Source organism: Homarus americanus, unplaced genomic scaffold (assembly GCF_018991925.1).
Source record: "Homarus americanus isolate GMGI-L3 unplaced genomic scaffold, GMGI_Hamer_2.0 scaffold48406, whole genome shotgun sequence".
In the NCBI taxonomy this organism is placed as follows: domain Eukaryota; kingdom Metazoa; phylum Arthropoda; class Malacostraca; order Decapoda; family Nephropidae; genus Homarus; species Homarus americanus.
In genome coordinates this window covers 2,515,645-2,587,733 of record NW_024753828.1, presented here as the reverse complement: position 1 = coordinate 2,587,733, position 72,089 = coordinate 2,515,645, and the positions used below count along the sequence as shown (strand labels likewise).

Sequence of the window (72,089 nt, the reverse complement as noted above, 5' to 3'; positions counted from 1 at the left end):
CTCCACACCCTATACCTCCCCTTCCCATCCTCCACACCCTATACCTCCCCCTATCCTCCACACCCTATACCTCCCTCCCCCTTTATCCTCCACACTCTATACCTCCCTCCCCTATCCTCCACCCTATACCTCTCCCCTATCTCCACACCTATACCTCCCTCCCCTTATCCTCCACACCCTTATACCTCCCTCCCCTTTATCCTCCACACCCTATACCTCCCTCCCTTATCCTCCACACCCTATACCTCCTCCCCTTATCCTCCACACCCTATACCCTCCCCTCCCTCCCTATCCCTCCACACCCTATACCTCCCTCCCTATCCTCCTCCACACCCTATACCTCCCCTACTTATCCCTCCACACCCTATACCTTCCCTCCTCATCCTCCACACCTATACCTCCTTAATTCCTCCACACCCTATACCCTTCCTATCCCACACCCTATACCTCCCTCCTTATCCTCCACACCCTATACCTCCCCTATCCTCCACACCTATACCTCCCCTCTCCTATCCTCCACACCCTTATACCTCCCCTATTATCCTCCACACCCCATACCTCCCTCCCTATCCTCCACACCCTATACCTCCCCCTACTTCTATCCTCCACACCCTATATACCTTCCCTCCCTATCCCTCCACACCCTATACCTCCCTTATCCTCCACACCCTATACCTCCCTCCCTATCCTCCACACCCTATACTCCCTCCCTATCCTCCACACCCTATACCTCCCTCCTTATCCTCCACACCCTATACCTCCCTCCCTATCCTCCACACCCTATACCTCCCTCCCTATCCTCCACACCCTATACCCCTCCTATCCTCCACACCCTATACCCTCCTTATCCTCCACACCCTATACCTCCCCTACTTATCCTCCACACCCTATACCTCCCCCTCTATCCTCCACACCCCTACCTTCCCTCCTTATCCTCCACCACCCTATACCTCCCTCCTTATCCTCCACACCCTATACCTCCCTCCCTATCCTCCACACCCTATACCTCCCATCCTCCACACCCTATCCTCCCTCCCTATCCTCCACACCTATACCTCCCCTCCCTATCCTCCACACCCTATACCTCCCCCTACTTACCACACCCTATACCTCCCCCTCCCCTATCCTCCACACCCTATACCTCCCTCCCCTATCCTCCACACTCCCTATACCTCCCCTCCTTACCTCCACACCCTATACCTCCTCCTATCCTCCACACCCTATACCTCCCCCTTCTATCCTCCACACCCTATACCTCCCTCCCTATCCTCCACACCCCCTATACCTCCCTCCTACATCCTCCACACCCTACTGGCCCTCCACACCCTATACTCCCTCCTTATCCTCCACACCCTATACCTCCCTCCCTTATCCTCCACACCCTATACCTTCCCTCCCTATCCTCCACACCCCTATACCTCCCTACTACCCTCCCACACCCTATATGCCCTCCCTCCCTTATCCTCCACACCATGGCTCCCTTTACTTATCCTCCACCCCTATACCTCCCTCCTTATCCTCCACCCCTATACCTCACCTCCCTATCCTCCACACCCTATACCTTCCCTATCCTCCACACCCTATACCTCCCCTACTATCCTCCACACCCTATACCTCCCTCCCCTATCCTCCACACCCTATACCTCCCTCCTTATCCTCCACACCCTATACCTCCCCTCCCTATCCTCCACACCCTATACCTTCCTCCCTATCCTCCACACCCTATACCTCCCTACTTCTCCTCCTCCACACCCTATACTCCCCTCCCTATCCTCCACACCCTATACCTCCCTATCCTCCACACCTATACCTCCCCTCCCTATCCTCCACACCCTATACCTCCCTCTTCTACCTCCACCTATACCTCCCCTACTTATTCTACACCCTATACCTCCCTCCTTATCCTCCACACCCTATACCTCCCTACTTATCCTCCACACCCTATACCTCCCTCCTATCCTCCACACCCTATACCTCCCTCCCTATCCTCCACACCCTATATCCCTCCTTATCCTCCACACCCTATCCTTCCCTCCCGTCCTCCCACCCTATACCTCCCTCCCTTATCCTCCACAATCTCTATACCTCCCTCCCTATCCTCCACACCCTATACCTCCCCTCCTTCTATCCTCCACACCCTATATCCTCTTATCCTCCACTCTTCATAGCTCCCTCTTATCCTCCACACCCTATACCTCCTCCTCCTTATCCTCCACACCCTATTACCTCCCCCTCCCTTATCCTCCGCACCCTATGCCTCCCTCCTTATCCTCCCAGCACCCAATCCCTCCCCCACATCCTCCACACCCTATACCTTCCCTCCCCATCCTCCACACCCTGTACCTCCCCCTTATCCTCCCCCTATACCTCCCTCCCTATCCTCCACCCTATACCTCCCTCCCTTTCCTCCTCCTCACCTTATACCTCCCTATCCTCCACACCCTATACCTTCCTCCCTATCCTCCACACCCTATACCTTCCTCCTTATCCTCCACACCCTATACCTCCCCTCCCTATCCTCCACACCTTATACCTCCCCCTCCCTATCCTCCACCCTATACCTTCCCTCCTATCCTCCACACCCTATGCCTCCCTCCCATCCTCCACACCCTATACCTCCCCCCCTATCCTCCACACCTATACCTTCCCCTCCCTATCCTTTATCCTCCACACCCTATACCTTCCCTCCCCTATCCTCCACACCCTATACCTTCCCTCCTTATCCTCCACACCCTATACCTCCCTCCCTATCCTCCACACCCCTATACCTTCCTCCCTCCCTATCCTCCACACCCTGTCCTCCCTCCCTATCCTCCACACCCTATACCTTCCCCTCCCTATCCCTCCACAAATCTATGCCTTCCCTCCCTATCCTCCACACACCCTATGCCTCCTCCCTATCCTCCACACCCTATACCTCCCCACTTCTACCCTCCACACCTATACCTCCCCTTCTTATCCTCCACACCCTATACCTCCCTCCTATCCTCCACACCCTATACCTCCCCTCTTATCCTCCACACCTATACCCTCCCCTATCCTCCACCCCTATACCTCCCTCCCTATCCTCCACACCCATACCTCCCTCCCTATCCTCCACACCCTATACCTTCCCTCCCCTATCCTCCACACACCCTATACCTCCCCTTGTCACCCTCCACACCCTATTCTCCCTCCTTATCCTCCACACCCTATAGCTCCCCCCCTGTCCTCCACACCCTCATACCCTCCTTATCCTCCACACCCTATACCTCCCCTCCCTATCCTCCACACCCTATACCTTCCCTCCCTATCCTCCACAATCTATACCTCCCTCCCTATCCTCCACACCCCTATACCTCCCTCCCTATCCTCCACACCCTATGCCTCCCTCCCTATCCTCCACACCCTATACCTTCCCTCCCTATCCTCCACACCCCATACCTTCCCTCCCTATCCTCCACACCCTATACCTTCCCTTATCCTCTCCACACCCTACACCTCCCTCCCTATCCACACCCCTATACCTCCCTCCCTATCCTCCACACCCTATACCTCCCTCCCCATTCCTCCTTCCACACCCTATACCTCCCTCCCTATCCCTCCACACCCTATACCTCCCTCCCTATCCTCCCATGCACACCCTATACCTCCCTCCCCTCCCTATCCCTCCACACCCTGTACCCTCCCTATCCTCCACACCCTATACCTCCTCCCTATCCTCCACACTCTATACCTTCCCCTATCCCCACACCCTATACCTCCCTATCCTCCACACCCTACCTCCCCCCTATCCTCCACACCCTATACCTCCCTCCCTATCCTCCACACCCTATACCTCCCCTATCCTCCACACCCTATACCTTCCCTCTAATCTCCACACCCTATACCTTCCCTCCCTATCCTCCTACACCCTATACCTCCCTCCCTATCCTCCACCCTATACCTCCCTCCCCATCCTCCACACCCTATACCTCCCTCCCTATCCTCCACACCCTACACCTCTTCCCTCCCCATCCTCCACACCCTATACCTTCCCTCCCTATCCTCCACACCTATACCTCCCTCCTTTCCACAATCTATACCTCCTCCCTATCCTCCACACACCATACCTCCTCCCTATCCTCCACACCCTTATCCTTCCCCTTATCCTCCACACCCTATACCTTCCCTCCCTATCCTCCACACCCTATACCTCCCTCCCTATCCTCCACACCCCTATACCTCCCTCCTATCCCCTACACCCCTATACCTTCCCTCCCTATCCTCCACACCCCATACCTCCTCCTATCCTCCACACCTTACCTTCCCTCCCCATCCTCCACACCCTATACCTCCCTCCCTATCCTCCACACCCTATACCTCCTCCCTCCCTATCCTCCACACCCTATACCTTCCCTCCCTATCCTCCACACCCTATACCTTCCCTCCCTATCCTCCACACCTATACCCTCCCTATCCTCCACACCCTATACCTTCCCATCCTCCACACCCCTATACCTTCCCCCCTCCCTATCCTCCACACCCTATTCTCCCTCCCTATCCTCCACACCCTATACCTTCCTCCCTATCCTCCACACCTCACCTTCCCTCCCTATCCTCCACACACCCTATACCTCCTCCCTATCCTCCACACCCTATACCTTCCCTATCCTCCACACTCATACCTCCCTATCCTCCACACCCTATACCTCCCTATCCTCCACACCCTATACCTCCCTCCCTATCCTCCACACCCTATACCTTCCCCACCCTATACCTTCCCTCCTATCCTCCACACCCTATACCTCGTCCATGTCTTCCTCTCAGATTCCATTCCTCCCATTTCCCTCTCTTACCCACCTTCTCTCCCTGGCCGTTCCCTCACTGCTACCTTAGCACGAGCTCAGCCAGGTATTATTGTCAGGGTGTCATAGGGGCGGGGCAACTTGATCCAGGGATAAAATAAGGCGCTGGCTTTAATAGGACGCTCCATCATGAGAGGCCATCACAGGCATTTGGGGGGTGGACGTAAGGAGTGGACTCTAGAGCACATGGGGGTGGGTGAACGCAAGAGTGGACCTACATATTGGGGGGTGAACGGGCGAGGGCCTAGAGTACTTGGGGGGAGGGGTAATGAGTGGGCAGGCGGGTGGACCTCCAGTGATGGCCGGGAAGGGGGCACACCAGCGGGTAATGGGTGGGCGGGCGGGTGGACCTAGAGTACTAGCCGGGTAAGAGAACGTGTTAAAGCAGAGTGGTCACTACTGAACCTCTCCGAAGTATTTGGGCCCACGCGACAATGTCAATGGAGTTTGGTGAGGCATAACATGAAAGTTAATGATACCTGTTCTGCCTGAACGTAAGCCTGTAAACACATACTGTACAGCTGAACAAAATGCAAAGTATCTTTTTAAACTCGAACATACAGTAAAGAGCATTATCATTTTCTGACACAAACGTACAGTACACATGTGTGGTGCAATGTCTCACTAGTGGCCCACTTGACACTGTCTACCTGTTAGAAAAACAACTCCGAGGACAATAGTGCAAAAGGAAGCAAATTAACATCCATTATTATATAACACAATATAAATAATGTACACCATGATAAACTGTAGACAATCTTAACTATGATAATTTTGACGCAGTCCAAATGGCTAAAAATCCGTCAGACAGCCAATAAATAGAAGCAAAAATACCGCCAGCCATTAGACGGAAAGTTTACTCCCCGGACAGCTAGATTTAGCGGGAAAACAGCTCAAGTGGTAACACTGCATTTCCTGAAAGCGACAAAAGACCCGGGACCTCTCGGTGTACAGTAATTTATTTTTTCTTTGTTAGGTTAAGGTGGGGAAAGGATGGAAGGCATGCTGGGGTACAAGGCACAGCCAGACATGAAGGATAGAGAAGTCAAGGCAGATATTAGTTGGGAAGTGGAGCTAAACAGAAGGGGACGACACCCCTTGTTTTACATATTACAGAGTTTGCTGGCTAACTAAGCTAAACTAGGATTTAGAATGAAGTTACACAATGGTTACTGGGGCTGGGGTAATGAAAATAATTATTCATAGTAGTATAATTTTACAATACAAGGTGAAAATAAAATAAATATAATAATAACCACAATAATGATGATGATGATGATGATGATGATGATGATGATGATGATGATGATGATGATGATGATGATGATGGTGAGTGATGATGATGATGATGATGATGATGATGATGATGATGATGATGATGATGATGATGATGATGATGATGATGATGATGATGATGATGATGATGATGATGATGATGATGATGATGATGATGATGATGATGATGATGATGATGATGATGATGATGATGATGATGATGATGATGATGATGATGATGATGATGATGATGATGATGTGATGATGATGATGATGATGATGATGATGATGATGATGATGATGATGATGATGATGTGATGATGATGATGATGATGATGATGATGATGATGATGATGATGATGATGATGATGATGATGATGATGATGATGATGATGATGATGATGATGATGATGATGATGATGATGATGATGATGATGATGATGATGATGATGATGATGATGATGGTGATGATGATGATGATAATAATAATAATAATAATAATAATAATAATAATAATAATAATAATAATAATAATAATAATAATAATAATAATAATAATAATAATAAAGAACCATAAAAATACAAAAATTAAAAAAAAGATGTAGTGAGAAACAAATATGTATGTTGTGTTGTCAATAGTAAGAGAAACAATTGAGACCCTGCAATTGTGTGTAAATGAGGCAGAAAGTCAGATCAGCAACCTGGGACTTGGTCACATATGGCAGCAGGGTCCACCATTAGACAACACATTATGCTTCCAATATCTTCCCAGGCGGTAGTACCTCCCTGTTTGGTAGCTGCCTACTACCTACTGTCTGATTTTACAATTACATGTTTACTCGGGGGCCCCATTATACCACTGGCCCGTCCATTCGCGGTTATTAAATCCAGGTTAATTTGAACATTAACACACATTGACCTTAAAAATAATAATGAGTGTAAGTCATTACATATTACAAACTAAACTTTGCATACCAGAGTCTGAAAAACAAATAAATCATAATTTATACAGTATTCACTTTTTGCAGTCCGCCGCACTATGCCCAAATTGCCCATGTGTTAATTGTAAACTAATTTCATATTGATAAATTATATTGACAATATATTTGTATATTTTAAAGAGGGAAATGTTTAATTGATTACGTTAGATTAAAACCAGAGCAACTGTCATTAATATCGTGTGTTAGCAGGAGTAGCTGAGGCCGTCTACCTTCTTTATACTAAACCCCAACAAAAACAGCGGTGTGTTGTCGAGTATAAAAGGCGCCACAGTCAGGCTAAATAACTCAACCAACAAGGCTCTATAGTGAAACCTACACAAAGTATCCAGGCTCACTACACTCCACGGGCTCTCACACCACCAGACGCTCGGTAAACATCAACCCACCTACACAGCCCCACCACATGGTCCATCTCCTACCTTACCTCTTATAGAATACAGTCCTTATCATCACCAACGAGTCGAGATTCAGCCTTACGGTCGAGTTTCTGGCAGACTCAGCCGGACTATAGCCCTATTCGTCAAGCATATAGAAAGAGGAGTTGACGGGGGAAGAAAAGTGCAAGATCCACCCTCTAAGGAAAATCAATTAGGGGAACTCGACACCTCCAATTCAACATTACTCGGTGATACTTATTCACCCATTAAAGTAACAGACATACTCCTCAACCTAAACACGGATTATTCTCTTATTTTACAGCCAAGACCAGGATGAGGGAGCTGAGAGGGTGACGCCATTTTGACAATGGGTACTGACTGTATGTTCACGTTAAAGATGGGGGTGGATGGTGAGGCTTCCGGGGGTGGTGAAACACGGTTATATTCAAGCAAAGCAGAGTCGAGGTCTTAACTCGGGAGGAGAGAGAAGATGAAGGGATGGTTGAAGGAGCTCAAGGAGGCAACGAAGAAGAGATAAAGACACATAAAAATAACAAGAGTATCGACCTTCGTTGATTTGAAATAGTAAACATGTCGAATGAATGTTATACCACCCCTCTACATCTACCTGCAGGACACTACACCCACGGCTAACAGGTCATTTGCTATACGTACTTCCTCCTCCTCATCTATATTTCTCATACCTCGCAATATTGACACTTTCTACTTACGCCTTTTTAATATACTTCTTTCGTGTAAGACATATGATTACATTCCAATATTAAAGCGAAAGGCAACTTAGCTAGAGTATAAGCCTGGCTGCGTCACTTCGAGTGCTTTGTTGCTGTCACGTGCTGGTATAAGTCCCCTTAACACTTTCTCCCAAAATTCCATTCCAGCTGATGAGGTTTGAGAGCTCTGAAAGGTTGATGACAATACCTAGAGCTTCAAGTCTCAAGTGCCCATGCTCTTACGTCTCAAGTGAAAGGTGACAAATTTCCAACGTCTTAACATTACGAGGCGAGGGACTCCTTCAGCGGCCTGGCCACAATGTAATCACCCACAACGTCATGGTAAAACACTGTAAAAACTGGGTACTGCACTCACCTGTTTGTCGCCATCGTAGTAAATAAGATTTTCCGGAGACAAGACGAACCACCGATCCTTCCAGTTGGTTGGAGTGAAGGACCTCTTGTTCTGTGACCTCTTCGTCATGAACGCTTCTTTCAGCACCTCCTCATTTTTACCTGCCATAGTCTTTGGTCTCGGCGACTTATAAAGCCTCCTAAACTTGGAGCCTAGTGTCTTGTTAGTACGGGTCGATCTAGCTGCCGAGGTAAGAGAGGAAGCGTGGTCGAGTGGGACGAGGGTGGAAGAAGCTGTAGTTGAGGGCGTGCGGTTGAGGAACTTGGTGTTAGAGCCGCGGTGAGAGGTAGAGGTGGTAGTGGCAGTGATGGAGTAGGCGGCGAGAGTGGGGGTGCTGGCACAAGGGGGACCACCCGCTCCCTTCCGCGCCCTGCAACAACCCCCAAAACAAATAGATTAGACACAGAACATTCTAGTCATGCTGTACTGGTACACTTGGGAAGTAACTTATGCAATCTATATTATAAATATATAAGGAATAAAAAAATATAGCAAGAAAATTACACTTATAAGAAAATCGTCACAGCCGGCACAAGAGATAACCGCAGTATCAGGGGGAAGACTGTGATGTGTGGTACAGCCACACTGGATAACACCCTCCTGAAGCGTGTCCAGACCAAACACAACTTGAACCCATGACCGTTGTACCATCACACAACGAGGCCGCCCACACTACTGAACTCAACAATATGATGCAATAAAGCTTACAACTCAGCCACAGCGATAAGTGATGTGCTGCTGGAGTGAATATACACCATTGCCGAATATCTGATTTTAGCAGGAGAACCACTGACCAAGGGCGGATCCAGGGGTAGTCCTGAGGGTACGGACCCTCCCTTTTCACCAGAACATTCCAAAACTTTTCCTTTAATGCAGTATTGTACTCCAACATTTTTGAATAGTAAAAAGTATTTACTATTAACTTCAGAAAATCTCCTATCAAGTGCGCATGGCTTCAAAATGGCCTCAAAGTGCCCAAGCTATTGGTCAGATTTAAACAAAAAATAAAAAGGGGGCACAGCACAAAAAAACACCTCCAGCTGAGGCTCACTGCGCTCATATGTTCCCCCACCCACAACTTCGTGGTCCTCCCCCCCCTTTGATATTTCTGGATTCGCCCCTGCTGACCTTCAATAAATACCCTGTGTTTGTTAATATGGCAGCAAAGAAAGCGGGGTCTACACTCATAACATTTCGTCACCAAAGGTTTTATCAAGGAATCCCTTTGATAAGAAACCTTGGGGAGTAAACGTCAGGAGTTGAGTGCAGTTCTATCTCCAACCGTGTTTCCTTTGCTGCCATGTTACCATTTGTCGAAAAGTATCTCATTTACCTTGTTTTTGCTATTGGTGTATAATTCCTTCCTGCTAAATTAAGCCTCAGTTCTGAGATGAGTTTTTCTTTTATGGTTCCATCGCAACATGGCGCCACTTACGGTTGTGGACGAGACACAACAGTTGGCAAGTTTTCGTTGTAACTATTTACGTCTAGATTTGTCGCCGAAAACATACACCGTGTTGACTCCTAAAACAATTCTGAACAACTGATAATGTGAAGTTTATTTTTAATTTAGTAATTAGTCTGGAATCACATTACTTCTCGACGAAATAGAAAATGGTAAGATGGGAACTCGGCAAGACACAGATACGCAGCGGAAAACTGCCCCACTTATTAAACCGTGTGTACAAACGATAGAGATTACTACACTATTATTTAGCCTACAACGTTAGAGCAAACGAAGCGCCACCGACCTTTAAAGGTGGGAAAAAAGGTTGGGTCCCACAGGCATGACTGCCCGTTCGGGGCAGCATGGCCGGTACTGCTCTCGGCAGCCTTCACTTCCCCAAGTTGTAAACTTAGGTACCCATTTACAACTGGGAGCCTTGGGAGCGCCTGGGAATCGAACCACCGACCCTGAAACAGGAGGCGAGCGCTGTATTTACTCACAGCCTGGCTCCTATTCAAGGTGCACAAACTAATTATTTATGACCAACTTTTCAGCTTCCTTACATAGAGTAACAGTACTTAGGTTAGATTGTAGACAAAACTATCAATTGAATTCGTAAGAATGTGTGTAGCGCCATCCTTGCTCCCACACCTCCCGAGCTGGTGGAGTTGAGGCGCTCACACCCAGCGGAGTTGACCCAAGCTACCTAGTTTCACACTTTACCGATAAAAGTAAACTGCTGCCTTAAGTTCTGGAACAAAATTGGTTGGAGTTGATAATCCGGATTTACCTGAAGCAGTCTAAGAGAGGATTCTGGTGTTAAAGTTACGTGGAGGACAACGGTAGTTTGAGTATGATGCTCATTAAAACTACCCAAAATACTATACTATATACAGTACCGATTTTTAAAAGTAATCAAATTTTAACAACTCAAAGATCATCATACCACAGATACACCTGAGAACAGTGTGTCTCACATGGGGGATTCCGAGATGTAAGAAGAGTAGTTAAAATTAGTATCAGTTAAGTACAATTAAGAGACTTCACAAAAAACAAGTACTATCAACATAGAGCAAGTCTTATGATAAAATTAGTATTGAGGTTTGCCTTTACAATTATGCGTAACCGAAGTAACAAAGAAAAAAGGATTAGTAATTTCAAGTCGAGTAACACAAACTAAACATACATCTACTATACTGTACTGTACTAGTTACCCGTAAAACAGAATAAGTTAGTGGAGGTAGTCTTTACCAACCGCCTTGTGTATACGGGGATCTCTCTCTGTTGAATAAAATCGTCAAGCATTTGCCAAATAATATGCTAAATGTGGTGTAGGTAGTGAAGGGGTTAAGAAGTATCCACGTGCTTTAGCCATACATATTGTGCAGTAAAAGAAATGGACGTGTATGTTTAGTGTAAGATAAAGAAAACAAAAACCACCAAGACAAAACCTGTCGCACTTGGCAAGACATCTTCAGAGGTTCTCATCAACTGAGTTTCACCTCCTGCCGTTTGATTCCCCATATGGATGACCGACACCTGATTCTCATATATCCCTATGCTGAATTTTACCTTCATTGGCAATGTTAGATATCAATTACCTAATTCTCTTAAACGACATAAACATTGTAGTCAAACTGGTCACCAAACTGCACGGAGAGACTACCGTAAACCCAGTCATTTTCTCACCCACGTTTAGGAAGACATTATCGTTAGGATATTTTTTAAGATTAGAGCCTCGATTCCAAATTCATACCTAAACACATGTTAATATAACCCCTAACTGAGGCTGAGCAGTGACAGTGTAAATTCCTGCTCGAGTGAAAAAGCCGAACGATTATATGCAGCCTAGCCTCTCTAGTGATGGGAAAATACAGAATCTAGTAAGACACTGGTGTTACCTCCACACACACACAACAACGCTCTCTCCACCCTGGAAATACCATCCCTCAGTGACCACCACCAAGCACTAGCAAGGTTTGCCAGTGGACTACTGCACCATCCTCGTCATCGCCGCCACCTGCCAACGGCAGTCCCCCGCCCACCTCGTGCAGTATGCCACTGCAACAAAATTCAGCCCATAAGGGCCCGCACTGATAGATATAAGAATAGCACCATCCCATCTATTGTTAAAATAATAAACAACTCCTGAATTATGTACTGTACAGCCCTGTAAATGTATTGAACACATATCATTATGTCTAAATCACATGTAAGTTTGTATATTTTCAGCCACCGGCTGCAACTCTATTAATAAACCGTTTATTATTATTATTATTTTACTACTACTACTACTACTACTTTGCGGTCACTCGGAATCGAGTATGACGATCATCCAGCTATGAAACAACGCTATGAGTTATTAAGGATGCCATCTAGGTTGGTGAGTTTAAAGGTTACTAATGAGGCAGATATGGGACCGACAGAGTCGTTCATAGATGTTGCACATGTGGATAGCTCCATCTAGTGCAAAAGGGGCGACGGCAGCGTCTTTCCGGTACTGGCGCTTCTCTGCCTTGGTTTGCAGTCGGGCTAATTCGAAAATAGTGACACCTCATGTGGAGATCCTCCAAGCGTTACGGTGTGGAGTGATTGTCTCCCAGGAGGTGAGGGGGTCGATTTAGCACTTTTTCAGGTTTGTCTTAAGACTATCCTTATACCTTTTCAGTTGCCCGCCGGCATTACGTTTACTATTCGTTAGTTGACTGTAAAGTAGCTGCTTTGGCAGTCTACTGTCGTCCATGTGGGTAACATGGCCAGTCCAACATAGTTGTTCATGGATAATGGTAGCTTCGATGCTCCTACAGTTGGTGTCAGCAAAAATACTGGCATTTGTTCTCTTGTCTTCCCAGAGAACTCGGAGTATGGAACGTAGACTACGTTGGTGAAAGTTTTCAAGTGCCTTGATGTGTCTCCTGTATGTAACTGATGTCTCACTGCCATATAGCAGGGTAGGGAGGACCACTGCTCGATAAACGTGCAACTTTGTAGATAATTTCACTTCCCTACAGCTGAAGACACTTACAGAGTCTGACAAAGGCTTGAGATGCACATCTGATCCAATGTTGAATCTCTTCATTGTTGTCTGCGGTGGTGGACAGGTGGGAGCAGAGATACTGAAAGTGGGTAACATTAGAGAGGGTAGTACCTTTAAGCTAGATGGATGGTGGAGGTGTGTCTGAACCAGGGGCAGGTTGAAAGAATCTGAGTCTTACACACATTCACCCCAAGGCCGAAGTGTGCATACGCATCTGCATAGGTGTTTAGGATCTCCTGTAGGTCGTATTCAGTTTGAGCGACAAGGGTGAGGTCGTCTGCATACTGAAGTTCAGTAATGGAAGCTGCCGACACCTTTGTTCCTGCCTGGAGTTGTCTTATTTTGAAAAGACCCTTCATTAGGTACTCTATATCCACCCCACCGGCTAAATTGGCACTAGAACGAGTAAGGAAGGCAGCCAAGAAACTGGAATAGTTGGTGCCAGTACACACCCTTGTTTTACCCCGTTTGGAAGGGGAACTCACACTGGGTGTCATTGTGCAGGACACTGCCGTTCATGCCGTCGTGGAATTGCCTCACAATGGCAATGAATTTTGGTGGGCGGCCAAACCGGCTTCCCTGTTGACCGAGTCAAAAGCCTTGGTTAAGTCGATAAAAGCCATGTACAGGTCAGGGCGCTGTTCTCTGCACTTTTCCTGTATCTGGTGGGCAGCAAAGATTATGTCAGTGGTCCCACGTGATGGTCTAAATCCACATTGAGATTCTGGGAAGAAGTTTTCCGCCTTAGTTAATAGTCTGTTTAGGACTCGGCCGATAATCTTGCCAGCTATGGATAGCAGCGAGATCCCGTGGTAGTTGCCACAATCTGACCGGTCTCCCTTGTTCTTATAAATATTGACAATGGAGGCGTCTTTAAGAGCTTGGGGGAATTTCCTCCTTTTCCCATATATTCTCCAGGAGAGTGTACAGACGGCTAGTAAGCAGTGGTTCTCCTGCTTTATACACTTCGGCTGGGATTCCATCTGTTTGACGGCAGTAGCTATCTCATTCAGGGATGGAGGATAGCTGAGAAGGGTCAGCTTTGGATACTGAGGGACCTGTTGGGTAGTCAAGACATCCACATCAGTGTTTTGGTTGAGCAGTGAATGGTAGTGCTCTTTCCAGTGCTGACTGATGCCTTCTTCGTCTTTAATTAGGGAGTTACAGTCGGATGAGCGGAGGCGGGCTGTGCCCTAAGTGATTGGCCCATAAAATGTTTTAGCGGAAATTAAAAATTTGTGCATCTTGTGTTGATATGCAAGTTTTTGCGTTTCACATGCTTTATTTTTAAACCAGTCATTCTTTAGTTTGCGAAGTTCACGCTGGGCCGCCGCTTTCTTCTTGCGGAAGGTATCAGCTTTGGTCCTAGACTGAAGGTTGTTCTGCCAGTCAGTTAAAAGCAGCACGTTTATCATCCACGAGTACATTGATTTTTGGGTCATTTTCATCAAACCAGTCCTGGAATATTCTTTTTACCTGGCCGAGGGTCTCTGCAGGTTTTTGTCATGACAGTGTCGAGAATACTCCATTCGGCACTGGGATTTGGGTTGTTTGTTGTTGGGTTGTTTATCAGCCCATGTTCGAGCTGCTCTGAAATCATGTGCTACTGCTGGATCTTCCAGACACGTAGTGTTAAAACCTCTTCTGGGGGCTTGTTGCCTTCGCTGTTCTGGGACGACGTGAAGTGAGAGCTTGGCTCTGATGAGCTGATGATTAGTGTTGCAGTGGTCTGAGCCACACATTGCTCGGGTGATGAGGACATCAAAGCAATCTCTTTCTCTGACAATGATGTAGTCAATGAGATGCCAGTGTTTGGATCGTGGGTGTTGCCACCTACCATTGAACTTGTCGGCCTGTGTGCATCACACTTGCTGAGGAGGAGTAGGCCATTGGGATTACACTTGCCAAGTCCATTTCTCCCTAGGATTCCCTGCCAAATGTCAGCATCTCTACCAACTCTGGCATTGAAGTCACCAAGGAGCACCTTATCTTCTCTGGGGATGTAGGTTAGCACTCTGTCAAGGTCGGCGTAAGACGCCTCCTTTATATCATCCTCTGCATTCAGTGTTGGGGCGTATGCACTGATGAAAAAGGCATGACGTGAGTGATTCAGTAGGACTCTGAGCGTGATGAGGCGCTTGTTGATCCCAACAGGCATTTGTTAGCCCGTGTAGGATGCGTTGGCGGAGGGCAAAGCCAATTCTATAAGTGCGGTTTCTCTCCGCTGCAGGCTTACTCTTCCAGAAGGTATAGCCAGACCCCCGTTCTGTGAGTCGACCCTCGTTCGAAGCCGGGACTTACTAATGGCTGCTATGTCGATATACCTAGCCAGCTCTTTTGCCACAAGGGCAGTTCTTCTTTCAGGATGTGCATTTGTGCCAGTATTCAGAAGGGTCCTGACATTCCATCCAGTGACCATCAGAGGTTGTATAGTTTGTTTTTGTTTTGATCTGTGAATATAATTGTGTTTTCGACCGCATAAGGATGACCTTACTGGTGCGGTTGCCCAGTCAGGGTGGTTCTTTAGGTAGGCTATGTTTAGGGCACCTTTTCTAGCCCCCTCCCCAGATGGGGTGAGCAGAGTGGTTCCTCGAAAGGGCTGCTCAGTCGCACAGACAGGACCGGATTGCACTGCTGCCTAGATCCCAGTGCATAAACGACCATCTTATCTGTGCCGCCCATGTGCAGAATTGTGACTAGAGACTCCAGGGGCACTCGCTGTCGGGAAGAACTACGTGAAGGACCCTTGGAGGGCTCGCCAATACATGTCAACTGACAAGGGAGAATATAGCCCGTCGACGCTGGACCGACATCTGCAACACATTCTGTCCAAAGGAAGTCAATGCGTATTTATTCCAACTTTATATGTTTGTTGTTACGTCTTAGGACGTCACAATACATAGAGTTTAGTTTAACAGTGTCCGGTACCTGTCTATAATCTGGTAACCGTCTGGATTACTGTGTTCTACTAAGTCACCGATCAATATTTAAAAATAGATTTATTAGAAAATTTAAATTAGGGCGAGATTGTTAAACTGACAGTCTCTTGAGGAAATCAATACAGAGGGTCTACACAATGTCCGATCTGGACCGTGCATCAAGTGAACCACTAGAGCACACACACCCACGCCTCCCAGCCTTACGTAGACGCCTTACTAAAACCGTCCGAACGTTCACAGGAGTCTTCAAAGCTTGCATCTGGAAAACAAGTAATTAAACATCAAGCTTTATCACGAATGTACAACATAGCAGCTCTCGGTACATCAGCTGGCTAGGCATCGGGATCACCTGGATATTAGACAACCCAGCATACTGTATTTCACCTGATGATTATACACCCCTAACGCTACCTGGGGGGGGGGGTCCCGCTAACATTAGGTTTAGTTTTTAATCGTGTCCAATCTTGGTAATCCCTATTTCCTCTACCACAACCCGGTCAGTTAGAACAGTTTGCCGGGGCTAAACCAGAGAGCAGACAACGGTGATGTACTATACCGCAGTTAAATGTTTTAAGGATCATGTTAAGAGAGAAAACTTGGTTACAAACGTCAAAATCGTTTATTAGATATTAGATTCTATACAGTAGCTGTACTCTAAGTGACCATACAAGACATGTAAATGAATGTCAACGATTAAACTGAGCCTCGCATCGTAAGTTGGACCTGTATAAATTTATTTCTATTACCTTAACTTTCTGCCGCAGAGAGGCTGAATAAAACCGCACAAGAGACGTAGTCACAACTAGAGTCTTCAGCGAAATCTTTGGAATCCTGACTGATTTTGTCGGTAACTAGTTTAATCTTATGGATCTAACCTTCTTAATAACAATCCCAGGAGCGTTTAAGTTCATAAACTTTATTTTGTTGCGTAAAAGACAAACAGTTGATTGCGACCTGTCTGGAAGGTTCCCTGTACTGTATATCAAAGAGGGACGCTCTCTTAATTGAATCTCTCAACTATAAAATTTCAGAGCGATACATAGTAACTGGTTATTACTGCACAATCTAGTCATCTACTGTACCGTCATGCTAATAATAGTAAGGCCGGTGAGTCGCACATAACCTGGTGTTATTACGTCACGTCACAATATACACCACTATTATACACACTGTGTCTATCACCTGCCCCCAGTACTGTACAGTGAATAATGATTTCTCATTGATATTGAATGGTGTAACAGAGAGAGAGAGAGATCGGCGATGCTCTGAAGTTTCCAGGGTTAGAAAAATTCACATTGTTCTTAAAAATCAGATCCATTTAATAAACATTATGTTTTTAAACGTATAAATAATTAAGAAAATATTCTACTACATTTCAACATATAGCCTACTTAAAAAAAACATTACACATAACCGGTACACATCCATCACATTTTTCCATTTAATTTATACATCGATTTACAGTAGATGAGACTTAACAGCTTAAACCCTAAATTGGTATATAAGACGTCTGTACTATTCAATTATTGAGTGTACTACAACATATAAATCTTCCCAGACGACACTGGCAACATGGAAACAAGCTTGATCTATACCAGTACAGTACAGGAAGTGTTGCCGTACTGGTGCTGCAAGGCTTCATACTTTCATTACCCTGTTATTAAGTGAAGAATGAAGACTGAATCGTGTGGAATACTAATGGAAGACGGGGAAGGGAAACACTGAATGATGGACTGTAGGCTGATACTGAATGATGGGCTGTAGGCTGATACTGAATGATGGGCTGTAGGCTGATACTGAATGATGGGCTGTAGGCTGATACTGAATGATGGGCTGTAGGCTGATACTGAATGATGGGCTGTAGGCTGATGAATGATGGACTGTAGGCTGATACTGAATGATGGATTGAAGGCTGATACTGAATGATGGACTGTAGGCTGATACAGAATGATGGGCTGTAGGCTGATACTGAACTGAAGGCTGATACCGAATGATGGCTGTAGGCTGATACTGAATGATGGGCTGTAGGCTGATACTGAATGATGGGCTGTAGGCTGATACTGAATGATGGGCTGTAGGCTGATACTCGAATGATGGGCTGTAGGCTGATACTGAATGATGGGCTGTAGGCTGATACTGAATGATACGTAGGCTGATACTGAATGATGGGCTGTAGGCTGATACTGAATGATGGCTGTAGGCTGATACTGAATGATGGGCTGTAGGCTGATACTGAATGATGGACTGTAGGCTGATACTGAATGATGGACTGTAGGCTGATACTGAATGATGGGCTGTAGGCTGATACTGAATGTTGGGCTGTAGGCTGATACTGAATGATGGGTTGTAGGCTGATACTGAATGATGGGCTGTAGGCTGATACTGAATGATGGACTGAAGGCTGATAACGGGGAAGTAGAAGTAACGTTGATGGTCTACACTAGAGATTCTATTGGAAAATCTTAACTTCAAAATATCAATATAAATTAATATGGGATATAAATTTATTTTGCCAACCCTGGAATAATCCTAACTAAATTGTCAAAAGACGAAAGTTAACTACCACCTTAACATTAGGTAGCAATTGTGATCATGTTAGTTGTATTACCTCTGATATTATGACCCTACAAGACCTTTCTTGACATTTGGGAAGCCAATCAGTGCTTTATATTATGTATATAACTTTACAGTGTTTCATAATTGTCGACTATTATCCAGCTGGTTATACAGGACACTGGAACAACAACTTACACTTTACAGGATATATAAAGCACTGTATACAGTACTTTTCACCACAACACAAACACAACAAACCGTTAATGCCAGCCACAACATCAGGATAGATCAGAAACACTAATAATAATAGTGGACATGATGTTACAGTACCACAACATAGGGTGTCATTTTTTCGTTATGTTTAAACTGTATTCTGTACTCATTGTGGCATTTTGGGAGCCTCTGTGACTATGGCCAACACCATCAGATGAGGTTACAGATTAAATAGTCTTCCCAACAATGTACCGGTACCTATTTTCCAAGACGTTACCAATTCTGCCCAACTCCCGCCAAAACTGTGCACGGACACCAGGAGTTGGAAAGTCACGAAATACAATATCAACTAGCGGATGTTTGTATCAGTAATGCTGGAGGGGGGGGAGGAAGAGAGGAGGAAGTTCTGAATACTAAAAAACTGCAGTAGCGAAACAAATTATAAAATGAAAAGATGGAAAAAATATATTCGTAGAAGAAAAAATTTCGTTGTTCCGAATGAAACATAAACAATACTAATCTACAAGTCACCAATGGTAATTCACTAATAAAAACAGGTACAGTATGTAGTAACACTAGGTCACGTAAATGTTTCCAACAAAAAGCGACATGATAAAGGTATACTGTAAGGTTACACAACATGGTCACAGGAAAAGAAGTTTTAAATGTGGCCTCGATAGCAATAGAGGAAAGACACTCCCAGACTGAGTTCCATTTCGACCTGAAGTTTGATGGAGTTGAGAGTAATGGAAGAAGTCTTAAAAAAAGTAAAAAAAGAAAAAGTCAGAGGTAACACGGAAGATGTGGTCCAACGTGCCCAGGCTAGAGGGAAGACCGGCCACTCTCAACATCAAATGTCATCACCCTTTTCTCAGTCACCATGAATATATAAATATAAATATATATATATATATATATATATATATATATATATATATATATATATATATATATATATATATATATATATATATATATATATATATATATATATAAAACGAATTTCCAATGTTTTCACGAAATTCGGAGAAATTTCTATATACTATATTTTAGAAAAACTCACAATTTATCACACACTGAGATGACTGTTTATGCTAAACATATGATTGAGTTCAGAATTTATCACCTCCGTAGGTGTATTTTCATGATTTGATTCTTCTAATTCATCATGAATTATATGTTAAACTTTCCCCATAATAAACAATGTATGACAGCACGAGGAGAGCTGTACATCTTCTTCCATTCACACTGACACCCATAAGTATCACTCAGGATAATCAACACCTCTAAAACTAGTTCCCCTTGTCTTACATAGCTATGACAAACTTTATGACAGTTGATAAAGTTCACAAATTGAGAGAATGGACAAGAAATAGATGGAGAGGGGGAGAGTAAACAGAAGATGAAGGGGAGTGTGGTAACAATTAAATTCGCTACCAAAATACACCATAGAATACTTTTGCACTTACCACCATGAAGTCACGACCTTAAAGTTCGGTAGATTTGGCATCCTGTGTACCGCCGGCAAGGCCGTGGGCTTGTAACACACGTCTTGCCAGGTGTGCCCACCGTTTCTCTGTAGATGTCGGTCACACTAGAATAACCCGTTATAGTACCTAAGTACATCCTTCTTTCCTCACACAGCCAAACTGTGGAATGCTCTGCCTTCTTCTGTGTTTCCATACTTATACAATCTGCCTCACTTTAAAAAGATGGTTTTCCGGCATCTTCGTGGTGTAGATTAACCTTCTTCTCTATTTTTAATTTCTGTTCTTATTTTTTCGCCCACTAGGCCCCGTTGTGGGTCGTTCTACCTGTGCCCGGGTGGGCTAATTCCCATAAAAAAAAAATTATATTTTTTTACTTAACCTTGACAACGTAAAATGAGAAACTCCTTCACTTTATCTTATATAAAAATGCGAGTACATTATCTCCTGGATATATACAGTGGCTAACCTCCAATTACTTTTCACCTGTATAAATTAACATAGAGGCCTCTTACATAATAAAACAATGTATCATATCTCAGAATTTGAGCCACTAAGTAACAATGGTTAATTACACGGAATAAACAACGGGGAAAAACGTGCACAAAGAATTCCTGCAAGTCTAACACTACAGTGAGTGACCTTAAAGAGATCTGCATAGATTTGCAAGTCAAAGTAATTTTCTAAATTTAAAGCTACACTTCTACACGCCACTCTGAAGACCTTCATCTGCGGGTACAAGGGTAAGCTCGGATTTAACCACGAACAATTTACTTCCTCACAAATTCGGCATTACTCGAGTTTACTGTAGACCTTACTCTGTACTGTATGTTCCTCACGCTGCTGGTTATGTCCACACGGCAACATGCAGTGACGACGACAGATTCCCTTCCCAGAGGACAGGAAGCACTGCACATCACCCCCCCCCCCGCCCCACCATCTATCTTTCTAGTGATAAGACTAAAAAATATTTTGTGTATATTGACTGCGAAAATGTCAGTCTCGATAAAAGACTATTAATGGCAATACTCACACACACCCTTTGGCTGCCTGTTCTTTCATTAATGTTAATTATTGCGCGCGCACACACACACACACTCAGGAAGACCAAATTCAAGTGGAAATACAGACTCCATCATCTGTCTTTCACGCTACCAGCTGTTTCCTGGATGACTACCCCCTCAGTTGTACCTGTAGTTCATGGAGTACTTTCCTCACCCCATCTACTGTACAGTATACTGTACAGTCCTCGGTCTTCCCCTTCCTTCTGGCATCTACCTTTACATTATACTGTTTTTAATACGAATCATTGTTCGCCTTCTCTCAATATGTCCGTAACTTCGGAGCAAATAGGATTACGCTACTTTACAAAAAAAAAAAAAAGCTTTTGCGAAAAGTGAGATAGTTTGTTAACATACTACGAAGAGACTCGCCCACTTCCTGACTTAAACCGCTTCCACCAATTTCCTCCTCCGCACTTCCCATTAAAAAAACTTTATCGACCCATTTTCTGACACGGCAGTTTCCAACTTCCTGAAGCCCCCAGGGCCTTTATGATGCGGAAACTGGTGGTGCTGGCCAAGTTATGGGCAACTCCTCAGCGGCGACATCGCTGTTGCACAACAGGGACCATGATGGTGGACTCTTCCAGCAAAAATCAACTGTCATAACAGATACATACAGCAGTTCTTCTGAAACTGTTTGATGAGTTTAGGGCCAGCAAGGGCTGGTTCGATAAGTTTAAGAAAAGAACTGCCATTTATAGTGTTATTAGGTATGGTGAAGCTGCCAGTGCGGATAAAGGAGCTGAAAATTTGTGGTAGAGTTCAAGAAACTGATGGATGAAGAGGATTATCTTCCACAGCAAGTTTTTAATTTGGATGAAACTGGGCTGTTCTGGAAGAAAATGCCCAATAGGACATTCATCACAAGAGAAGAAGTTACTTTATTGGGGCATAAACCCATGAAGGACCGTCTCACCCTATTGCTTGGTGCCAATGTTTCAGGGGATTTCAGACTGAAGCCAATGCTCGTATACCACTTTGAGAATCCCAGGGTGTTCAAGCAACAAAAGGTGGTAAGAGGACAACTTGGGGTTTATTGTAAGTCAAACCGTAAGGCATGGGTAACAAGACAGCTCTTTAATGAATGGGCAGTTGAGGTGTTTTTCCCTTCTGTGAAGTTACCTCACCACCAATAAACTACCTCTAAAGGCTCTTCTCCTTCTGGATAATGCCCCTGGTCATGACCCCGAACTTGCCAGCACTTTGGAGGCTCGATTTGACTTTGTCAAAGTTTTGTTTTTGCCTCTAAACACTACATCAATTATGCAGCCAATGGACCAAAAAGTAATCAGCAACTTCAAGAAGCTGTACATGAAGATGATGTTCAGAAGGTGTCATCAGGCAACTACCACTGATCCTGATCTATCACTGGCACAGTTCTGGAAGACGCAATACAACATCCTGGAGGATGTAAAATTGATCGTGTTAGCATGGCAAGAAGTTTCTATTCGATGCCTGAATTCTGCATGAAAAGCACTGTGGGCATCAGCAGTCCATGATTTTGAGGGATTTGAGGAAGAAAGTGAGTTGGACAAGGAGATTGTGTCCATTGGTCATTCAATGGGATTCGAAGTGGAGGAGGATGATGTGGAAGAGCTTGTGATGTCTCATGAGCAGGAACTTTCTCCTTATGATTTGAAACAACTGGATGAGATGTTAGAAACAGACAGTGATGAGGAGGAAAAGGAAGTGATGACCATATGTCTTCTTCAGAAGACTTAAAAAATGTTGTTCACTACTGGGAGATGTTTAGGAAACTGGCTTCAAGGCACCCTGATGTGGAAACAACAGAACCGATATTGTGTGTCGTGGAGGACAAAGTGGTCTCCTTCAAGAACCAGCTAATGATCAGGAGAAATGCCACACAACCAACACTTGACAGCTTCTTCTCTAAAAGGCAGCGTGAGAAAGATGCTTCCCCTCAGTGTTCCTCTTCAAAAAGGAGAGAGGATTTTCATGTTAGAGAATCTGTCAGCCCAGAGGTTCCTCACATTATTATGGAAGGTTACTCACCTTCCAAGAAGCATTAAAATGCTTCTCTTCTCGCTTCTCTTCTCCCTTCTCCTCCACCCCCACTTCTATTCCCATCATCATCATCAACCAGCAACATTCTACATACACACCTCAAAGTAAGTGTATTGTACTGCATTTTGTTTATACTTTGTATGTACTTTTCTGTGAGCTGGAACCAATTACCCAATATCCCATTGAAATAATAGATTCGGTTAACGAAATTTTTGGTTAACGAACAACTTTGTGGAACAAATTGTCTTCGTTAACCGAGGGACCGTCCCTCGGTTAACGAACACAATTCGCTCCAGAAGGTCGTTCGTTTATGGCAAATTTTGTTAACCGAATCCATTGTTTCAATGGAATATTGGGTAATTGGTTCCAGCTCACCGAAAAATACATACATTGTAAAAAAAAAAAATATGCAGTAAAGTACACTTACTTTGAGGTGTGTATGTAGAAGGTTCCTGGTTGATGATGATGATGGGAATAGAAGTGGGGGTGGAGGAGAAGGGAGAAGAGAAGGAAGTGGGGATGGAGGAGAAATCACCTTTCAGTGGACTCATGCTTGATGCCGTCATTTCACCAACAAAATTTTAAGTTCACTAGGTGTAATTCATGATTATTTTATTTAAATCAACACTGCAGTGTGCTATATATTATCAATATGCTAACTAAATTTCAGAATGACCAATAATTTCAATGTAAAAATGAAAAAATATTTAAGACACAAACAAAATAGATGTTCACTCCACTGTCAACAAAGCCAGATTGACGCCTGGTGGCTGAGTCAAGCTGATGATAGGCACATAAAAATATATTAAATAAATGTTAAAATTACTAATAATTTTAATATAAAAAATGCAAAAATATTAGAGCACAAATTTATTGATATTTACTCCACTGGAAACGAATGTAAACACAGACCAGATTACTGAATTGGCAGACTAGCCCATCAGCTAATCAGATGATGCTCACAACAAAACGAGATGTTCGTAAGGAATTTGTTAATCAAAGTTTTGTTCGTTAACCGAATTGAAGATTCGTATGGAAGGTAATTTGTTAACCGAAATTTAGTTAACCGAGGGACCACTGTCGAATTGGTCGTAAGTCGAAAATGCGAAGATAATACATAGAAAATCTAAAATGGATGTCTTTTTCTTCTCAGCACCACAAAACTCCCACTTTTAAGCTTGCCAGCCATTTTAAAGGGAATTACAAGCAAAAATTTTGTCAGTACACAGCACAATCACTAACGTAATGACTTGAAAATACGTAATTTGAAAAAAATTTGGGTAGAACTGGGGCGGTTGTATGTCCGGGTGGTCGTAAGTCGAGTAGGCCGTACATACCCTGTATATACACAGTATATATATGAGGTCCCCGGGATACGTACAGTACGTCCGACTTGGGAAAATCTGCTGACACGTTAATGCTTAATTAAACTTTAAATTCCAGTATTTTATTTGCCTGATGACATTTTTCTTTTCATTTACTGTATTGTCATTCTATTTCTTCCTTTCCCTTAAATTAAGTGATTTTAGATGTACATAAGGACTTACTGTAGGCTATGATATAATGGGATTTTAAACATTGTGCTATAAGTACAGTGTGCACATAGGATATGTGGTCTGACAAGTGCATTTGACTTAAAAAGTCTTGCATATATATAATAATTCCTTTTTACTGCAATATAGTCAATGTGTTGCTTTGAGAAATTATCTCTATATATATATCTAAATTTGGATGCCAATAACCTACTTACTACCTGTATATATATACAGTATTGTTTTTATTTAATAATCTGGTGTCATCGCACAATGGGCTTAATGTGTATTTTACACCCCAACCGCTTGGCGATGCCACAGTCATAGAGGATAAAAAATTTAACATCGAGTGGACTATTTATTCTTCTATACTCTCAGAACCTTTGGCTTAGAAGATGCATTCTCACCTATCCCATTACAGGAAAGCAATACACACAAACTTTTGAGAACCCGGAACCAGGTTTTGCAGCTCAGTAACACTTCCCTCCCTCCACCAGTTTTCACATATCTCTACTCAACCCAAATTGTTGCTTAAAAATGTAAATAAATACTGTAAATGGTAAACAATCGTCCGGGATATGAGTATTTTGTCTGTGTAGAAGGAGTTTTAGGAATCCCACTTAGTGGCATTATTTTATTTAAAAGCTCTAAAAGTATGTATTCAAAACTTAATTTACTCTCTCTCACCCAGTAAACTACAGTACAGACATTCACTGGGTTATGGTAGGGTACCCCTTCCTGAAAATCTTTCCATATCACGAAACCATTTTCCCACTGATTCCCATTATATAAGTTGAGATGCATTCTTTTGGAAATTTTTTGTGACCCAAAAACGTAACACAAGCACATATATGAATGATAATAGACACATAAAATGATTCAATCATGATGTAACATAACAATAAACGCACACACTTGAATCTAACTCGCCAGAAAGGATGTCGAGTGCTGCAGGAGGTGGTGAGGTGAGGTTGTGCGATTGGAATCACTGGGAGTTACCTCCTTAAAACGTCATGTTTATAGTCCAACATAATTCCTTTATGGAATCTTTTATCACAACTGCTTTCACTTGAACTTGTTGGTCTTTTTCCTCTCATCTTCAATAGGGGTACACAGTAACACAGATGCATAATTGAACACAAGCTGGGGAAAGAATTCAAACTGAGCAACGCCATAGTTGTGGTGGCTGCTATCAGCTGAAGAGGTGAGCCGCCCACCGGCCATCATGTAACTACCATCAGACTCCACAAGAAATAAATTGTTTAATTTCGGTGGAATTTTTTGTTCTATATCAAGATTTTTCTCTTGAAAATCTTAATAAATTAACCATAATTCCATAAGGGCTAACACAGTCCTGAACACAGATGCATAACTGAACACAAGCTGGGGAAAAATTTAAACTGAGCAGAGCCATTGTTGTGGTGGCTGCTGGGAAGGAGAGCGGCCCTCCAACTGACTTGTAGCTACCACCAAGAATCCACACAAAATAAATTTTATAATTTCAGTGAACATCTTTGTTATATATCGCGATTTTTGTTTGAAAATGTTATAAATTTACCCAAATTCCACAAGGGCGAGTTTTTTGTTCGTATCGTGAATTTTTTGGTCATAATTTCAAAATTTCGTAAAGGCGAATTTCCCTAACCTGGGATTCCATATCGCGGGGGTTGCCTGTACTTGTCTCTATAAATGTTTAATCCTGCACCATAAAAAATAACTTACCGTACATGCAATCAGACATGAGGTAAAATATGAATTCAATTGGAATTGATTGATAAAATGTATGAATCGGAATTTATTTTTTTTTCAGACTAGGACTGGAAGTGATAAAACAAATTTGACCCCATGATGCATGCAATAGCTGACCATTATGATGACTGCAATACAGAAAACAGTGATACCACAAGTCTAGTGGTGTAGCTAAACAAACCACTTTTGATGAGAATGGGACTCAAATCCACAACAGGTAGCAAGACAGTTAACCACTGGACAGGATGGGCAGTGTCAGCTATAATGCAGGGGTAGAAATTCATATACACCCGATCGTCCGAGGCGACCAAAATATCATAAGGGCGACAAGATTTTACTATTTTGCTGGTCTGGGATCGCCCGATGGGCGAGTGGGCCGATGACAATGGTAAGACACACTCAATGTGTATAAGAGCTTCACATAGAGAATACCATACACTATTAATGTTAATTATCTTAATTGTATCACCGGTATTGCAAGCGAAAGGGATACCCATTTTCTGTATACAGTGGTCCCTCGGTTAACGAGCACAATTCGTTCCAGAAGGTTGCTCGTTAACCAAAAAATTCGTTAACCGAAACCATTGTTTCAATGGGTTTTTGGGTAATTGGTTCCAGCTCACCGAAAATTACATACAAACTAAAAATAAATGCAGTAAAGTACACTTACTTTGAGGTGTGCATGTAGAAGGCTCCTGGTTGATGATGATGATGATGGAAATTAGAATGGGGGTGGAGGAGAAGAGAAGGCATTGGGGTGGAAGAGAAGTCTCCCCATGCCGCCATTTCACCCATAAAATTTTAGTTCACGGTGTAATTCAACATTATTTTCTTTAAATCAACACTGCACTATATACTATCAATATGGAAAATATATTTCAAAATGACCAATAATTTGACTGGAAGCACAGAAAAAAAGCATTTATGTTGAAGAGTCTCAAACAAGATGTTCCTTCCTCTGAACCGATAAACAAACTGACGCCAAGCTTGGTGTGTTGAATGGCTGTTTGGCACGCAAAATACTAGTTTCCTGTACAGGTAGTTCTGCTATAATGCGATAGTTGTGTTCTTGTAAAACATTGTGTTATAGAAATTCGCGTAATAGAAATAACAGGGCTTATGGAGAAAATAGGGTTAGATGCAGATTACTACTCGAAATCGAAAAAAAATTAGTAGTTAGCCTAACACAAAGGATAGCACAGTCTAAATAAATGTTACAGTCATATCTAATAATTAAATCATACAGTAAATGTAACACTTTACCTTGAAAAAATATGAATATAACTTGATGGGGGAGAAGGGTGATTTTGAGGTAGATAACATTGAGCATCTCTTCAAGGGTTATAGCCTTTCTTTTACAATCATCACTGGGAATGCGATCACCAGAATGCTTCTTGGAGATATTCTTCTTTACCATATTCACAGTTAATACCACAAAATTGGAGAAATAGTAAGCATAAATCGCGTTACAGCAAACAAGCGTTCGCGTTATACAAATATCGTTCCTCCATTCATAAATCGCGTTAGAGCCAATTCGCATTGTCAAAACACGCGTTATAGCAGAACTCACTGTACTTCAATTATGTTCAATAATTGTTAAAATGACTAAAAAATTTTAATATAAAACTTTTAAAATTATTGAATAGTACAACCTTCTTGATATTTACTAAAATGGTAAGGAATTTAAGCCCTAAAACCGATTACTGTATTGGCATACTCATACTACAGCTGGTGAGCAGCCACATGCAGGCGAAAACATGTTGGGAAAAATTCGTAAGGAATTCGTTAACCGAAATTTTTCCTTAACCGAAGTGAAGAATCTTATGGAAGGTAATTCGTTAACCGAAATTTCGTTAACCGAGGCGCTCGTTAACCGAGGGATCACTGTAAGGCGTAACACTTTATATGAAAATGAAAATAAAATACATACACTCAATGATATAATGTAGTGTGATAAAACTGGACAAATGAGTTAGTGCAACGCCACCTAGAACACCAGTTCGGGTCAGGGATTGTATGATGTCACACACAGATACCACCGCTATTCATGTCGGTAATGAATAAACGCAGTCTAATTATGTAGATATACAATCATTATTTACTTTTACTTTTATCCTCTTCATCACTGGTCGGCTCGTTAGCCGCTTGGGCGATCGGTCACGTCTCTGATTACTTTTCCTTTTCTTTTATCCTCTTCACCAAAAGATCGGCTCACAATACATAAAAGCAATGGCAGTGAAATTTAATACCTGAATGTATAATAGGCAAGAATAAAAACAATTGACAAGTAATGAAAACTGCCTTTCCATCAACAATCACACCATTCATTATCAAAAAACAATTTCAAGTACATATTCAGATTATCACCGATACAAACAAGATATCGAAAAATTATAACACGTACGAAATTTGACAACCAATTCACACATACATTCAAAATCAAATAGTAATTGACTATTGTATTATAGAACAAAGTGAATTATAAAGATATAGTGTAGTATTAGAATTTGGTCATGGTTAAAAGCTTACGCACATTCTTATTTTTTACTCTAACGTTATCTCTGTAATTCTTTTGCATAAATTATATACAGTGGTCCCTCGGTTAAAGAAATTTCAGTTAACGAATTACCTTCCATAAGAATCTTCATTTCGGTCAACGAACAAAAATTTGGTTAACGAAATTCTTACGAAAATGTTTCAACATGCTTTGGCGTGCTCACCCGCTGGAAGATTAGTCCGCCAATACAGAAATCTGTTCTAGGGCTTACATTCGTTAAAATTGGAGTAAATATCAAGAAGGTTGTACTATTCAATAATTTTCCAAGTTTTATATTAAAATTTTTAGTCATGCTATAACGAATCTAATTGGTTCTAGAACCTCGTTAGTTATAGCATTCATTCGTTATAGAATTCATCCGTTCCAGGCCCCCAAATACAACCACTTAACACTGAAAAATTTCCGTGGAAATTGTAAAAAATACGGTACTTTATCTTACGTTAGTGTTGTTCAGCATGCAGGACAGGAGGCAGAGGAGGAGGGGGGAGGAGAGAATTATGGAGAAGAGGTGGAGGGAGAGGAGTCATCCTTCCTAGCCCTCTTTGGTGACTGTCTTACAGGCACTTTGTCTGTTTATTTATAATTTCTTTCTTAGTTTCAAGGGTTATTAGCTTTCTCACTCGCTTTTGACGATTCATTGTTACAATTGTACACTTGTATAACAAAATAGTTAAAAAAATAACACAAATTTCCACATCAAAAGACAAAATTTCAACAAGTTCAGTGGTGCACTGACTACACAATGAACCAATATGACGTCTGATGCTCTTGCTGTAAGCCGCGGTACAACAATATTCATGCGCAGGATGAAATAGTCCCGGATTCATCAGCGTTCGTTGTAGGAGTTTCGTTCGTTATAGCATTCTCAATTTTATAGGTAAAACCGTTCCTTATAGGAATATTCGTAGTAGAATCCGTTCGTTATAGCATACCCTACTGTAATTGCACGACTGTACAGGGAACTAGTTTTTGGTGCACCCATCAGCCACTTCACTCACCCACCAAGGCCTCAGTTTGTACAGGGGTATCTCTGTTCAGTGGAGGAAACATCTTGCTTGTGGGTCTCTTGAACAAAGAGTATTTTTACGTTTTTACAGTACAATTATTGGTCATTCTGAAATTTATTTAACATATTGACAATATATACTGCAGTGCAGTGTTGATTTAAAGAAAATAATCTTGAATTACACCTAGTGAACTTAAAATTTTATGGGTGAAATGACGGCATCAAGCATGAGGTGATTTCTCTTCCATCCCCACTTCCTTCTCTTCTCCCTTCTCCTCCACCCCCACTTCTGATTCCCATCATCATCATCATCAACCAGGAGCCTTCTACATACACACCTCAAAGTAAGTGTACTTTACTGCCTTTTTTTTTTACTTTGTATGTAATTTTCGGTGAGCTGGAACCAATTACCCAAAATCCCAATGAAAATATGGTTTCAGTTATTGAAATTTTTGATTAACGAGCGACCTTCTGGAACTAATGGTGTTCATTAACCGAGGGACAAGTGTATTATTATTATCCAATTGGGAAGCACTGTTGGAATTACACCAGGTTTCAGTCGAAGTCGATCCAATTTGTATGTTATAGTTCGTCCAGTGTGTTCATCGAAATAACTTGATGACCGTTGATAATAAACCAGAGGATTTAAAGTGCAGTTCACAAACCTAACCACTGCAAGTTCACTTGTTAGTTATACAATATGAGAATTTTTATTGTCTTTTATTCAAAATAGGTGGATGAATATGGTTTACATTTGGATTAGGAAATAATTTTGATATATTGGTATGTTCCAAATAGCTTCATCACAATGGAATGTGCTCCAGGAAATTAATTTAGTTAATATGTGATTATTCCAGTGTTGGTTTATGATTTAATATGGTTTCTACTAGTAAATAAATGTCATACAGTAAATAGAACTTTGTATAAACCCGCTAAGTGCCAATGTTTAATGTTTCTTGACAAATTGTTTAAGGGGCTTGTAAAAATTTATAAGGACTAGTGTGAGATTGTGAGATGGAATATCAACGTACGATATGTTTTCCCACGTATGCAGGCGAGAGTTTGTCTGTGGCAGCGCCGGGTTGCAAGACACTGTCTGACGCTGCAAGAGTAAAGTCTCCAAAGAACCTAGTCGATTATTCAAACCTCTCACAACTAGTAAATTTTCAAATCTACTAGTCCTGCTGGCAACTTTGAAAAAATGGTGAATGTCTACCCCTGTAATGTTATTGAGAAAATCAAAACTCCTATAGCAACAAATATAGCTGAGAAGAACAAGCCACTCCTAATGGGCTGGTACACATGCCAGGGTTATGCACTGGAAATGCCTTTGATAATTACGATAAGAGAACAGAGATGCTAAATGGATATAACACTGCATTAAACTGTGGGCATGGCACACCAAAACATACCATTAAGCTTAGGGGATACTGAAGAACCCTCACAAATAATAACAATATACAGTAAAAGTAGCAGAGAACAACAGTGCTACTTAATGAGGCAGTAGACATTGGCCAGAGTAACACTGCAACAGATACAGATGGTCAACAAAAAGATAAGTGTGTCTATGGACAGGAAACTGCAAATGATAAGAAAGAAATGCAAAATATACTGACAGAAAGTAATCTGATGAAGAATACACTATAACTATAGGCTATGCCTACTATGAAGAGGATACTGATATTAGGTACTCATCATTCTGCTATTTAAAGCAAGCCTAGAATTTTCATAAGGATACTGGACATTTAGGTAACAACGTTAGACAATAAATAGATGTCATCAACTTGGCAAATGCGCTGGGCCAGCCTTAGTGCACAGCACTTCAAAACTGTTTTGGGAGAACTGGCATATAATGAATAGGGTTCTGTTCTTCATGCAGCAAAATAAAGAAAGAATATAGGAATATGGTAGGCAAGCCCAGGTTAGCCTATTGCAAGCATTTAACGAGTAGGTATTATTCACCATAACTGACCCACGGAAATTCATGAATTATAACCCCTCAAAAATATGTGTAATACCTGTACTGTACTGTACTGTATACAGTAGTTCAACCTCCTACTTTTTGCATGAAATTTTAATCATAAAAACTCCAACTACAGGGTATACAGTACTCCAGTATATACAGTATTATTTTAGTGATTTGTCACATTATTTTCAGAGCTTCCTGAAATTTCATGATAAAGCATTTACCATTTGCAAGTTTAGAATTCATGATTATTTTCTTACATTGGAAGCTAGTACAGTATATATATACAGTAGTTGTTTTGGATTATTTCTGGTCTTGGTGTGGGTGTTATTCTTTTAGTCTTGTGCCTGATTCCTCAAGTACTGTACAGTATACAACTCTCTAGATGATTAAGTAACTTATTTTTTTAGAAAAGCTAATCAATTGTTATATATTAGTGTTAATTTTTTTTTATTTACAAGTAGCTACAATAAACAGCATAACTATTAATCAATTGTAAAAGATCTATAGTACAGTACAGGTATTTGTCTTTAGTTGTTAATTTTCATATTGAATACAGTATACGTAGGAAAAATGCACCAAACAGTTTGAAGTTGTTAAATACCTTAGCATATGCCTCTGAAATTCTGAACATAATCATAATAAAAAACATTGTTGTAAAAAATAATAAGCGTTTTACAAAATTTTGATTGTTTCTTACCTTATGATTGCTCTCCTAAAACAGAAGGAACTTACTGGGACGTGCCTATTATATATACAGGTACAATAATAATGGTTGCCCCTTGCATACGAGAAGGGCCAACCCAAGGGCCACCTAGGCATAAATTCGATTAAGGTGTACAAGCTGTCTCCAACACAACGACCACACCCTAAGTTAACGAGTTACATGACTCGAGGAATAATCCGAGAAGATCGGATAATTCTCCAAGTGCACTGGCTAACCATTACCCCGGAACACGATGTGAAATCAATTAACATCATGGTTCCCAATTACTTTAGGGTAGACAGAGACATATGGCATAAAGAAACTTGCTTACAATTTCACTCTGCCAGGGGGTTGAACCTGGGACTACTCGCTTGCAAAGCGAGCATGCTGACCATTACACTGCAGGCTGACTGATGACATCAACAACATTATCATGTCAGCAACTGTGACCAGAAGTAGGCTGACGGTTGACTCCAGCTGCACTGTCAAGACTCAAGGTTCCCTGCAGGGAGTGCATCAGTACAGTAAAGGAGATTTAAAATTTTTAATTCATAAGTACTACCGGCAGACTGGTAATGATGTATTAAGAGTATACTTTACAGCTGAACAAAACTTCCATGTTTGTACTTCACTGTGATTTAATAAAGTTATGGTTTCCTTTACCAACCTTTGTTTTATTACCCGGCTAATATATGAGACGTGGCCATCAGCAGTTCGGAAATTATGAGGGGTGTTTTTAGACACAGTTTTGTATGCTGATTACTTCCAGTCCTAGTCATTTTCTTGTACAAATGTTTAAATTTCTAGATATAGGAATTTCTGGCCACAAGAAAAATGGGAATGGGGTTTGAATTGGACCATATGATAGTACAATAAATGGCAGCCAAATGGATTATAATTATACCCTTTAGCAGTACGTAGTAGGCAGCTACCAAACAGGGAGTTACTACCTCCTGGGAAGATATTGGAAGCGTAATGTGTTGTCTAATGGTGGACCCTGCTGCCAAATGGCATCACGAAAATTGTGACCAAGTCCCAGGTTGCTGATCTGACTTTCTGCCTCATTTACACACAATTGTAGGGTCTCAATTGTTCTCTTACATGACAACACAACATACATACAGCGTTTCTCACTGTTGATTTTTTTCATTCATTTATTTATTATTATTATTATTATTATTATTATTATTATTATTATCATTATCACAGTGTTGTTATTATTATTATTACCATTAATAATTTATTTTCCTTTTTATTATAAATTTTATTTACTATGAATTATCATTATTACACTTTCGCCCCCTGGGCCCCGATGTGGGTCAGTGACCGGTGCCTGGAGGGGCTAATCCCCGTAAAAAAAAAATAAAATAAAAATAAAATAAATAAATACTCAGGAATCTGAAGAGCATGTGAGATATCTATCTCATGCTCACAAATTTTCTTTTGACAAATAAACATCAAGTTAATATCACATTCAGTTCATAACTTCTATGCTTCCTTTTAAGGTTGGCATTTAGTTTAGCACTACCAATATGCTTTGAACTCATGGCTAAAACAATAGCAATGATTCTTCAAGAATGCCCCAAAAAACAATAAAAAAAACTGTGGGAAGTTAGGCAAAAGACTGAGAACACGCGCACACCATGGGTATGGGGGAGATTTTAAACATTCTCTGCTGACGCTTCCGCACTCCACGGATATCATCCTTCAAAACTGCGGGTAGTTTTTACTTACAGTAGTACAGCTTAACAAATAATTTGGCCACATGAATGCAAAACCACAGATATCGATGACTTGGATAGCAAGAGCCCCCTATGCTGGATAATAAGAACTGCAAATAGCTAGTGCTAAATACCCTGTACTGTAACTTTGTATACAGCGATGGGTGCAAAGTGGCAGTGTACACAGGGATATGTGTAAAGCCGGGAGACAAGGCACCCAGGGCTGTGTGCACGGCGCAGAGCCATTTCAAAACTATTTGCCATCATTTGAGTCATGGACTGCAGGTCATCAATAACTCAGTACCCCATTACTGGGTCATGGACTGTAGGTCACCAATAGCTCAGTACCCCATTACTGGGTCATGGACTGCAGGTCATCAATAACTCAGTACCCCATTACTGGGTCATGGACTGCAGGTCACCAATAACTCAGTACCCCATTACTGGGTCATCAGTAACTCAGTACCCCATTACTGGGTCATCAGTAACTCAGCACCCCATTACTGGGTCATGGACTGCAAGTCACCAATAACTCAGTACCCCATTACTGGGTCATCAGTAAATCAGTACCCCATTACTGGGTCATCAGTAACTCAGCACCCCATTACTGGGTCATGGACTGCAAGTCACCAATAACTCAGTACCCCATTACTGGGTCATCAGTAAATCAGTACCCCATTACTGGGGTCATCAGTAACTCAGCACCCCATTACTGTCATGGACTGCAGGTCACCAATAACTCAGTACCCCATTACTGGGTCATCAGTAATTCAGTACCCTAATATTGGGTCATCAGTAATCAGTACCCCATTACTGGGTCATCAGTAACCTAGTACCCCATTACTGTCATCAGTAACTCAGTACCCCATTACTGATCATGGACTGCAGGTCACCAATAACTCAGTACCCTATTACTGGATCACCATGGACTGCAGGTCACCAATAACTCAGTGTACCCCATTACTGGGTCATCAACTCAGCACCCCATTGGGTCATCAGTAACTCAGTACCCCATTACTGTCATTAGTAACTCAGTACCCCATTACTGGGTCATTAGTAACTCAGCGCCCCATTACTGGGTCATCAGTAACTCAGTACCCCATTACTGGGTCATTAGTAACTCAGTGCCCCATTACTGGGTCATCAGTAACTCAGTACCCCATTACTGGGTCATCAGTAACTCAGTACCCCATTACTGGGTCATTAGTAACTCAGTGCCCCATTACTGGGTCATCAGTAACTCAGTGCCCCATTACTGGGTCATGGACTGCAGGTCACCAATAGCTCAGTACCCCATTACTGGGTCATGGACTGCAGGTCACCAATAGCTCAGTACCCCATTACTGGGTCATCCGTAACTCAGTACCCCATAACTGGGTCATGGACTACAGGTCACCAATAGCTCAGTACCCCATTACGGGTCATCAGTAACTCAGTACCCCATAACTGGGTCATGGACTGCAGGTCACCAACAGCTCAGTACCCCATTACTGGGCTGTCAGTGACCGCAGGTCACCATAACTCAGCACCCCACACATTGGGTCATGGACTGCATGTCACCAATAACTCAGTACCCCATTATTGGGTCATCAGTAAATCAGTACCCCATTACTGGGTCATCAGTAACTCAGTACCCCATTACTGGGTCATCAGTAACTCAGTACCCCATTACTGGGTCATCAGTAATCAGTCACTCAGTACCCGCATGACTGGGTCATCAGTAACTCAGTACCCCATTACTGGGTCATCAGTAACTCAGCACCCCATTACTGGGTCATGGACTGCAGGTCACTAATAACTCAGTACCCCATTACTGGGTCATCAGTAACTCAGCACCCCATTACTGGGTCATCAGTAACTCAGTACCCCATTACTGGGTCATCAGTAACTCAGTACCCCATTATTGGGTCATCAGTAACTCAGTACCCCATTACTGGGTCACCAATAACTCAGTACCCCATTATTGGGTCATCAGTAAATCAGTACCCCATTACTGGGTCACCAATAACTCAGTACCCCATTATTGGGTCATCAGTAAATCAGTACCCCATTATTGGGTCATCAGTAAATCAGTACCCCATTACTGGGTCATTAGTAACTCAGTGCCCCATTACTGGGTCATCAGTAACCCAGTACCCCATTACTGGGTCATGGATTGCAGGTCACCAATAGCTCAGTACCCCATTACTGGGTCATGGACTGCAGGTCACCAATAGCTCAGTACCCCATTACTGGGTCATGGCCTGCAGGTCACCAATAGCTCAGTACCCCATTACTGGGTCATCAGTAACTCAGTACCCCATAACTGGGTCATGGACTGCAGGTCACCAATAGCTCAGTACCCCATTACTGGGTCATCAGTAACTCAGTACCCCATAACTGGGTCATGGACTGTAGGTCACCAATAGCTCAGTACCCCATAACTGGGTCATGGACTGTGGTCACCATAGCTCAGACTGGGTCATGGACTGCAGGTCACCAATAGCTCAGTACCCCATTACTGGGTCATCAGTAACTCAGTACCCCATAACTGGGTCATGGACTGTAGGTCACCAATAGCTCAGTACCCCATTACTGGGTCATGGACTGCAGGTCACCAATAGCTCAGTACCCCATTACTGGGTCATGGACTGCAGGTCACCAATAACTCAGCACCCCATTACTGGGTCATCAGTAACTTAGTAGCCCATTACTGGGTCATCAGTAACTCAGTGCCCCATTACTGGGTCATCAGTAACTCAGTACCCCATTACTGGGTCATCAGTAACTCAGTACCCCATTACTGGGTCATCAGTAACTCAGCACCCCATTACTGGGTCATCAGTAACTCAGTACCCCATTACTGGGTCATGGACTGCAGATCATCAATAGCTCAGTGCCCCATTACTGGGTCATCAGTAACTCAGTGCCCCATTACTGGGTCATCAGTAACTCAGTACCCCATTACTGGGTCATCAGTAACTCAGTACCTCATTACTCGGTCATGACTGCAGGTCACCAGTAACTCAGTACCCCATTAATGGGTCATGGACTACAGGTCATCAGTAACTCAGTACCCCATCACCTGATCACAGATAAAAGTTCATAAAAACTCATTTGACTGTCAGAGGAGGTCTGGGCAGTCAGTGAGTCAATAACTGTTCTAATTTGTGAATTTATTTTTATTTTTTCTAAGCCTTAAAATAAATAATAATTTGAATAACTAGACAATGAAAATAATTCAGAAAATGTAAAGTTTGTTGTATAAAAACAAACTTTCACATTTGATCAAGTCCAGAACATGTGTGAGGCATGAGATGACACATCTGTAAGCTGGGTGACACCTAAGAAAATTTAGTGCCGACTTACGTTGACAAGAACCCTGATATATATGCACACTAAAACAATGAGTTATTGTTGAAAATAAGTTAAACAATTTAAAGGAGATAGGTCCTCGTCCGTGGCTTGATATGCAAATCCTTAAGGGTAATGCTCACTACAAAATTTCGGCTTCCAACCTTTTGATATTGAATTGAATTTTTGATTCATGACATATGATATATTCTCTCAAAAGAATCTACAAATCAATTCAAGCAAATCACCGACAACCTGTTGATTAGTGGATTCAATAACCACTCACGTCTGGAATCATCCCTATAAACTGGACATAAAACACATATATATCAAAGAATACCTTTAAAAACTTGACAAACTTACTATATGATTGCTTATTTTCACTAATACAAGAACTGTACCATAATAGGAAGCAATCAACTTGACACTAATTTCATATTTGGATCTACTGTCAATTTTCACCTCTCCCACTTCACTTGTCGCAATTTAGACTGGCGGAAATAACCGAGAGTCTCTGGGGGTGGCTGCCAGCTAGGCCGGGAGGGTTTTTTAATTCCCTTTAAAGCAATCAACTAATTCTTTTTCTTAGAGTTTACATAAAATTATATTAATATTTTACATATGATTTTAACCATATAAAAAAAAACTGTGTAATATAAGACGCATTTATACGTGTAAATTTAAGTTTTACTCTATTAGTCGCGCCGGTAGCATAAGAGCCTAAACCTTGAGTCATGGATTCTCATAATAGATACTGGATCCTTCTACCATTACATGTTGCTCACAGTATCGCGGCGGGAGAGATTCTGATCAAAAGGTCCCGACACCAGAGACAGTGAGCTCACAAACTTATATCAGCCAGACTTGTTGTTGTCGACTCAGTGCTGGTGCTGGGTGGGAGGTGTTGCTTCTCTATATGAATGGACTACTGACTTATTACACCTGAGACGAAAGGTCTTCCAGGATATCTGTGTTCCTGGTATGTATTTATAACACTGTTTTTGAAATTCGATTTTGTTATTTCTTTACTGTATTTACATATCGATGTAAGAACATATTTGAAAAAAAGTATACTTGGATGCAGCAGTCTGTTACATGATAACAAAGAAATTGCATTGCACTTGCATTTGTTCTCATTAAGCCTTATTACTTTGGGACAAATCTGTTACAATGAAATATTCCGACACGAGTGCTTACCAAGTGTTCCTCTAACCCTAACATTTTTACTTTTTCTTTTTTTACTTTTATCCTCTTCGCCACTGATCGGCTCGCTAGCGAGCCGATCAGTGGCGAAGAGGATAAAAGTAAAAAAAGAAAAAGTAAAAATGTTAGGGTTAGAGGAACACTTGGTAAGCACTCGTGTCGGAATATTTCATTGTAACAGATTTGCATAGCGTTAACCATATTGGTTTCTCAACCAGATTGATCCCCAAATCTAACTTAGTTAATGAGGTAATGTTTGAGCTACCACCAGAAGATGTTGTTAGATTTCATTAATTTTTTCCATTGATGTTCTTATTATAGGGTAAAGGTGTAGAAGAGGGTGACCACCAGAAGGAATTGTCCGAATTGGTTGAAACTTTTTCTACACACTAATATCATGATATTAAACACAAAATTGGAAATGAAAATGCATAGAACCTGACCTAACATACCCATAGGTTGGGTACGGTCCGACTAATTACTCAAATGTACACAAATATAGCCGGAATGAAGTCAAATAATGGTCCTAGATGAGTAAATCGGACTGCCAATCACTTCTCGACTACTATTTGGTGTCAGAAAGTCACAAAAAATTGGAAAACTTACTTTAATCTGAGTTAATAGATCGCGTGCATGTACCAACGGAGCGAGGAATTACCTAAATTACCCAAATGTACCCAAATGTACCCGCAATGAAGTCAAATGATGGTCGTACAAGCGTAATTCGGGCTGTGAATCACTTCTCGATTATTATTTGGTGTCATAAAGTAAAAAAAACATTGGTAAACTTAATTTAATCTGAGTTGTGTTGTGTGAGGTTAGGTTAGGTTAAGTTAGGTTAGATTAGATTAGATTAGAATAGAATAGAATAGATTAGGTTAGGTACATGCACTTGATCTATTAACTCAGATTAAATTAAGTTTACCAATTTTTTTTGACTTCGTGACACCAAATACTAGTCGAGGTTAGGTTAGGTTAGGTACATGCACTCGATCTATTAACTCAGATTAAATTAAGTTTACCAATTTTTTGTGACTTTGTGACACCAAATACTAGTCGAGAAGTGAATGGCAGTCCGATTTATTCATCTAGGACCATTATTTGACTTCATTGCGACTGCATTTGGGTACATTTGGGTAATTCCTCGCTCCGTCGGTACATGCACGCGATCTATTAACTCAGATTAAAGTGAGTTTTCCAATTTTTTGTGACTCTGACACCAAATACTAGTCGAGAAGTGATTGGCAGTCCGATTTACTCATTTAGGACCATTATTTGACTTCATTCCGGCTATATTTGGCTACATTTGGCTACATTTGGGTAATTAGTCGGACCCGGTTGGGTATGTTAGGTCAGGTTTTGTTAGGTTATATGCATTGGTTATTTTTATTTTTATTTTTTTTACAATGCTAATAACATTAGGTTAATATATAGGACTAACCCGCTGTACTACATAGCGTCGATGCAACCATATCATCTCACGTCCAGAAATGCCTCAAATTTCACCATATCATAGTAAGTTCTTTCTGTTTAATATACCGCGGAAGTTAGGTTAGGTTAGGTAGGATTGTTTGGTTTGGTTGGTTAGGTCTGTTCTTCATAACCACAAATGGTAAGTAGTGTTTATTTTAAAAAATATCCGTTTTTTAGCATATTTCCACAAACTACAACAGTGTCCACTATAATATAACAGTGAAAATCCGGCTTTTTTACAATTATTTTCAATCAATTTCGCCCGCGGGTTAGTCCTATATAATTACCTAACATTATATTAAACACTGGAATGGGAACAACAATGCATAGAACATAATAGAACCTGACAAACTTTTTATTTACTCTCCCGCTTCACATTTCTCCTCCCGGCGCCATTTTTGTTTACCTCACTGAATTCCTCTTCAAGAAACGTTTCCTAAATGATGGTGAAAGATTCCACGTATTACTCCTTGCCATTGCTGATGTATATCAACCCCAATATTAAGGTAAGTTGTTTAACACAAATTAATATGATAATGTATATTACCTAATAGAACCTGACCTAACAAACCCATAGGTTGGGTAATGTTAGGTCAGGTTCTATGCATTTTTATTTCCATTTTTTGTGTTTAATATTATGATATTAGTGTGTAGAAAAAGTTTCAACCAATTCGGACATTTCCTTCTGGTGGTCACCCTCTTCTACACCTTTACCTTATTATAGTATTTTAAAAGAGGAAACGTTTACTAGAACCTGACCTAACCAACCAAAGAAACCTACCTAACCTTACGTAGCTTCCTAGATGGGGGACTCTTTTTAAAATACTTACTTTACTGATAAAAACATCTATGGAAAAAAAATAACGAAATCGAACAACTCCTTCAAGTGGTAGTGCTGTTCTCAAACATTACCGTTTATGATTTCATATCTCAGTAAGGTAAAATTCCAGAAGAAATACATTACTATATATTGTTATTAAGTTGAAAACAAACTTTATATATAAGAAGTTCAGTAACGGGTAGGAACTGAAAGAAATAGGAAGACAAAATCAGAAGAAACTGAGAAGGTAATTGTTTACTTCATGTGTGTTCCAGAACCAACAACTTCAGGACATTTCACCATCAGAGATATTTTCTCTATATCCCTATATACAAATCAATATAGAGTTGTGTGGTTGACCTTTTCCAAATCTTTACCTCATTTTTTGCAATACCTGTACTGTATGTTCATATCTACAAGAGTAAAGTCAAACTTAAGAACAAGGAGTCATGGCAGTGTTAAGGTTGGGTGTTGTGGCTGTAGGGTTGTGCTTAGGAGGTAAGAAATCGTAAAACTGATTTTACTAGAAATTTATATTATCGTAGCTACACTTTATGGTCTTTTCATGCGGTAAGAAAGCATTTACGTTTCATTGTGACTTGTTCACAACTTGCTGGTTCAGGCACACAAGAGGTGAAGAGAGTATATATACTGTATATATATATATATATATATATATATATATATATATATATATATATATATATATATATATATATATATATATATATATATATATATATATATATACTGTATATATATATACTGTATATATATATACTGTATATATAACAGTCATGTTAGTGAAGGTGTCTATTACACTGGCATTTAAAAAAAATCAGGGTTTTTATTAACACATGTGTTAATGCATGAAATGCAAGTCTGGTGGAGGAGTGGGGAAAAAACGACTTTTAATTTACTTAACACTGAACTACATCTGATTTTAACTGAAACGAACCATTGAGTGATAAATAAAACAATTTTCTTAAATTATAATCTGTAAAATATAAACGGAATCAAACTGAATGTATGTGAAACATCTCTTGCACCTCTCTCATACACATGTCAAACTTGGTGTACAATACAAGTGGATTCACATTTCTCTTTTCTGTGCTCCCTCACTAGGTTTACATTATCTACGCCAAATGTTTAAGTAAAAATTTTGGCTAATATTCTGGAACACGGGTCTGGGTTAACCAGTAAAGAAAATTTTTCTTTAGATTATTTCTTTTAAATTAGGCAAAACTAACCAATCAAGGCTAATATATTGTTCAGAGCATTAGGTTAGGTTTGGTTGGCTCTGAGGATAAGGTAATGCTGAATTCATGTTTTGACTCGAATCAGGCTGTGCAGATCAGCAGCGCTTGGCACCCTGGACGTGCCCAGACTAGGGGCCGGGCAAGTGATTTTTCACGTCCATGTGCCCAGCACTTGCCTGGGGATAAGCTATTATTTTTAGTAGAAAATACCATAGCTAGATGGGAATTTGTCTGGTGCTGTGTGGGCCCTACCTCACTGTACATGTTTAACTGGGAAGGTTTGTCAATGGCCACTTACTAGCGGTGTACAAGGCTAAGCGACTTTGTCAGGGGCAGGTAACGGGCAATTTATCTTTACATTAAGCCTCTAGCCTGGTCAGTTGGTGTCAAGTTGTTAGCATTTCAAAAGAACCATCAAGCTGATAGGCTGTAGACGTGGGGTGACAGGAGTTATGACATCACATAGAGTGCCTGCCAAGTGATTATTGGGGGGGGGAGGTGGTAGTTAGGGTTGGTGATCGCTCCATGCAGAGGTGAGGTGATAGGAGTTATAACATCATGTGACAAGGGTTATTGCCACTATCACCATTTAGACAGACACAAGTGTTCTGTGAGTTGATACACACAATAAATTTGAATGTTTTAAAGTATTTGTTTAACTTTTCCAGTAAAAAATATCCAGCCAAGGGCAAATAATTAATACAGTATATCCAGGCAAGTAAATTTCAAAAGTCATTTGCCCTGGACAAGTAAATGTTATCTGCACAGCCTGTCTCAGACACCTGTACTGTGCTGTGTTGTATTTTGAAAACTAGCTTGATTTAGCTCGTGTTCCGTAGGCTATAGAAGGGAAGTGCAATTAAATGCCAAAACTTCTGCATTTATGATCATTCAAGTGAAGATTTATACAAATTCTGGACAAATTTTTCCTTAAGATTTGTTGCAATTGTGCCACTGCTGCTACCCCTTGTCAAATTTAGACAAACTATCACTATCAATGATTTTAGCTGGAATGGACCAACGAGCCTCATCAAAGTCTAGCCTATTTCTCATAAAATCAAACATACTGTAGTTCAATGATGGATTGTTTCAATTTGATGGAGCACATGGAGGCAGTGGCCTACCTGCTGTGATCCTAGAGAGGTAAGTTTTACTGGGTTCTGCATTTGTTATGATCAAAATCTAGCAAAATATAGGGTAAGCTGATTAGTACTGTACTTGACTACTTAAGCTTATTTCTACAATCAAGAAATCCCTAATGTTTTATCATAGTATTATACAGTAGTTGAGAAACAGTTTTGATAATGTATTCATGGAACAGGTAAATATAATGATACAGTACAGTACGTAACCTGTTTTCCATCATTTTGCAAATACAGCACTGTACGGTACTGTTAAGTCATCACTTAGTTTATACTACAGTACAGTACTACCTCATTTACAATCTGTGTAACCCGTACTGTACCTATATTGTTGACAGCATCGGTTGTTTTTGTATCCGCCTCCCGAGCCACCTATCCTTTCATTTCATGAACCATCTAACTGCATGGACTACTTAGTGTCATGTATATACGTACTGTAGAGTACAATACTGTAGTACAGTATATAATACTCCTGTCCAATTGGGGTCAAAAGTCTTGAACACTTAGCAATATCTGGCATCTACTGTACTTCTGAGTTATACATATATATCATTGGGATATACTGATACTGTACTTAATACTACTTGTCATCACATATTATGCCTGAACCACAAAATGGGATAAAACTCTCCTTATACCTAAGATCTTTGGGTACTTGCCTGCCAAATACTGTCAAGTGTTCAAGACTTTTGACTCCGACTATAAATCCAGTATTTTTGTGGTTTTATAATTTGTGTTAAAGTTAACTGCTGTACATTACTGTTGAGTACAGTATTTTTAGTAATTTAATGGAACATTGTGGGTACATCTCAGATGAAGTTGCATGCATTAACACACATCTTCACCAAAGCCTCCATTTTCTTAGTTTATCTTTTGTGGTGTGCCGATTACATTTCTCAGATCATTGTGGCTTTGGAAGTTTATCTTGAAATTATCCTTAAGCATCATGCCTCCTAAGCATGTTTTAAGTAACAAGGCTGTATTTGTGATGAAGAAGCAGCATAAAAATGTTAGGAACTCATCCCTCCTTATCCCATTAATTCTTATAGGAAAAATGGCTTTGATTTACATTGTTTCAGTAACTGCCACACTTTTCAGGGATGCACCCCGAATGTAAACCGGGGTACAGGTATTACAGTGCTTCGTTAAAAACCACTAATTTCTGTAGATTTGAATGTTGGTATGGCGTGATTCTTCATCATCCTTTCAGTGTATTGCATGATTTGGTGCTTATAACACATTTTAATTTATTACAGTAAATATCTCTTGTTACTATTGTACAGTACAGTATTAGTTTTATTATACAATTTTACATTGGAATGAGGTTTTCACTCCTAGCTTTATTCCTGTAGAACTGTACAGTATAGGTACACCATGTATCATGTCAACTTAGGTTGTGCTGTGCTATGCTCACAGTACTTTATTTTATTTATATAATTTGTTGATATAAGTACAGTACAGTAAATGTGAGTGAGCTGGTTGCTGCTTCTATGGGCCAGTTTATTTTGGATGTACGGTACTGTAATGGCTTTGAAGTTTTGGCAAATATACAACATAAATCTGCAGCTTCTTCCTTGAGTGGAGGTAATGGGAGAGTCAGTCAGTCTTAGAGAAGATGAGAATTGAGGTAATCTCTGTTAAGGGGGCTTTTTTTTTTCATATTGGAGGATTAATTTTCAAGGATTTTTAGATTTCATAATGAGTCTAAGGTTATTTCATTTACATTATGGGATTACTTTTCATTGTAGCTCTTACCTCTTAAATGTAAGCCTTTGATTTATTTATTCCAAGACTTCTTAAGTTTCTGGGACATGAAAGGCAACGTGTGGCAAGACCTTACAGTATATGCGGTACAGTACTGTACTGTATGTTTAGTAGAATCAGTAATTCTGTGATACAGTATATTTACTGCTGTACTTTATTCCTCAGGATGATTTATCTTCTCTTTTAATGTCTGGAATTTTTTGGAGTTAAACATTTCTAAGCAATGCTACATCAGAATTTTGAGCTAGACTTACATTATGGTTGGTTTTGGGCTCATTGCCATTTTCCAGTGGTTAATCCTGGTCGTGAGAAATGCCTTTTTTGGATATAGTTTCAGAGCCTTGTGGCTTGAGAGTAATTAGTCATAAATGAAGGATTGATTCTAAAATCCCTTTTCTGGCACAACCCAAAGTCAGACAGTTCAGATCCCTCCTGCTTCCTACACGTTTGTACAGTGGTCCCTCGGCTAACGAACACAATTGGTTCCACAGGGTCGTTTGTTAACCGAATCTATTATTTCAATGGGTAATTGGTTCCAACTCACAGAAAAAGTATACATACAAAGTACTGTATACCGGTAATAGAATTAACAAAACATTAAATATAAACTAAATACAGTACTGTACTGTACAGTATACTGTACAATAATAACAAAAAACAATAGAATACTGTACTGTATTTTAACTTATTTTGAGGTGTGTATGTCGTATTCCCAGCAGCTTTGTTTACATATCAAACAGCTGATTGTAGAGGCAGTCGATGATGACATGCCATATTCTTTACAGAGTGCATTGGTTCTAATGCCTTCGTGTTTCATAATAATTTCTGCACTGTATATTATCAATATGTTAACTAAATTTCAGAATGACCAATAATTTTAATGTAAAAATGCAAAAATATTCAAGAGACCAACAAACTGGATGTTCACTCACTGTAAACAAAGTTAAACTGAGAAGCGTTGTTGGGTGATTCAATCAGCTGATTGACGCACAAAAACTGTTCCCTGTACTGTATACCATATTTCTCGGCGTATAAGCCGAGGTTGCAAGCCCCCCAAAATTCATGGGGTCGGCTTATACAACAGATCTAGATCATGAACCTTAAAAATTTCTGGTGCATAGCAGCGAGACACCCTATTTACTACTCACAAACTTCAATGTGACTGCCCAATCAGTTGTTATTCTCTTTCTGAGAACCCATATATAAAACAACTTTGAAATACAACTTTGTTATTACAGTAGTGCCCCGATTTATGAGGTCAATTGAACCCACAGGGTACCCCGAAAAGTGAAAACCGTGTAAAGTGAACAACAGAACATATGGGATTAATTCCAACAGAGACTGGCCCGACCCCCAAACTCCACTTTTTCCGACACAATACCTATGTTGTAGTAAAAATAACATCTAAATTTTATGATGGTATGCTCACACAATTAATATTTAAGAGAAATACAGTCGCCAGGTTAATGTCCATTTAAATAATGGACTCAAATCCCCTCTTCCCAGCTCACTAGCTCCTACCTCTCTGATTAATGTTTGGGTGAAAACTCTAGATTTTAACGTTTAGTAATAAATAATACCTCAGACTAAAGTTAGGATAATATAATTGACATTTCTGGATTCCTTGCAGGTCAGGGAATATTTTGAATGTGAACTTCATATATTCTGCACAAAGGATAAAATATTTGCTTTGTGTAAACCAAATTATTACATTAGATCTAAAATTTTTATGTCTAATGCAAAATCCATGATGTTTATATTCAAAATGATCATCATATTGTAAGAATTCCAGCAATGTAAATTATATTCTGGCCGGGTAATTTGTATGAATTTTATGAGCTAAATAATAAAAAAAAAATTATACTTCACCGCGTATATGAGTAGATGCACCGCGGAAAGTGAAAGTCTGGTTCTGGCAAGGTACCGCGTAAATGAGAAATCGCGTGACACCGTGTAAAGCGGGGTAATACTGTATAAAGACATGAACTGAAATGGCCTAAAATACTAAAATAATAGAAATACCTGTACAGGGTACTACAACAGCGACATGACACGACTGTTGTTTATGATTACTGATGTGGTGGCTTGATCAGCTATTATTCACCCCAAGGACATTAGTGTAAAAGAAAGTGTTGAAATAAAAATTCTTTATTTAAGACATCAGTAAAAATGTTAAAATACAATATAGAATTGAAATAATTTAGAATCCTTCAAAATCTTCCTCTGAACTAGTGGTTCCTTCCGGTGAATCCCAGTCCTCCAACTCGGCTGTGGCTTCAGCTTCATTGTCATCTTCCTGGTGATAACGTATCCACACTCTCGGTTCTCGTTGACCCACTCGAATAATTTCTCCTCCAGTTCTGGTGACTGTTGTTTACCTCTTCTCGGGGCACATTTTGTTCTGGGGATGTCTATTAACTTTTCTTCAACCTTCCACTCTCGAACCTGCTTCTCATTAACGCCGAATTTTCTTGCAGCTGCAGAGCTGTTTGATGCCTTTGCAAATCTTACAACTTTTAACTTGAACGATGCGTTGTATTTCATTCGTTTTGCGAGTGGGGCCGTTTTACCATAAGGTTTAAAGACAACCACCTCATAGATATGGAAAATGCCAAGTGGAGAGAATGTGGTAAACAGATAAGAGGTCGACTATGAAGGTGAGTCGGTGCAGTATCGAACGTCAAACTGCTCGTAACGGTAATGCTCATAATGAGTCGGAGTTTGGGGATCGGCTTATACACGACATCAGCCTAGAACTGATATTTCAGCTAAATATTTGGGGGGTCGGCTTATACGCCGAGAAATACGGTATATTATCAATATGTTGACTAAATTTCAGAATGACCAATAATTTTGATGTAAAAAATGCAGAAATATTCAAGAGACCAACTTTCTTGATATTGACTCCACTGGAAACGAATGTAAACATAGAACTGATTACTGTATTGGCGGACTGGCCGATCAGCTGATGCGCACAACAAAACGTGTTTGTTGTAAGAATTTTGTTAATCGAAGTTATATTCGTTAATCAAACTGAAAATCCTTATGGGAACTAATTCGTTAACCAAAATTTCGTTAATCGAATGGTTCGTTAACCTCGGGACCACTGTATATTCGAGTACAGTACTGTACTGGACTGTTTGCCTCAGCTTAGATTTGTTTAAGTTTCCTCACAAATATTTAGACAGCAGGGCCATCATCTTTATGAGTGAGTGCTCAGTTAGGTACTGGTAGTTCCCAGCTTTAATAAAACCTATGGTCTTTAGGGATAACCAATATATACTCTCATTTTAGTAGAGGGCACAACAGGTAGGAGAGGGTGATTGGTTTATGCAAAAGGATTAACATTATTAACCCAGGCTGATGGCGGGGGGAGGTTCCTGTCCAAGAACCAAGGTCTTACTTCACCAGTAAAAGGGATTTATGAATCAGTATATCATTTTTGTTTGATATATTATATTTTTTATGTTGAGCATTTTTCTGTTTAGTTACTAAATTATTATTATTATTATTACCTGTATTTTCCTTTGGAAATATTAAAAATAACACTTGTCTGTTTCAGAACATTAAATATGGCATTACCAGCTGAAACCACCTCAACATCTACGTGGCCACTGCCTCCTACACAATATATTAATCTCTATACTGATGAAAACATACGAAGAGGAAGAGCTCCCAAGCCACCACTGCCTATACACAATGAATATACAATGTTTGGTGTCCCATTTAATGCAGATGATGCCATTATTAGGCCTCTAGAATCTCAGGTTAGTTATATGTGTTAAATGTAAATTTCCTAGAAAATGTCTTAAATATTTACTGTACATGAAGATACTGTTCATAGCTAAGTTTTTTTTACATTTATGTTTTCATAAAAAGTGTAATAACAGCTTTTAGTTCTCTGAAATAAAGTATTAATTACTGTATAAAGATAATTTCAATGGTACAGTAGTATAATACAGTAGTCCAGGGGGATCCCCAAGTTTGCAGAATTTTACTTCGCGGTTCTCGGTTATTAACGGATGACACCCTGGATGTACCCAAAAATGTCTGCGGGTAGTTTTATAGTTGCCGGCATTTTTGCGGCTGGGACAGGAAGCCAGGAATTTCTAGAGACAGTAATTTCCTTTAACTGTATTGTAAATATGTGTGTGTGTGTAGACACACACACAAAACACATACAAATAAATAATACAGTAATTGGAAAATTCTCTCACAAATAATCAGAAACAAATTGATTAAAAATTTGAGTCTACCCTCAAGTCCGTGCTCTATTACAATACTTTATTAATAGAGCACGGACTTGAGGGTAGACTGTCACATTTTTAATAAATTTGTTTCTGATTATTTGTGAGAGTATTTTCCAATTATTATTTACAGTGGTCCCTCGGTTAACGAACGCAATTGGTTCCACAGAGTCGTTCGTTAACCGAATCTATTATTTCAATGGGATATTGGGTAATTGGTTCCAACTCACAGAAAAAGTATATACAAAGTACTGTATACTGTACCAGTAATAGAATTAACAAAACATTAAATATAAACTAAATACAGTACTGTACTGTACAGTATTCTGTATAATAATAAGTAAAAAACAAAAGAATTCTGTATTTTAACTTACTTTGAGGTGTGTATGTCGTATTCCCTGCAGCTTTGTTTACATATCAAACAGCTGATTGTAGAGGCAGTCGATGATGACATGCCATATTCTTTACAGAGGGCATTGTTTCTAATGCCTTCTTCATGTTTCTTAATAATTTCTGCACTGTATATTATCAATATGTGAACTAAATTTCAGAATGACTAATAATTTTAATGTAAAAATGCAAAAAATGTTCAAGAGACCAGCAAAATCAATGGTCACTCCACTGTAAACAAAGTTAAACTGAGAAGTTTTGTTGGATGATTCAATCAGCTGATGGGCACACAAAAACTGCTCCCTGTACTGTCTATATTATCAATATGTTAACTAAATTTCAGAATGACCAATAATTTTTATATAAAAAATGCAGAAATATTCAAGACACCAACTTTCTTGATATTTACTTCACTGGAAATGAATGTAAACATAGAACCAATTACTGTATTGGCGGACTAGCCGATCAGCTGATGCACACAAAAATAGGTGTTTGTCGTAAGGATTTCGTTAATTGAACTGAAAATCCTTATGGGAGCTAATTTGTAAACCGAAATTTCGTTAATCAAACCGTTTGTTAACCGAGGGACATTTGTATTTGTTTTGTGTGTATGTGTGTGTTTATCACACACACACACATACAGGTACATATACAATACTACAGGTAAAAGAAATAATTGTCCTAAGGATAAACACATAAAGGGAATATACATCATTTCTTTGTCCACAAGTAAAAATGAACCCCCCCACCCCCCCGGTTCCGCAAATGTTATTCACAGTCATTTTGAGAACCTAACCCCCGCAAATTTGAGGGGTTCCCTGTACTGTACCTGTACTACAGGTAGTAGTACAGTGAAGAGCTGTATACCTCAAAAACTGGGTGATGAATTTTTCAGAAATTTCCAAAATGAGAGCATGAGGTACTGTCCAGTATGTAGCAGAAAAAGTATGATATACTGTAGGTATTTGAATAATTTTTAGACACAGTACAGTATTTAAAAAAAAACTCTTAATATAGTTCTGATTCAAGGTGATACTATATAATGAGCAAGTTTATGAGTTGTAAACCAATTTCCCAGGTAACAAATCTTGTGAATGGATTATAAAATCAAGTACAGGTACTTCTCGACTTACGACCACCCGAACATACGACCGCTGCTGTTGTACCAAAATTTTTTCAAATTACGTATTTTCGAGTCCCGGCGTTAGTGATTGTGCTGTGTACTGATAAAATTTTCATTTGTAATTCCCTTTAAAATGGCTGGCAAGTTTAAAAGTGAGAGTTTTGTGATGCTGAGAAGAAAAAGAGACACCCATTTTAGATTTTCTATGTATTATTTTCCCATTTTCGACTTACAAGTACAACCAATTCGACTTACTATCTGGATTTGGGTCCCTCATCCCGTCATAAGTCGGGGACTGCCTGTACAGTACTTGTAGATTAAAAGATTAGAATACAGCTCCTCCCCGACTTACGACCTACTCGACTTACAACCACCCGCACTTCCGACTTGCCTCAGTCGCACCAAAATTTTGTCAGCTTACGTATTTTCGAGTCCCAACGTTAGTACACAGACAAAATTTTTGTTTGTAATTCACTTTAAAATGGGTGGCAAGCTTAAAAGTGAGAGTTTTGTGGTGCCGAGAAGAAAAAGAGACACCCATTTTAGATTTTCTATGTACAGCTCATCCCCGACTTACGACCTACTTGACTTACAGTGAGTTCTGCTATAACGCGTGTTTTGATAACGCGAATTTGCTCTAAAGCGATTTATGAATTAGGAACGATATTTGTATAACGCGAACGCTTGTTTGCTATAACGCGATTTTTGCTTACTATTTCTTCAATTTTGTGGTATTAATTGTGAATATGGTAAAGAAGAATATCTCCAAGAAGCGTTCTGGTGATAGAATTCCTGGTGATGATCGTAAAAGAAAGGATATAACACTTGAAGAGAAGCTCGATGTTATTAACCTCAAAATCACCCTTCTCCCCCATCAAGTTACATTCATATTTTTTCAAGATAAAGTGTTACATTTACTGTATGATTTCATTATTAGATATGAATGTAACATTTATTTAGACTGTGCTATCCTTTGTGTTAGGCTAACTACTAAATTTTTTCGATTTCGAGTAATCTGCACCTAACCCTATTTTCTCCATAAGCCCTGTTATTTCTACTACGCGATTTCCTATAACACGATATTTTACAAGAACACAATTATCGCGTTATAGCAGAACTACCTGTACGTCCACCCGCACTTACGACCTGCCTCAGTCATACCAAAATTTTTGTCAAATTACGTATTTTCGAGTCCCAAAGTCAGTACACAGACAAAACTTTCATCTGTAATTCACTTTAAAATGGCTGGCAAGCTTAAAAGTGAGAGTTTTGTGGTGCTGTGAAGAAAAAGAAACCCCCATTTTCGATTTTGTATGTATTATTTAAGCATTTCCGACTTACGACCATTTCGACTTACGACCTGGATGTCGGTCCCTAACCCCGTCATAAGTCGGGGAGCAGCTGTATTATTTAAGCATTTTCGACTTAAGACCTGGATTTGGGTCCCTAAACCTGTCATAAGTCGGGGAGGAGCTGTATTGTTAATCTTCATAACAAAGAGGACATTTTGTATGAAGGTACTGTACTGTACCCTGAAAAGAGAAAATCTTGAGAGTCTGCCAGAATGGGAGGAAGTGTTTGCTTCAGTCCACTAATGTTTGACTTATGAAAACAGGTAAAGATGGACTAACGTGTCTGCTTCAGTCCTCGAATGTTTGGCTTAAGAAAATGGGTAAAGATGGACCAACCTCAGTTTCTAGTTACACAAGCAAGAGATCTGATGTGCATCTATGTCTTTTAGGGTTGTTATGATTTAAATCAAATAATTTAAATCACGTGATTTAAATAGATTTAAATCAGAGTAAAAAAATCATGATTTAAATCAAAATGTTTTTTTTTACTAATACAGTAACTGTTTTCTCTTTTTATTCTACATGATTGAAAAGTATATACAATGCAGTAGGCTAATAACATTATTTGGATTTACATAATTATGTACTGTACTATAGTCTGTTCTCTCCAGTTTTGTGAAACTTTGATCATATCATAAGGTCTCATTATTAATGTATATATTTACATGAAATATAATGTTAACTAAGATAATAAATACTATTGAAATTCAGAAGAACTGTAGTATTCTCTTCTCCCAGCATTATATATCAGTCAATAAGGAGCAAGGGGCTGTAAATTTTTGCAAAGCTAGAGTGAACAGGCTGTAGGCACTAGGCTACACATATTCAGATATTCTATTTTATCACATAGTATGTTCTTTTTAAACAACATAAGTATTATTTCTGATCAAAGAAGCATAACTGGTTTTGTGATAAAAACTACTAAGTCTGAAAAAGTCACTGGATCAGCACGTTGCTAATTATATATATGCAACAAATTCGCCCTTCCGAACATTGGAGCACGAAGAGTTTATCAAGATGAATAAAATGCGAAGACCAGGATATGTTCCACCTAATAAGACATCAAATTGGAGGGTCTCTTTTGGATCAAGCCTACGATTCAGTGATTAAGAATTATTCAGAAGAACTTAGTGGGAAAACATGTTACATGGCCATGGATGGATGGAGTAATATCCATAATGAGCCTATAGTATGTATAACTTTAACAGCGGACAACCGTATTTATCTTGCTGACTCTATAGACACAGAATCAAGACACACAGCTGAATATCTGTTGAAATTAGCTGAATGTGCTACAAAAAAGTGTGAAGACAAATTTGGATGCACAGTAAGCTGTGTAACAGATAATGCTGCTAATATGGCAAAAATGAGAAGTGAATTCGGACAAGATAAATCCATTATAACATATGGTTGCTCTGCACACCTGTTAAATTTGCTTTCACAAGACCTGCAAATCAAGAACATTAAGGAGCACATTACTGAGATCATTAAGTTCTTCAGAAATCATCACAGCCCAGGATCTTTGTATAGAAGAGCAGGAGGAACAATGCTAGTAATGCCATCAGACACACGATGGAACACAGTGACAGATTCTATTGAATCTTGTTTAAAGAACTGGGAGACCCTTGTCAAAGTGTGCAAAGAAAATATTGAAGACATTGATAAGAAAATTGAAAGGAAAGTTAATGATAAGGCATTAAAAATAACTGCAGAAGACTATTTAGAGAGACTTAAGCCTATTGCTGTGGCATTGGACTGTGTCCAGAGAGAACATACCCTATTAAGTGATGCTGTAGAAATCTGGGTAAAACTGAAAACTGATATTAAGGAGTATTTAACAGATAAGAAGGATATGGATAATTTTGAAAAAGAATCAAAGTAGCATTGACACCTGCCCATTTTCTAGCTAATGTGATAGATCCAAGGTATCAGGGCAGACATCTGACTCCTGAGCAGCAAGACATTGCAGAACAGTGTGTGTGAGAGTCTCTTCCACATTTCCTTTCAACATTAATGTCCTTCCATGGAAGAAGTGCACCATTTAAAGAGGTCTATTTTGGTAAAGATGTTGTAAAATCTCTCTCACCCCTTGCTTGGTGGTAGTATTTTGCCAATGATATGACAGAAAATGTAATGGATGTTCCTAAGCAATTATTTACAGCTGTTGCATCATCAGCAGGAGTTGAGAGAATTTTTTCCTTAATCCTATAAGAGCATTTATGTTGAATTTCATTATTACGTTTGGATTTGTGCACTCAAATGTAAGATATGTTTCCAGTTTTCTTTTATTTTTCAAAAAGAATATTATTGTGTTAAATTCCATTGGTACATCTACTGCATAAATATCTTAATGCCAATTTTCTGTTTATTATCCTGAATAAGCTTTGGTTGAAAAATACTGTTTTTATGGTTTAAAAATAATATTTTATTGCAATTAGTAAAAAAAAAAATCAATTTAAATAAAAAAATCCGATTAAAATCAAATAAATCGATTTTTTTTTATTTATTTATTTTTTTTAAATCATGATTTTTTCCAACCCTGATGTCTTTGCTTTTTCTGGAAGCTAAGTGCTCCCTTTATATTTAAAATTTACTACACTGACTGGTGGCTACACAGTCTAAGCTATAAGTTTTATGTACAGTACAGTATTCAGTGGGGTATGCTACAACGAACGGATTCTACTACGAATATTCCTATAACGAACGGTTTTACCTATAAAATTGAGAATGCTATAACGAACGCAACTCCTACAACGAACGCGGATGAATACAGGACTATTTCGTCTGGCGCATGAATATTGTTGTACCGCGGCTCACATAAAAAGCGTCAGGCGCCATGTTGGTTCATTGTGTAGTTAGTGCACCACTGAACTTGTTGAAATTTCGTCTTTTGATGTGGAAATTCGTGTTATTTTTATAACTATTTTGTTATACAAGTGTACAATTGTAACAATGAATCGTCAAAAGCGAGTGAGAAAGCTAATAACCCTTGAAACTAAGAAAGAAATTATAAATAAACAGACAAAGTGCCTGTAAGACAGTCACCAAAGAGGGCTAGGAAGGATGACTCCTCTCCCTCCACCTCTTCTCCATAATTCTCTCCTCCCCCCTCCTCCTCTGCCTCCTGTCCTGCATACTAACAACACTATGGTAAGATAAAGTACCGTATTTTTTACAATTTCCACATAAATTTTTCAGTGTTAAGTGGTTGTATTTGTGGGCCTGGAACGGATTAATCCTATAACGAACTAATGCTATAACGAACGAGGTTCTAGAACCAATTAGATTCGTTATAGCATACCCCACTGTATACTGTACAGTATTTTACGTTAATTATACAAGACTGTGTATGTACATTGTTAATGAGCCAGTTCTGGAGTTGTTGGAGTGATACATCTTCATGAATTTATTAAATAATTCAGATATGTGTGTAGTTGCCACCCCCATCACATGAACATGGTCGCTGTTGCCTTGTAAACAATATAACATGTGTTATCTGTTGGTGGTGATTTTTTATTTTTTACTTTCCTTTTTAACTATATACTGTATTGTACTGTACTGAGGAGTTTAGTATTTCCTCACTTTCTGTTGGGGGGATAGATTCCTGATGACCATCACGAACAATGAGGTTGATTATTCCATGACTTACATGTATTGTAATGCATGAATTACTGTACGTATATGAAAGATGTGTTCCAACATCAAATATAAACTACTGTACAGTATAGTAAAACCTCGATAAATTGGAATTCACTTTTTTCGGACTCTGAGATACTCTGGTCACCAGAAATAATTTTTTTTTTAAGAAATGGGGAAAGATTAAATAAAAAATCTTATGAAATGAACAACACTTACTGAATACTGTACAGTGGTCTAATCAGATTTGCTATAGGCCTACTGAGTATGTAAGCAGGCTGGTGATTAATAATTTACAATATTACTTAAGTGATGATAAATACACTACAATAGTATTTATTAAATGGTGATAAATACACTGCAATAGTATTTATTAAGTGAAGATAATACACAACTGTACTGTACTAATTTACTGAGTGTTGAGGACAGACATTGTGGTGTTCAGTGTGGGATTCTTTTTTCAGGAAAGCTGATTCTTTTAGGATAATATTTTATCAACCTGGCACCAAATGATCCTAAATTATATGAGAATTGTGGTGGAATTGCATAAAGAAGTGTTAAATGAATCCTGTGGGAGAGAGCCACCCACCCATGCTACCCCTCACCCCTCTGCCCGTTGCTCCCAGATAAACATTTGTCTTCCACATACAATATACTCCTACACTTATTTGTTCTTATTTTTATCTTTATAGTGCTGTACAGTATACAGTTATCTCTTTATTCTTGAGACAAATTCTTTGATAACTTACACATAACACTTAACTGTAAATAACAATCATATCGGTGAAAACAGTTGTTGACAACCAGATTTATATGTCTGATTATCAACCCAGAGCGTTCTGTTTCATATTTTTTTTTTACTGTTGATGATTTTTTAATAACCTTGGGGACACTTAAAGACCTTAGTTGTTGAAGTGCAGTAATAACATAACAACAACTGATTTTCTTTAAACAGTTCAGATAAGCAGAGTTATCTCCAACTCCCCCCGCCCCATATATTCGCCTTTTTTTGACTTTCACATTTTTCAGACTGGGGTCTGCCCCAATTAGTCCAATTTATCGAGGTTCTACTGTATTTGAAATAATTTTTCTCATTATTTTTACAATAATATCTTACAAAAATACTGTGCATTAATACAGTAGGGTCAGAGAATACTCATTTCCATAATATGCAATCCCGCTTATATGCATCTGACCCCGTGAACCGCCCTTACACTTTGGCCTCTCTCTCGCACGAGCCAACCTTCCCAGCATCTCTTACTAGCTCAGTGTGTTTATCACTTGTATGTGCTCATTTGAGAAAATATCAAATAAAATCTTTACAATAATCAAATGTGGCTTAGAAATAAATAGAATATACATAATATAAAAATTTTAAATGAGAAAAATGAAGAGCATAGGTGTATGTGTGGGAAGTGAATGTATGTATTGAGGCAGTTAGCTATAACTGCATCACCGCCAACTCCCCACCCAGGTGCACCCTCCCTTCCCATATGTGATGTCACATTATACACACAGTACTGAGCTGCAGCAGCCACACACGTCTGTGAGTCAGCTTTGTGATTGCCCAGCTGAACTGTTTCATGTAGCCCATAGGATGGTTTGAGTGTTTTTACTACTTTTAGTGTGTTCATGTTATACCATAGGTTTAATATTTGTTATTGTTTGTATATTTAAAGTGTTTGTATGGTACTGTACTGTAGGCTAAAGCATTACCAAGGCATCCTTCTCTCTCTCGCACTAGTTCCGTCAAGATATTGGACTTACTAAGGAGTTGCGTATCAAACTCTGAAGTTGCGTGTCGGTTACCTTAGTACAGTATAAAAAGGGGATTATACAGGGGACCTGAATACACGTGAATTTGCACTTATGTGGAGATCCCAGGAACGTAACCCTCGCATACTGTACTGCGGTCAGTACAGTGCCATCACTTTTGTGTTTGTTTTTACTGAATTTTAAGGGACAAATTGGGAACATCCATTATTCAGAGGATTTACTGTATTGTATATGTATTTATATAAGTGCACACTAATTAAGCATGTACTGTATGTATGTTGTTGTAGCTAGCTTGGGATTATTTGCAGTACAGTACAGTATTCTTTTATGTTACTGGTTATGCTAATTCATGACAATAACAGTTTCTTGTCCAATAGTATTTCAAATTTGTGGTATGCTGCTGTACCTGAGTGATTGTTAAATGCATGTTGTGGAATTGAATATTTGCATACACTGAAACCCCTCTAATTCAATAATTTTGGGGTTCTACCCTGGTTGAATTGCCCAAAGGCAATTTGGTCAGTAAATTTAGACATTTTGTCAAGATGGTGGAGGTTTTCAGCAACTCAAATGGATAATTCAGCCAGTACAAAAAACAATTGGCATCCAGTTTGCTATTATTACTCTTTATCTTATATCTACATTTATTTAAAGTAAATTTTGTTAATTCTAAAGGAAAACAAAATTTTTTCCACACAAAAGACAAATGGTACAGTACATGGAGACTGCACAAAGATGAAGTATCCCTCTAGGGCAGTGTTTCTCAAAGTTTTTCACTCCATTCCCCCCTATGAGGAACACTCAACATCCTCATGGCCCCCCTTCAGTTCTTTCCCAAGCCCCTCACAAATAATGATAAAATAAACTGTTTTGGTTCTCTTCCTTTATTTTAATGTTTTCAATCATCAAACAGAATGCATATTTTGTTACAGTTCAATGGGATGGATGACATTACCTCGAATTCTGGGAAGTACCTTTTGAGTTCACTTTTCAAGGATTTCAAGTGCTGAATTCAAGGCCGGATTCAGGAGTGGGCAAAGTGGGCAGCTGCCCAGGGGCTTCCACATATTACAATATTTTATTTATTTGTTTATTCATTTGGATTATTTTTATTTTCATTCTTTAAAATTCATGTTTATCTATTCCATCACGTAAAACTATGTTCAGCAAGAAGCGTGATAGAAATTAGGTTAGCTACTCCTTGAAATTCATGAATACCTGGTTTTCCTATGAACCGTATATTTTTAATGAATGCTATTGTTTGTGTTGCTAATAATATATTTAGAATTCCACAAACACATATTGATTAAAAATAAACCACATGGACTAACGAAATTGAGATTAAAAAAAACAAATAAAATATTTTTTTCATTATCACTTCCATTACGAATGCCATCAGGGCGCTGTGTTCTAATTTCCTCAATATGACTGCACATGGCTTCAAAATTCTCCAAAGAAGTGTTCAAATTTCAAAATTTTCCCAGGGGGCTTACAGCGCCCCCCGGAACTCCCAGATGTTTAGGCTCGCTTCACTCGCCACCCCACCCTCTTGGGTAGTTATAATGAGGGGGGGCCTCCACAAAGAGGCTACCCATGGGCCTCCACAGGTCTAAATCTGGCACTGGCTGAATTATTTAATTTTTGAGTGATGGGTCAAGTAGATGATCCTCTTCAATCTCGTCAAAAACAATTGAGATATTCTCAAACGTGGCAACATTTCCTGCACTGACTTTGCTTTGTCAATTCTGGAGTTTGTCAAGAAATGTGCGAATACAATCCATGTGGTGAAACACATTTCTTTCCTTGCCTTGTAGCCTGTTTAGTTGCTCAAATATGTCTGCCAGGTACGCAAGACGTCGCTCCCACTACATCTCGTTGAAGTGACTTTGTAGATCATCCTTCCCTTTCATTTCCTGGAACAACTTAAGTTCTCCCCGAAGTTCGAACACTCAATTCACAACATTACCCGTGGAAAGCCATCGCACTTTGGAGTAAAAGAGGAGGGTTTCATGCTCTGAATCCATGCCTTTACAGGGGTTCTGGAAAAGGCGAGAGTTCAAATCTGCTTTCACAAAGTTGACACATTTTACCACTGCCTCCAGGATCTTGCAAAGGGCATCAGGGAGGGTTTTCGATGCCAGTGCAAAACGATGGATCATACAATGAACCCCTTTGACATTCAGAGCTACTTCCTTGACGCGCTTCTGTAACCCCGATTTCGATCCCAGCATCGCCAGAGCCCCATCAGTACAGCCTCCACAACAATTTTTCCAGGTGATCCTGTTAAGTTGTGAAGAAAGAAGTCAACTTTTCTATCACATCTAAAACTGTTGTGGTAGTTTCAAGCTGTGTACAGAACAGATATTCATCCTTGATGTCACACAAGTAGCTGTGCACAAGAACTCACATCCGTTGACTCATTCAACTGTATTGCAAACCTACCAGTTGGAGATGATTTAATCTCTTGTATCACTTGTTCCATGATATCATCTGACATTTCACTAATTCTCCGTTTCACCGTGTCGTCTGACAAGGAAATCTGCCGAATCTTACATTCACTTGCCTCTCCAAGAACCCGTTTGATCATCTTTAAAGCACACGGCCTTCTTCTTTGCTATTTCAATGGAAACCTCGTATGATGCCTCAACTACACTTAAGTTCTGTTGTTGGAAGGCAACACTCTCATCCAGTCTCTGTTTTCCCAAACTCCGTTCATGGCGCTTGAAGAAAGCGGGGTCTCTCTCCGCTTACTGGGGGTGGATTGTCGTCTGATGATGCTTCGGCTTACTAGGCCTCATGGAATTGTTCCCCAGCACTTTGAAACACAACACACACTGAGGTTTCTTGATGCCATCAGCAAGGATTGATGTAAATCTGTAGTTAATATATTGATCATTGTACTTCTGCTTCTTAGTAACACTGGCAACCATTGCAATTCTAAGGAAATTATAAAAAAAACAATGCCAAACAGACAGAAACAGACGAATGATAAAGACTAAAAATTATAATAATAAAAAACAGAAATATAAGACTCATGAATCTCTTGGTTTTACAAAAAAATTTTAATCTCTCTCTCTAAATGTTGACTAGTTCTTTAAAAAACAGAATGTCACAGAAACAGATGAATGATAAATACTAAAATTTATATTGATAAAAAACAAAAATGAGAAAATTATCCGAATGGCAAACACACAAACATGCATGAAGTCCATGCATTATGTATGTAAACATACATAAAATGCCTATGCAATCACACGTAAAACATACACATACAGTCCACTCATATTTTCCCAATGATATCTTGAGCAAGACTGAGAACATTTGGTCTGATCACCACTTGTAAGGCAAAGACAGGAACTAGAATCGTGCAATCTGAGTGAATCCGTTGGAAATGAAAAACTAGCTGCTGCACCATACTATGTACTGTAAATACCCCCTCTATCAAAACTGTACCGTACGGGTATTATGATTACAGTACACAAAATGACAAAAAAGAAGAAGAAAAAAAGACAAATTTAAAAAAAACGATATCTCCCCTAACAAGGTAAAGTAACAAGAAAAGAAAGTTGAATCAGAGTTTCCACATTTTCTCCAAACATATATACTACTTACACTAGCCCACCATGGCCCCCCTAAAATCTTGCCGTGGCCCCCAGTTTGAGAAACACTGCTCTAGGGCAATGCTTGAGGCGGTGCTCCTCTGCACGAAACCACATGTTTCAATTTGACAGCTGCATGGGTAAATGGGGACAGTTGGGTCTCAGTATAAAAAATTGCTGCATAATTCAAAATTACCAAATATGTCCAAATTACTGAAGGTGAATTAGAGGAGTTGGAGTGTACAGTATTTGCATGGATATTTTTATTATCATTGTTACTGTAAAAGTTTTTAAGAAAATGAGAGCTAATGCATTTAAAATCAGTTCGTGATAGAGGAGACTGGATATTTTTCAACACGTTCAGAATGTTAGTGTCTTAGTGTTCAAGTGTAGCCAACAGTAACAAACATTATTTTCCAGATATACAGTACAGTACATTGTATGTATGTATGTTCATTATTTTTATTATTTTGTCTGTTCTATAAAAGTGTTTTTGTACATATCTGAGGCTGTTGTTTTACACAGTATTCAGGTTCCATAAACTGCCAACTTGGTGCCAAGTGATGGAAAAGTCATGGGAAAAAATCTGCGTTTGTCTGTACAGTATTGGAAAATGTTGTACCTCATCTGAAGATCAAATGTAAAGGTTTATCCTTGAGTAGAAAGAGTTCCAAATTCCATTGTAATTACAGTTTAAATTGTAGATGTATTATGTTCAAATAAAAGTGTTAGAACAAAATTTTCTTTCCAGAAGTTCAATGGCATGTATCCAACACTCTCAGTTAGGGAAGACTTTAAGAGTCACCCAAAGAAAGTAGGGGAGTAGTACAGCAAAATATTGCTCAAGGCTTTCATATATTCCTCTTTATATGACAAGTGTATGTTACTGGCAAAGTGTGAAAATCAGGCATTGTATGAAATGCCTAACCTAACCAGGTTATGGGAATAAACATGTATAAACAGGTCTCATTTCACACATTGTTGATTTTGTTAATAAACAACACTATGTATTTATCTTTGTCCTTTTAATGCTTTGCCTAAGGCATTTATATAATTTGTAGGTATTGTATAGAATGCCTAGGTAAAGTATAAAAGATCAAATTAAAAGAAACTTATTTCATACTTTGCCGAAAAGTTTCTAGGCAGTGAATGGAATGCCAAGGCATTTCATGCAATGCCTGATTTTCATACTTTGCCAGTAACATACATAATTGTTTGCAAATTTCTGGGTTATGAAAAATCATAGAATTTCTAGCTAAGTTTGTGGATACCATGTACTGTATATTGCATATACTCATGTTAATTTTCTTATACAATGTATATTGAATTCTGTGGAGCTCTTGATTTAACACCATTCTTCACACCAAATTATTAATACTATACAGTATTAAAAAGCTAACAAATTCTTATCTTACAGGCCATCCGTCGCCTTTACCCTCAAAACTTTGACCATCGGAGGGAACTGAAGAAATTAAACCATTCTATATTAGTTAACTTCTTGGACCTTTTGGACATCCTTATAAAGTGTCCAGACTCAACAAAACGTACAGACAAGATCGAGGATATCAATATTCTATTCATCAACATGCATCATCTGATTAATGAATTCCGACCACATCAGGCACGAGAGACTGTGCGAGTCATGCTTGAAATGCAGAAGCGGCAGAGACATCAGGTATGTTTTCAGTTGCACAACTACGCACAATAGCAACTTTCTTTCCCAGATTTTGTGATTTATAGAATACGTAATCCCACATAATGGTATGAGATAATCATATTCATCTATGCATTCACAATTTTCATTCTTGTTATAAAATTCTCAATTCTCTGTCTTCTGCTCCCATTACAGTTTGGCATTGATCTGAGGAAATGTTTGATTTTGCCCATCTTTTCTGTAGATTGCATTTTTTTTTTCAAATTCTGTCACTAATAATCCCTGTATTAATGCCAAAGAATTATAACAAGTTACTAACATTGACTGCTACAAGGATCTGTAGAAACAGACAAAGAAGAATGCTCCAAATTTTTTAAACTTCCATCCACAGATGAAGAGGCAGGCAATCTTGCCACTTCATCTCAATAATTCCATCACTCCCCACCTTAGCTGGCCTCTATACACAGTCTCCTTGACCATCTTGGGATTATTTTATGTTTAAATATTTACTTTTACCAATACTGTAGTAATATAAATTAGGTATTTAATTAATATATGTAAGTGAAATTATTTTGACCAGAATCTAGCTCCTGGACATAACCACTACGTATTTATATCATTAGGTCTATGGTAAACTTGTGTACACTGTACTGTAAGTTGCTTTCTAGACTTTACTTTTCATATGTATCTCTGGGTATTTCCTCAAGTTTTTGCAGTAAGTAGGGAAGCTGGATAGTGTTCTTAACTTAAAGTAGACTACAGTATTGAATTTTGTGTTCTGTTTATAAAAATAATTCAAAATGATTTTATACAGGTTGCGGAACGGTTAGAAAGACAAGAAGACGATGTGAGTAGACTTGTTAGAGAAGCTTTGGCTTCTCTTCCGGACAATGTAGACCTTGATTCAAAACTACTTGTGCCTTCCGCTGAGGAGCTCCAGTTAAGGCCAAAGAATGATGGTGGCAGTGCTGCTGAGGATAAGTGCTCAAGCTTAGACAGACTCATGTGCAATATTGTGGATGCATTGTAGAAAGATACTAAAGAATTATACATATAAACAATTCTATATTATATAAAGTATCATAAGATACTGTTGCAGAAAGTGCCACGAATATAGTAATAATAAAAGATATGATTTTGATGCAAATACAGTAATATATTTCGTGAAAGTGAAGGCTTTCACTCGCTGACTGAGAAGAATGTTGATGCAGAAGTTTTGTAACTTTTATATGTCCACATCTCGTATTTATTGCAGGAGTACAGTATATGAAGAAAAGAAAGTGTCTTACCAAATTTTACGATAGATATTATTTTGAGGATTAATTTCAGCATTATGTGAGAAAGAATTCACTACAGCAATATTATTGATAGTTCTTGAGCTATTGTAATACTGTAGTTTTATTTTGTTTATAAAACCCAATGAGATTTTATTGGGAAAGTGAAATTCAAGTTTTCTCTATTATGTCCAGTTTTAAATGTTCTGTCAAACTTATTCCAAAGTTGCAGGCTGGCTGGAAAATAGATATTTAAGGCCCACAGGTCTTTTCTTTAGTAACCTGTGAGAAAGCCTCCATAGAACACTTTCAAGCAGAGCCTGCCATATTCAGGGGAGTGTTTATATTCTGAAGCAGGGACATTGTTTTACAGGGATCACTGAAAAAGAAATGCAGAACAGCTTCACACCCAGTCTAATCATGTTTAATGTGGACAAAACCTGGTACAATAGTCCTTTGAAATTACATTCGGAAAGCGAAAAATTTCACCAGGATGAATTCTTGAAGCTGATTTGGTAATACAAGTATATTACAGTACAGTCCCTAACCATTCCTCTGTATTTAAATGAGATATTTTAGGGACTTTTGTACTGTATAGAGAAAAGCTAGTTCTTAATCTCAAGAATAGCTCATATCCACCCTAGGAGTTGTAATTTACATTTATTTTATTTCTTATTTATTATTTCACCACTTATTAGCACTGTAAACAAAGTTCTGGGAATTTAATATGATGCAATAACTTATATGGGGCCAAGCATGTTTTTCATTTTTACAGGTAATATGTATCCTTTATTATAGAATGGAAATAAGTGTACTGTATTACTACAGTAATACTGTATATTCATTATAGATGTTGGCTCAGTATTTCACTGTTCACTTTGTTACAAATCCCATCCAGTTTCTCGTAAACACAGGGATAATGTTATTACTGTACTGTACAGCATGTATTTCACATATTTTGTTTATTATTGTCTCAAAGTCATTGTGTACACCAAAAATTATCATAACATCATTTGTGGCATTTTAAGACATTTTGAGTTCATTTTATTATAGAAACTTATCTCCTAATTTATAATGGGAGTCTTTAGTAAAAGGTGATCCAATTTAAGAAATAATGATTTATGAAAAGTTTTTAAGGAATGGAACCCTTTTGTAAATCATGGAATGCCTGCACTGTACCTGTATTAACTTTTTTATTACTGTTACCTAAATATACTATTTAAAAAAAGAAACCTGTTCACTTCTGTTTAACTACATTTATTTAAGTGGCAACTATGAATCTGACATTAAGCCATTTATTAAAGATGCCATCAGCCAACTAAAGCAAGCCAACCTACTAACAAATGACCTTGAGAGAGTTTTTTTTTTTAGGTAAGTCGGGTTGGTGTTACAGGTTGTACCTCTCTAGTCCGGTAACCTCGGGACCTAACCGGTGTCGGACCATGGAAATTCACCCTTTTCCTGGATAGATAGTGACTTGTGCTTATGCTTGGAAGCACTAGCACCACTTTCTCTGCGTCATGGTCTCTTTTAAGACATATTGAAGGGTTAAATGTTGTATAGTAGCTTCTCAAATTTCACGAGTTTTTAATTCAATGTATTTTATTGGAACACACAAAAAAAATAAATACAAATTATGACGGCGGAAACTTGAATTTCGACGGGTTTGAACGGCCCGCCAACGTGCAGACGATGTGCATAATCGTGTAAACAGCGTCATTTCTCTTATGTACAAAAGATTCATTATTGTTTATTACTGAATGTCTTTTTTATTGAATTAATGTTTATGTGTGCAAAATGAGCAATACAATTCATTAATAATACGTAGAATATTAAAACACACGAGGAAATGACACAACATTGTTTTCGTTGATTACAAAACCAGTGACTGACTGGTTCTACATATAAAACTGAAGAAAATAAGACTGGTTGTAGCTGTAGTAAAATTAATATGGTTGTTTTAAGTAATGTTATTTAATGTTAATAAATGGAACAATAGAAGTAGCTAACGATAATGATAAAGAAAAAAGAGAGATCGCGTATGTAAATGCGTACACGTGAAAACATATCATCATTACTTTACATAAGAATATGAAAGCAACACTTATTTACTGTTCATATATATTATTATTAATGTTTCTGAATTTGTTTTTATTGAATTAATGTTTGTGTGTGCAAAATTAACAATACAATTTATTAATAATACGTGGAATATTAAAACACACGAGAAGACGAGACGGCTGCCGGCATTGTTTATGTTAAAGCTTACAAAACCAGTGACTGATTGGTTCTACATATAAAACTGAAGAAAATAAGACCCTGATTGTAGCTGTAGTAAAATTAATGTAAAAAAAATAATATGGTTGTTTTGAAGTACCTGTAATGTTATTTAATGTTAATAAATGGAACATTATAAGTAGCTAACCATTAATGGTAAAAAAAAGCGAGACTGCGCGTATGTAAGTGCACACATGTGAAAACATATCGTCATTACTCTACATAAGAATATGAAAACACTTATTTACTGCTCATATATATGGAAGGGTTAAATGTTGTACTCTGTATAGACAAGCAGAGAGAGAGCAGCCGAACTGCCGGATGTAAACAAACCTTAATTTCCCGCGGCTTTGTTGTTGTTGTTTTTTTACGGGGATTAGCCCACCCGGGCATAGGTCACTGACCCACATTGGGGCCTGAGGGGCAAAAATTTAATACTCCTGTAATAATAATAAAAATTCAGATAAGTAAAAAAAAAAAAAAAAGCTGCCTATCTACCTATTGGACAAAGTAAAATCGTTCCGGACCACAGAATGCCGGACTAGAGAGGTACAACTTGTATTGGGTTTATTTTGTTTATTTTGCCATTTTAAAAGACATAGACTTTGGGATATCTTTGGGGCACAGAAAAATTAAAATGCATAAATTACAGTTCACGAGGTAAACTTGGGTAGTTCCTGAGGTAAAGACCAACTTTTCTTTTTTACAAAATCTTTCTTAAATATCTAATTTATATACTGTACTGTATTAGATATTACTGGTGATCTACTTGGTTTGTGTCTGCACTCTTGATTCCTTATGAAATTGAATAAGCAAAGCCTCCTCTTCAGGTTCTCTATGGTATTAGTTGGCAAAATAGTCTTGTGCCACAGAAAGGATTTATGAATAAATTAGATGTGATTGATGTTTGTTGGTTATTTTGACATCTTGATGATTCACTGTGCGAATGTAAATATTGTTGTGATAACCATAATTGATGCCTGATGGCTGACTAACTGTAGGGCCAGTTTACCCCACTTAACATGCTTCAGTCACAGCACCACTACACACCAACTCAATCTTTCAGAATAATTGAAGAAATAGTTTCCTTGCACAAGGTTTAACAAGGGATACAGTTTAACACTGTATCCCTCGTTTAACAATGGGGATGCATTCCTGGAAACTTAATGTTAAGCAAAATTATCGCATAACAAGAAATAATATCTGTGGAGATGGCATGTTTCCATTGTTACATGTACGTAATGAAACTATAAAAGTTGTGGAGTAATCTTTACAATACTCTAATGTGGCTAAGAAATAAAGAAAATATAAAATAAAACTATAAAATAAGAAAAATTAAGAGCATGGGTGTGCATACAGTGGAGTATGCTATAACGAACGGATCCTACTACGAATATTCCTATAACGAACGGTTTTACCTATAAAATTGAGAATGCTATAACGAACGAAACTCCTACAATGAACATTTTTTTATTTTTTTTTTATTTTTTTTACTAATTTATTGTTTTTTTATTACAAGTATTAATCATAATCTTTATTTCAGGGGTTTAGATGCATATTTATGCACTTTTTTACAATATTTACAATTTTATATTATATTTTTCAGTGTTAAGTGGTTGTATTTGGGGGCCTGGAACGGATTAATCCTATAACAAACGAATGCTATAACGAACAAAGTTCTAGAACCAATTAGATTCGTTATAGCATACCCCACTGTATATGGCAAGTGATCATATGTGTGGGGTCGTGGAGACAGTGGACAGTAACTATGCCACTGAGGCGTCGACTCACCACCTAGTAGTGCTGTGAACTATGTTATGGTTATTTTTCAACTCCTAATTTGGGGTTGGTATATACCGGGTAATAGGGGTATAACTAAGTGAAAGAAGGGGATGGTAATGAGTAATTTGGAAGTATTAAATGTAACAGTGTTATTTGGTCCGTACTGTACTGTATTATGGACTCGGATCTTTGTTCAAAGCAGTTTTAGTATTTATGCAATCTACTGGGAAGCTTGACTGGGCATGAGCATTCGAGTCATTATCATTATTTTACGGCCATTATCCACACTTACATGTGTTAGACATGATTACCTGGTGGCAGCTCTCCAAGCTACAGACTCATTTGGCTCTTATCTTTGAGGTAATTTCTCACAACCTCTCCCCATGTCACCCTTGGCCTACCCTAAGGTCTCCTCCCCTCCACATTCAAAGTCATACATCATTTGACCCAATTGGTTTCTTCCATTCTCTCCACATGCCCAAACCATCTCTGCCTGCCTTTACAAAAACCTTGCCAATCCTCTCAATACCCAGGCACCCTCATAACTCTGAACTGGGTTTCATATCTCACATCATCATTATCACCATATTACATGGGTCATATTACATATCCATCTTACCATTCTCATTTCATCTCACTCAGGCTATGTATGTCATCCTCATTAACTGCACATGTTTCAATACTATAGAACAACACACTTATGTTGGTAAGATAAATTTTCATGATGGTGAAAACCATCAGCAATAGGATGTGTACTGCTGGAAAGAGTTGAATTTGGTTATTAATTTGGAGTAAGAAAAGGTTAGGTTTTTTAAAGTAAGATATGAGGTAGCTACTTTCGCAATGATTGATAAATAATCGTAGTGTGAACTGTGGTGGTTGGAAAGAATAGAAATGAGGAAATTCAGAAAATTAAAGAATATGGGAAACCATAAAACAGAAGTTTAACAAGGAGAGAAAGATGCCAAACCTTATCTCTAGTTTTGAAAATACCAAAAAGAAGAAGAAATTTACTAGGGGTATTTCGAGCAAAGCCAAGGATTTGAATGAAGAGAGCACACAGGCTTTAAAGTGGAACAATTTTGAGAATCAAAGAAGTTTGGTGTGTTCTTCAAAGTGTACTGTACTGTATTGGATAATTTTTTTTATTTTTTTGAGGTGTAAGAGAGGTTAAAAAGTTTAGAGAGGACTTGTTTCTTCAGGAAATACCTGTACTGCACATTTAATAAACTTAAGCATGTTTATTTCTGGTCAAGGGAACTGGTGCACACACTATTGAATTAAGGTTTTCCTATTGCTATTCTTGGACTCATTTGAGTAACTACGCAGTTTGTGTTCTGTTTACTGATCCATATAGGACAGTGTCCCTGCTTCAGAAGGTAGGCAGCTTCCTGGATAAGTTAAGTGTCCTAAGAAGTGTTTTGTAACGGAATCTTACAGGTCAGTGATTCTGCCCTATTCCATAGAATGGGATTTCCAAGTTTACTTTACCTTTTCTTTCCCCTGTATATTTATCAGTATATTTTTATAAGTGAAAGTTGTCCGAATAGCATATTAATTTCTAAAAAAATAAATAAACAAATGTCACACTTGGTTATTGTTAGGACTATTCAAATACTGTATGAAGGAAGATTTTTTTCATGTACAAGTACATTTATTGTATCAAATTATAAGTGATATGATTTCATAAATGCTGTGTTCTAATAAGTAACCAAAGATTTTTATGTTGGTTTCACCTTTTTTACATTATACTGTATTACATTAGCTGTTATTTCAGTGTAAGATCATGTTTACTGTCAGTTATATTTTTCATTTATAAAAAAGACAGTATCTTGACAGGGTGTAAAAATTAGTACAATAAATGTCAATATTATGCAGAGTAACTGTGTACTGTATTAAAGCCAAAATTGAAATTAATTCTGTGTATATGTTTGACTGCCTTTGTATAGATGTGCATTTCATATTTTTAAAAATTGATGCCAGTTTAGAGCAACTTGTGAATACTCTCAGTGTATTATTACTTAGTTAAACACATGTAAAACAATGTAGGGGTAAAACATCCACTCTAACTTTACACAATACTGTACCAATATCTACATGGCCAAACTCAACCCAAGTGTCAAGGAGGCATGCATGTGGTCTCATTTCTAACTAGAAGAAAAGTAAGACAGACAACTTTCTCCTCAGAGATTGGCAACTGGAGTTAAGGGATTTATGACTGTGAGCCTAGTACAGTATATGATACTATCGGATGAAGATTAGTTTCTGCACTGGAGAATATGAGGTGTATACCATCACATCTTTACCTTCGATATCTTAGTGGAAAATTGTGACCTTTAATCTTTCAATTGTTAAGATACGGTTGTCACAAGGGAGTGAAGCGATCTTAGGATTGCCACCAGATGAACAATGCTGAGGTATTTACTGGAAAAATCCTACAAGGTTTGGTGTGCAGGAGCTAAAAAAAATGAACAAAACTAAAAAACGTAAATTCACCGAAATGTTTGTCTTCTTCTCTTTATTCCTTGCCTGGTAATTATTTTGTTTACTTTCCGGCGCCAAATTGGGGTGAACACATTCGCCCTTTGGAGTGATCTATCCTCCCATAGTCTCAGAATCCTCGGTAGAGGGTAGTAGAAGGCTGCCCTGCCACTATCATCAATATTAGCGTTATGAACAATATGGTCATGACAGAAACGTTAATGATGATAATGTCGGTCATAAAAGCGTTAGCAATGAACGTGTGGTGAACCGCTATGTTCCGCCCATGGTTGACATTCTGCCGACCTTGCAGAGGTGATCCAATGAATTCTACCTGACCCCGTTAAGGTGAATCATCGAATATGTACTCTTAACCCCGTTAAAGCTAACCGTTGAATTTTCCGAGCTCCTTGACCCCATTAGGGTGAACCTCCAAGTTCTTTCCGATCCACTCAGGAATATAGGTGAATATATTCGACATAACTCCAGCAGTAGAAACACATATCTCTCTTAATTTATTACGGTGGATAACAAGTTAAAGTTCTAATATACAACGTGTGCTTAAAGTCTATACAGTTTAGTCTGGATTTACGCAGTTTTTGTTTACGCGTTTGGTCATTTACGCTGTGCCTTGCCAGAATGAAATGTTTTAATTACAGTACAGTATGCGGTAAATTTGGTCATTTACGCGGCAAGGTCCAAACGCGCCGCGCCATTTTTTACTCACGCGGTCCATTCTTGACCATACGCGGGAAGCGGCGCGGTGAGTGGTGCGCATTAGGCCGCACTTACGTTATTGCTGACGTCATATGACGTATGGAACTGTGATTGGGCCACGCATCCTTACCATCCTTACCTCCGCCGCTAGCTGTGA

The 72,089-nt window shown here is 39.2% G+C and overlaps 1 protein-coding gene across 2 annotated transcripts; it reads left to right on the top strand.

The window, feature by feature from the left end:
* The first annotated feature begins 38,729 nt into the window (after positions 1–38,729).
* On the top strand, positions 38,730–66,235 carry LOC121855514 (mediator of RNA polymerase II transcription subunit 7-like). Of its 2 annotated transcripts, XM_042350490.1 has the most exons (5): positions 38,730–38,942; positions 43,822–43,861; positions 49,187–49,391; positions 63,165–63,422; positions 64,216–66,235. In XM_042350490.1, the coding sequence occupies exons 3-5, from the start codon at positions 49,197–49,199 to the stop codon at positions 64,429–64,431; spliced, it is 669 nt and encodes a 222-aa protein (XP_042206424.1). In that variant the 5' UTR covers positions 38,730–38,942; positions 43,822–43,861; positions 49,187–49,196; the 3' UTR covers positions 64,432–66,235. The 2 variants fall into 2 exon arrangements, with proteins under 2 accessions (XP_042206424.1, XP_042206423.1); XM_042350489.1 differs by lacking the exon at positions 43,822–43,861 and having other exon boundaries at positions 38,734–38,942.
* The last annotated feature ends 5,854 nt before the right edge of the window (positions 66,236–72,089 follow it).

Coding starts and splice junctions, on each gene's coding strand:
- LOC121855514 (XM_042350490.1), top strand. CDS start 49,197: ATGGCATTACCAGCTGAAACCACCTCAACATCTACGTGGCCACTGCCT. Junction 49,392..63,164: donor TTAGGCCTCTAGAATCTCAG/GTTAGTTATATG, acceptor CTTATCTTACAG/GCCATCCGTCGCCTTTACCC. Junction 63,423..64,215: donor AGAAGCGGCAGAGACATCAG/GTATGTTTTCAG, acceptor GATTTTATACAG/GTTGCGGAACGGTTAGAAAG.